This window comes from Schistocerca gregaria, chromosome 6 (assembly GCF_023897955.1).
Source record: "Schistocerca gregaria isolate iqSchGreg1 chromosome 6, iqSchGreg1.2, whole genome shotgun sequence".
Taxonomy (NCBI): Eukaryota; Metazoa; Arthropoda; class Insecta; order Orthoptera; family Acrididae; genus Schistocerca; species Schistocerca gregaria.
In genome coordinates, this window is record NC_064925.1 from 18475453 (window position 1) to 18527683 (window position 52231).

At 26.8% G+C, this 52231-nt stretch overlaps 1 long non-coding RNA gene across 1 annotated transcript; it reads left to right on the forward strand.

The window, feature by feature from the left end:
* The first annotated feature begins 24518 nt into the window (after nt 1-24518).
* LOC126278638 (uncharacterized) lies at nt 24519-51944 on the forward strand. Its single transcript, XR_007550746.1, has 2 exons — nt 24519-24615; nt 51790-51944. It is a non-coding gene; the product is annotated as an uncharacterized LOC126278638 (long non-coding RNA).
* The last annotated feature ends 287 nt before the right edge of the window (nt 51945-52231 follow it).

Consider the following 52231-nt stretch of genomic DNA (forward strand, 5'->3'; position numbering starts at 1 on the left):
ACCCTGCAGGAGGGGGTGACCCAATTCTATATCAACATCTATTTTGATCCTTTGGACACCCAGAAGTTTATATTTTAATTCTACCGGGGTTCGGAATTATTTCACATATTGTATGTCAAGAAAGAGGAAAAATTGAATCATTTGGAACATTAGGTATAATTTATGCTATACTATCAATTGGACTAATAGGATTTATTGTATGAGCACATCATATATTTACAGTAGGAATGGATGTTGACACACGAGCATATTTTACATCAGCAACAATAATTATTGCTGTACCTACAGGAATTAAGGTATTTAGATGATTAGCTACATTATATGGAACTAAATTCAAGTTCAATCCACCATTATTATGAGCTCTAGGATTTATTTTCCTATTTACAATTGGTGGATTAACAGGATTAGTATTAGCAAATTCATCACTTGATATTGTATTACATGATACATATTATGTAGTAGCCCACTTTCATTATGTATTATCTATAGGAGCAGTATTTGCAATTATAGGAGGTGTCATTCAATGATATCCACTATTTACAGGATTAACTATAAATAATACATGATTAAAAATCCAATTTACAATTATATTCATTGGAGTAAATTTAACATTCTTTCCTCAACACTTCCTAGGATTAGCAGGAATACCTCGACGATACTCTGACTACCCAGACGCATATACATAATGAAACGTAGTATCAAGAATTGGGTCTACAATTTCTATTGTAGGAATCATTATATTCATTGTAATTATATGAGAAAGAATGATTACAAACCGAGCAATTATATTTAGAGCTAACATAAGAAGATCAACAGAATGACTACAAAATAACCCTCCTGCAGAACATAGTTACTAAGAATTACCATTAATCTCTAGATTCTAATATGGCAGATTAGTGCAGTAGATTTAAGCTCTACAAATAAAGGTTTGACCTTTTATTAGAAAATATTTATTAATGGCAACATGATCAAATTTATCTCTTCAAGATGGAGCTTCACCATTAATGGAGTAATTATCATTCTTTCATGATCATACTATGGTCGTATTATTATTAATTACAGTAATTGTAGGTTATGCCCTAAGTTATATATTATTTATTGCCTATACTAACCGTAATATACTTCATGGACATTTAATTGAAACAATGTGAATAGCTTTACCAGCAATTACATTAATTTTTATTGCCCTTCCATCATTATGACTATTATATTTACTTGATGATTCAGTAGATGCAATAATTACAATTAAAACCATTGGACGACAATGATATTGAAGATATGAATATTCAGACTTCATAGACGTAGAATTTGACACTTATATAACACCAGAACAAGACCTAGAAAATGATGGATTCCGACTACTAGATGTAGATAACCGAACAATCCTACCAATAAATACATAAGTACGAGTATTAACAAGAGCATCAGATGTTCTACACTCATGAGCAGTTCCTGCATTAGGGGTTAAAATTGATGCAACGCCAGGTCGGTTAAATCAAGGAACATTCACAATAAATCGACCTGGATTATTCTTTGGACAATGCTCAGAAATCTGTGGAGCAAACCACAGATTTATACCAATTGTAATTGAAAGAACTTCAGTAAATTTATTTATTAAGTGATTATCTAAGATAATTTAAGGAGTTAGTTAAAATAAATAACATTAGAGTGTCAATCTAAAGTAACTAAAAAAAATTAGTACACCTTGAAATTCATCAGATGACTGAAAGTACTTAAATTGAAAATGATAACAAATCTATTCTCAACATTTGACCCATCAACTAACATCTTTAATTTATCATTAAATTGAACTAGAACATTTCTAGGACTATTATTAATCCCGTCACTATTTTGACTTACACCATCACGAATTAACATTATCTGAAATAAACTAAATTTAACCTTACATAATGAATTTAAAACACTTCTTGGACCAAAATCATTTAATGGAACAACATTCATTTTCATCTCAATTTTTATTATAATTTTATTTAACAATTTCATAGGATTATTCCCTTATATTTTTACTAGAACAAGACATTTAGCATTAACATTTGCAATTGCCCTACCTATATGGCTAAGATTTATATTATTTGGATGAATTAACCATATTAATCATATATTTACACACCTTGTACCACAAGGTACACCGCCTGCATTAATATCATTTATAGTACTAATTGAAACAATTAGTAATGTTATTCGACCAGGTACATTAGCAGTACGGTTGGCAGCAAATATAATTGCAGGACACTTATTATTAACCTTATTAGGAAACACAGGACCATCTATAGCAATAAACTTAATCTCATTACTAATTATTGGACAAATACTTCTATTAATTCTAGAAACAGCAGTAGCAATAATTCAAGCCTATGTTTTCTCAATTCTAAGAACTCTATATTCTAGAGAAGTATATTAAACCTATGTTAACAACTCACTCAAACCACCCATTCCACTTAGTAGACTATAGACCTTGACCATTAACAGGAGCAATTGGAGCAATAGTCCTAGTATCAGGACTAGCAAAATGATTCCACCTATTTAATATTAACTTATTCATAATTGGATTTGGAATTACCCTACTAACTATAATTCAATGATGACGAGATGTAGTACGAGAAGGAACATATCAAGGATTACATACAGGATTTGTATCAATTGGATTACGATGAGGAATAATTTTATTTATTGCATCAGAGGTATTATTTTTCGTTTCTTTTTTTTGAGCATTCTTTAGAAGAAGATTAGCACCAACAATTGAACTAGGAATACTATGACCTCCAATAGGAATTCAACCCTTTAACCCTATACAAATTCCATTACTTAATACAGCTATTCTTTTAGCATCAGGAGTAACAGTAACATGAGCACATCATAGTTTAATGGAATCTAATCATACTCAAGCACTACAAGGATTATTCTTCACAGTGTTATTAGGACTATACTTTACAATACTTCAAGCATATGAATATTGAGAAGCACCTTTTACCATTGCAGATGCAGTTTATGGATCAACATTCTTTGTTGCAACAGGATTCCATGGTTTACACGTAATTATTGGAACAATCTTTTTATCAACATGTCTACTTCGACACTCAATAAATCAATTTTCACCAAGACATCACTTTGGATTTGAAGCAGCAGCATGATACTGACACTTCGTAGACGTAGTATGATTATTCTTATATATCTCTATTTATTGATGAGGTAGATAATTGTTTTTCTAGTATAAATAGTACATTTGACTTCCAATCAGAAAACTTGATATAAATCAAGAAATACAATTCTAATTCTATCAACAAGAGTTTTCATTAGATTTATTATTCCAATAATTGTTATAATCCTGGCAACAACACTATCAAAAAAATTAATTAATGATCGAGGAAAAAGATCACCATTTGAATGTGGGTTTGATCCAAAAAGATCAGCACGAATACCATTCTCAATACGATTCTTCCTAATCGCAGTAATCTTTTTAATTTTTGATGTAGAAATTGCACTAATTCTACCAATTGTAATTATTTTTAAAACTTCAGACATTATAATCTGAACAGTATCAACAATATTTTTTATTCTAGTTCTATTAGGAGGACTATACCATGAATGAAACCAAGGAGCATTACAATGAGCAGAATAAAGGGTTGTAGTTAAATATAACATTTGGGTTGCATTCAAAAAGTATTGATATTATCAATCAACCTTAAATAGAATAAGAAGCGAAATATTGCAGTCAGTTTCGACCTGGAAGATTGGTATGTACTACCCTTATTCTTATTAATTGAAGCCAAAAAGAGGCGTATTACTGTTAATAATATAATTGAACTATAATAGTTCCAATTAAAGAAATGTAAAGCCAATATGAAAGCTGCTAACTTTTTATATTAGCGGTTAAACTCCGTTAACATTTCTAAAATTTATATAGTTTAAATAAAACATTACATTTTCACTGTAAAAATAATATATCTATATTTATAAATACTTAAAAGTAAAAATACTTCCTTAACATCTTCAGTGTCACGCTCTAATTATAAGCTATTTAAGTAAACGAAAAACAATATTACCAAAATAAATATTCAAAAAATAAAAGTTAAAAGATAAATCTTGAAATTAGAATCATATCAACCTTGAATATAACCAATTAAATAAATAAATAATCTATATAAACCTTGACCACCAAGTAATTCACCTCAACCATAATCAAATGACTTAGATGAATAATAACCTATTTTTAAAGGAATATATCTAATAAACTTAGTTGAAAGAAAAGGTATAAATCATATAGAACCAGCAAATCTAACAAAAGAAAGTATACTTAAAGAAAATAAATTATGAGAAAAATCAAAATTAGAAATAAGATAACCTAAATAAGCACCTAAAATAACAACTGTAATAGTTAAAAACTTTAAATAATAAGGTAAAGCAATCACATGAGGAATAGGAAAAATTAATCAAGATAAAAGACTACCACCAAAAACAGCAACAAACAATAGACCAATTATTCCAAATGAAATATAATAACCCTTATCATCAAAAGAAAATCTAGAATAAAAATTATTATCACCAGATATTGAATAATAAAACAAACGAAAAGAATAAGAAGCAGTTAAACCAGTAGAAAAAAAATAAAGAAAAAAAATTTAACAATTAATTCATCTTAAACAAACCATCTCAAGAATTAAATCCTTTGAATAAAATCCCGCTAAAAAAGGTATTCCACACAAAGATAAACTAGAAACATTAAAACAAACTGAAGTTAAAGGTATGAAATTAACAATTGATCCTATAAAACGAATATCCTGAGAATCCTTCAAATTATGAATTATTGAACCTGCACATATAAATAATAATGCCTTAAATAAAGCATGAGCCAATAAATGAAAAAATGCAAGCTTTGGATAACCTATAGCCAAAATTCTTATTATTAAACCAAGTTGTCTTAAAGTAGAAAGAGCAATAATCTTCTTTAAATCAAACTCAAAATTAGCGCCCAATCCAGCCATAAATATAGTTATACAACCAATTAAAAGTAAAAATCAACCACAATTATAAGTACCCAATATTGGTCTAAAACGAATTAATAAATAAACACCAGCAGTAACAAGAGTAGAAGAATGAACTAAAGCAGAAACAGGAGTAGGAGCTGCTATAGCAGCAGGAAGTCATGAAGAGAAAGGAATCTGAGCTCTCTTAGTTATAGCTGCTAAAACAATTAATATAGTAATGAGCTTTATTTCAAAAGAATTAGAAATAAAATCATAATAATAAATATAATTTCAACCACCAAAATTTAAAATTCATGCAATAGAAATTAAAATAGCAACATCACCAATACGATTAGAAAGTGCAGTTAATATACCAGCACTATAAGATTTTACATTTTGATAATAAATAACTAAACAATAAGAAACTAAACCTAAACCATCTCAACCTAATAAAATTCTAATTAAATTAGGACTAATAATTAAAAAAACCTATAGAAAGAATAAATATTAAAACAATAATAATAAAACGATTTATATTCTTTTCACCAGATATATAATCCTCTCTATAATAAATAACCAAAGAAGAAATATATATAACAAAAGATATAAAAATAAGAGATATTTAATCCAAAATTAAAGTTCTAACAACTATAGAACCATTTAAATTGAAAAGCTCTCACTTAACAAAAACTCTATAATCAATTATTAAATAATAAATACCTAAAATAAAAATTATAGTTCTCGAAATAAACAAAGAAAAAAAACTCAAAAGAACAAATAGAAAATAAATTCACGGCCTAAGATGAAAAACTTCATATCATTGATTCCACAAAACAATATTTTTAATTAAAATACTTAAGCAAACTAAACAAAGAAATATTCACCCTTTAAACAGAGAATATTTAAATGCAATCAATGTAATAGTAAAAGATGATATTCACGAAAATAACCAAGAGAACAAGTATAAACACCAGAATAATAATTCCCATGCTGAGAATAAGAATATATATACAAAGTATAAACAGCTCTAAAAAAAGATAAAAAAATCAAAGCAAAGAATCTAAAAGAAGATCAAGATATAATTCTATTTAATAATCTAATTTCACCTACCAAATTTAAAGAAGGAGGAGCAGCCATATTTGATGATCTTAAAAGAAATCATCATAAAGCCATTCTTGGCATCAAATTAATTATACCCTTGTTTATTAATAATCTTCGTCTACCCAAACGTTCATAAATAATATTAGATAAACAAAATAAACCAGAAGAACATAAACCATGACCAACCATTAGAGAAAGAGAACCTACACAACCTCATCAATTCATAGTCATCAATCCACCAATAACCATTCTTATATGAGCAACAGAAGAATATGCAATTAAAGACTTTAAATCAACCTGACGAAAACAAATAAATCTTACAATAACACCCCCAGATAAACCTAAAGACAATCAAAAATAATTAAACTTTAAACCCAAATAAGAAATAACCTTTATAACACGAAAAATACCATAACCACCTAACTTTAATAAAACACCAGCAAGAATTATTCTACCTGAAATAGGGGCCTCTACATGAGCCTTAGGAAGTCATAAATGAACCAAAAACATAGGTATCTTAACTAAAAAAGCCAAAATACATAAAACATAAAATAATAAGAACCAAAATCAACCAATAAAGGAAAATATAAAGTCTTAGAAAAATCATAAACCTTAAATAAAACTAATAATAAAGGTAATCTAGCAACACCAGCCTGCAAAAGCTCAGAATAAAATTTGATTAATAGGGTAAAATTGAATGCCTCGGAATGGTGTTTTATTATAAAATGGTAAAATTATTAAGATTCTAATTGATAAAAATAATGCAATAACACCTCCTAACTTATTAGGGATAGATCGTAGAATTGCATATGCAAATAGGAAATATCATTCTGGTTGAATGTGAACTGGTGTTACTAATGGGTTGGCAGGTACAAAGTTATCTGGATCTCCTAATAGGTAAGGATTAATTAAACATAGTATAATTAATAATGATGTTATTATTACAAATGTAATAGAATCCTTAAAGGTAAAGTATGGATGGAATGGAATTTTTTCAATATCTCCATTTAGTCCAAGAGGATTATTAGATCCTGTTTGGTGAAGAAAAAATAAATGAATTGCTGCTATAGCAGCAATAATAAATGGTAATACAAAATGGAATGTGAAGAATCGATTTAATGTTGCATTATCAACAGCGAATCCTACTCATACTCATTGGACTAAATCTGTTCCTAAGTATGGGATTGCTGATAATAAATTAGTAATTACTGTTGTACCTCAAAAAGATATTTGGCCTCAGGGTAAGACATATCCTATAAATGCAGTTGCTATAACTAAAAATAAAATCACTGTACCAATTATTCAGGTATGTATATATATATAAGATCCATAGTAAATTCCCCGTCCTACATGTAAGTAAATACAAATAAAAAATATAGATGCTCCATTTGCGTGTAAGGTTCGAATAATTCAACCATTATTTACGTCTCGGCAGATGTGTACTACACTACTGAATGCTATTTCAATATTTGATGTATAATGTATAGCTAAAAATAGTCCAGTTACGATTTGAATTACCAAACATAACCCTAATAGGGATCCAAAATTTCATCAAAATGAAATATTTGTTGGGGCAGGTAAGTCAATTAAAGAGTTATTAATAATTTTAATTAAAGGATGTCTTAATCGTAAGGGTTTATTCATTAGTAATTATCTTATTTTACGAATAGGTCCCTGATTAATATTGGTGATTTTAACAACTGCTAGTAGTGCTAAAAATAAATAAATTATTATTATTATTGTAATAATGAATGTTGGTCTATTATATAATTTTTCTAAAGATATTGTTATTTCTTGATAATTGGTTGAATTATCAATATTTATAGTTTCGGTGTTTTTGAAAAAGTCTATAAATATAGATATATCTAGAATAATTAATATTAATATGATAAATACTCACATTATTAATGTAATAATTATAGTGATTGATTTAGGCTGAAATATTTCGTTTGATGCAATTCTTGTGATGTAAATTAATAATACTAGTAGACCACCAAGAAATGTTAAAAATTAAATATATGATAATCAATATCTTTCTATTATTGTTCCTGTTATTAATCCAACTAGGAAGGTTTGAAGGATAATAAAAAGCATTATTGATATTGGGTGTCTTAATTTAATAAAATTAATATTTATTACATTTGATAATGATATAATTATTATTTTGATCATTTCAGGGGTTAGTTTATTTAAAAAACCGGTTTTGGGGACCTATGATGTAAGCTTTTCCACCTCTGAAGTTTTAAAAGTGGGGGCTGGACTTATTTCCGGTTTACAAGACCGGCGTTTTTTTTAAACTATTAAAACTAATGTATATATTCTCTATTTTTACTTCTTTATTGATTTATTTTGCTGGTGTTTATGTTTTTTCTTCTAAACGTAAACATTTATTAATGGTTCTTTTGAGATTAGAATATATTGTTCTTTCTTTATTTATGTTAGTTATTGTTTTTCTTATTGAGTTTGATTATGATTATTTTTTTCCTGTTATTTTTTTAGTTTTTTCTGTTTGTGAGGGTGCTTTAGGTCTTTCTATTTTAGTTTCAACAATTCGTTCTCATGGTAATGATTTTTTTAATTCTTTTGGTTTATCTTTATGTTAAAGTATTTATTTATAACTATTTTTTTGATCCCTCTTTGTTTATTAAATAATTGTTGATGGTTGGTTCATTCTTTAATGTTTCTGTCGGGTTTTGTTTTTATAATTTGTGTTTATTCATATGCTGATTTGAATATAATTAGATATTATTTTGGTATTGATTATTTTTCTTTTAGTTTAATTTTACTTAGTTTTTGGATTTGTTCTTTAATAATCACTGCTAGAGGTTTAGTTTATTTAAGTTCATATCATTCTAATTTTTTTGTTTTTATGGTTTTGATTTTAATAATTATGCTTTATCGTTCATTTGCTAGATTAAGTCTTCATTCTTTTTTTATTTTTTTTTGAGGCTAGATTAGTTCCTACTTTACTTTTAATTTTGGGTTGGGGTTATCAACCTGAGCGTTTGCAGGCTGGTGTTTATTTAATTTTTTATACTTTGGTTGCTAGATTACCTTTATTATTAGTTTTATTTAAGGTTTATGATTTTTCTAATACTTTATATTTTCCTTTATTGGTTGATTTTGGTTCTTACTATTTTATGTTTTATGTATTTATAATTTTGGCTTTTTTAGTTAAGATACCTATGTTTTTGGTTCATTTATGACTTCCTAAGGCTCATGTAGAGGCCCCTATTTCAGGTAGAATAATTCTTGCTGGTGTTTTATTAAAGTTAGGTGGTTATGGTATTTTTCGTGTTATAAAGGTTATTTCTTATTTGGGTTTAAAGTTTAATTATTTTTGATTGTCTTTAGGTTTATCTGGGGGTGTTATTGTAAGATTTATTTGTTTTCGTCAGGTTGATTTAAAGTCTTTAATTGCATATTCTTCTGTTGCTCATATAAGAATGGTTATTGGTGGATTGATGACTATGAATTGATGAGGTTGTGTAGGTTCTCTTTCTCTAATGGTTGGTCATGGTTTATGTTCTTCTGGTTTATTTTGTTTATCTAATATTATTTATGATCGTTTAGGTAGACGAAGATTAATAATTAACAAGGGTATAATTAATTTGATGCCAAGAATGGCTTTATGATGATTTCTTTTAAGATCATCAAATATGGCTGCTCCTCCTTCTTTAAATTTGGTAGGTGAAATTAGATTATTAAATAGAATTATATCTTGATCTTCTTTTAGATTCTTTGCTTTGATTTTTTTATCTTTTTTTAGAGCTGTTTATACTTTGTATATATATTCTTATTCTCAGCATGGGAATTATTATTCTGGTGTTTATACTTGTTCTCTAGGTTATTTTCGTGAATATCATCTTTTACTTTTACATTGATTGCCTTTAAATATTCTCTGTTTAAAGGGTGAATATTTCTTTGTTTAGTTTGCTTAAGTATTTTAATTAAAAATATTGTTTTGTGGAATCAATGATATGAAGTTTTTCATCTTAGGCTCTTGTTAATACTCGTACTTCTGTATTTATTGGTAGGATTGTTCGGTTATCTACATCTAGTAGTCGGAATCCATCATTTTCTAGGTCTTGTTCTGGTGTTATATAAGTGTCAAATTCTACGCCTATGAAGTCTGAATATTCATATCTTCAATATCATTGTCGTCCAATGGTTTTAATTGTAATTATTGCATCTACTGAATCATCAAGTAAATATAATAGTCGTAATGATGGAAGGGCAATAAAAATTAATGTAATTGCTGGTAAAGCTGTTCAGATTGTTTCAATTAAATGTCCATGAAGTATATTACGGTTAGTATAGGCAATAAATAATATATAACTTAGGGCATAACCTACAATTACTGTAATTAATAATAATATGACCATAGTATGATCATGAAAGAATGATAATTGCTCCATTAATGGTGAAGCTCCATCTTGAAGAGATAAATTTGATCATGTTGCCATTAATAAATATTTTCTAATAAAAGGTCAAACCTTTATTTGTAGAGCTTAAATCTACTGCACTAATCTGCCATATTAGAATCTAGAGATTAATGGTAATTCTGAGTAACTATGTTCTGCAGGAGGGTTATTTTGTAGTCATTCTGTTGATCTTCTTATGTTAGCTCTAAATATAATTGCTCGGTTTGTAATCATTCTTTCTCATATAATTACAATGAATATAATGATTCCTACAATAGAAATTGTAGACCCAATTCTTGATACTACGTTTCATGATGTATATGCGTCTGGGTAGTCAGAGTATCGTCGAGGTATTCCTGCTAATCCTAGGAAGTGTTGAGGAAAGAATGTTAAATTTACTCCAATGAATATAATTGTAAATTGGATTTTTAATCATGTATTATTTATAGTTAATCCTGTAAATAGTGGATATCATTGAATGACACCTCCTATAATTGCAAATACTGCTCCTATAGATAATACATAATGAAAGTGGGCTACTACATAATATGTATCATGTAATACAATATCAAGTGATGAATTTGCTAATACTAATCCTGTTAATCCACCAATTGTAAATAGGAAAATAAATCCTAGAGCTCATAATAATGGTGGATTGAACTTGAATTTAGTTCCATATAATGTAGCTAATCATCTAAATACCTTAATTCCTGTAGGTACAGCAATAATTATTGTTGCTGATGTAAAATATGCTCGTGTGTCAACATCCATTCCTACTGTAAATATATGATGTGCTCATACAATAAATCCTATTAGTCCAATTGATAGTATAGCATAAATTATACCTAATGTTCCAAATGATTCAATTTTTCCTCTTTCTTGACATACAATATGTGAAATAATTCCGAACCCCGGTAGAATTAAAATATAAACTTCTGGGTGTCCAAAGAATCAAAATAGATGTTGATATAGAATTGGGTCACCCCCTCCTGCAGGGTCAAAGAATGATGTATTTAAATTTCGATCTGTTAATAATATATAGTAGTAGAGTGTAATTGTAGTTAATACAACTATAATAGTTATAATAGTTGTTATATTGTTTTCTATTAATGATTGTATTACAATTCATTTTGGTAAGAATCCAAGGAATGGTGGTAGTCCACCTAAAGATAATAAAGATAAGAATATTATGAATTTAATTTCGGTTTTTATATTTCTGGCTGAATAAATTTGATTAAATAATAAAACTATAATTAATCTTAATAGTGAGTAAATAATGAAGTATAGTTCTCAGATGTTTTCTCTGACTGTTAATGATCTAATTATTCAACCTAGATGTCTGATTGATGAATATGCTAAAAGTTGTCGTAAGGATGTTTGATTTAAACCTTCTATTGCCCCAATAATAATTCTTAAGATAATAATTGTTCAAATAAAAGTTCTTAATTGAATACAATAAGATAAGACCATTATTGAGGCGATTTTTTGTCATGTTATTAATGTTAAACAATTATTTCATCTTGATGCTCCTATAACTTCTGGAAATCAGAAATGGAAAGGTGCAGCTCCAATCTTTAATAATAGTCTAGATCTAATTATTATTGATGGGATAAATTCTGTTTCCCATCCCATGGGATATTTTATTTGAATCAGCAAAATTGAAAATAATAATATTGTCGATGCTATTGCTTGGACAATAAAATATTTAATTGATGATTCATTTATTATTATATTTTTATTTCTTGTTAGGAGCGGAATAAATGAAAGTAAGTTGATCTCAAGTCCTATTCAAACCCCAAATCAGGAATTTGATGAAATGGACAGGATCGTTCCTATCATTAATGTTGATAGGAAGAGAAGTTTTGTAGAGTTGTTGGTCATTAAAAAGGAGAGGATTGATACCTCTATAAATGGGGTATGAACCCATTAGCTTGTTTAGCTTACCTTTTTACATTAAGGTGTATGATGACGTTAGTTTTTGATACTAAAGGAGGTAGTTTAATTCTATCTTATGTAATTTTAATGAAGGTAATTTTATTTACTTTATTTACCCTATCAAGGTAACCCTTTAATCAGGCACTTCATTTATTTAATATATAAATCGAAAGTTTTTTTTTGAAATTCTTTTATGTATTATTTTGTTTAATTAGGATTAATTTATCCTGCTCATTTTATTTTTTTTATATATATATATATAATGAATAATTTATATTAATATATTACATTTAATTGAAATTAAAGTATTATAAGTTCATCTTACCATTATCAATTGATTATTTTAATGCAATTATTTACCTAGGATTATAGCTACTTATGTTTTTAGCTTAAAATAGGTTATTATAATATAATATATATAATAATATGTAATTTAATATTTAATATTATTATAATTGGATATAATAAATAAAATTATTAATTTAAATATAAAATATTATAATTAATATAAATAATTATATTAATTATAATAATATAATTATGTAAATTATCTATAATTAGATTATTTAACTAATATATATGAAAGTTAACTTAATATAAAAAAAGAATTCATATTAATAACATATTATATTAAATTACATAATTGTATAAAATATATTTATTATATTATTTAATCTTTCTTTATTTATTAGTGAAAAGAAAGATTAAATAAGAAAGAATATAATACATTTATTGCTATACATGTTCCATATTAATCTTTAATTATATATAATAGAGAAGTTGTTGTGGTCATACATAGGGGCGTTTCTTTTTTTTTTTTTGCTAATGTTTGTGGTTTTTTTCTTTTTTTTCTTTAAATATTTGAATCTTTTATTTTTTCCTGAAGTAATAGATTTAAAATTTTCTTATTTTTTATTGTTAAAAGTTTTATTCTTGCTTGTTTATTCACTTTTTCTTTGTATTATATTTAAGTTTTGTTAGACTAAATGTTCTTTTTGCAGTAATTTGATTTAATTATCAAGTGATTTTGGATTTAGCAATTGATTTAGTATCGGCATAATTCGTGCCAGCAGCCGCGGTTATACGATTGATACAAGTGAATATTATTGGTTAAAACAGTTGTTTATATTATTAGGGTTGAAATATAAATTTGTAAGGTGAAATGTTAAAATTTATTTGTGGCCCTTTTTATGAATCTGTGAAATTTAAATAATAAACTAGGATTAGATACCCTATTATTTTAAATGTTAATTATATTTACCAGGGTACTATTAGTTAAGGTCTTTAAACCCAAAGAATTTGGCGGTATCTCATTCCATTCAGAGGAACCTACCCCATGATAGATAATACACGATTTACTCTACTTAATTTATTTGTTTGTATATCTCCGTTATCAGAGAATCTTTTTAGAGTTATAATTCTCAAGATTTATAATTATAAAATATTTCAGGTCAAGGTGCAGCTTATAGTTAAGAGGAGGTGGGTTACAATAGATTTTTGTTTATAACGGATTTGATAGTGAAATACTGTTAATGAAGGTGGATTTGATAGTAATTTAATATATTTAATTTAACTGATATTGGCTCTGAGATGTGTACACATCGCCCGTCGCTCTCATTATTGATTATTCTATTTTATTTTAAAGTAGCTTCAATTTAGATGAGATAAGTCGTAACATAGTAGATGTACTGGAAAGTGTATCTAGGAAGAGTTTCAAGATATAACTTATTAGTAAAGTGTTTCATTTACACTGAAAATTTTTCTGTGCAAATCAGGATATCTTGATTATTTATTTTATTATTTTTATTTTTTGTTTATTTAATTATTTAATATAAATAATTTTATTGTATTTTTGTCTTAGTATATTTTATAGAATTGATTTTTTAAATTATAGTTTATTGGTAATGTAAGTGTTTTATGAAATATTATTTTAAATTTTTTTAAGTAGATTTTATTTATTGTACCTTTTGTATCAGGGTTTATCAAAATTTTAGTATATATTTTACTTGTCTCGATTTGGGTTGATTTATAAATAATTTATAGTTAATGTATCATAATTATTATTAAATTATTTATAGAAATGAGATGTTAATCGTTTCCCAAGATATCTAGTTTCTTAAGAAAAAATTTAATTTTTTAAAGTTATTTGTTTTTATTTAATTTTTTAAGTAAAAATATTAACTTATTTATTCTTTAAGGGATAAGCTTTGTAGTTAATAACCTATAATTTATTTTATAGAAATATAATAGTAAGCTTTAAACCAGCTATCTTCAAGATTACGTTTTAGTTCATTATTTTTTATTTTGATTTTATAAATATTTTAGGTTTTTTATTAAGATTATTAATTTAATTTTAAAATTTTTGTAATAATGATAGAATTAGTATATTTATTTGTATGAAATTTTTACCTTGTGAACTTATTATAAGGAACTAGGCAAAATTGATTTCCGCCTGTTTATCAAAAACATGTCCTCTTGTTTATATTTTGAGGTCTGGCCTGCTCACTGAGCGTATTTTTAAAGAGCCGCGGTATTTTGACCGTCCAAAGGTAGCATAATCATTAGTCTCTTAATTAGTGGCTGGAATGAATGGCTTGACGAGAAATCAACTGTCTCTTAATAAATTTTTGAATTTAACTTTTGAGTCAAAAGGCTTAAATTCTTCTTTAGGACGAGAAGACCCTATAGAGCTTGACATTTTACTTTTATATAGTTTTTTGTTTGTCTTTCTATATTTAATGATGATGTTTTGTTGGGGTGACATGAAGAATAGATAAACTCTTCATTATTATATCATTTATTTATGTTTGTTATTTTGATCCATAATTTATGATCATAAGATTAAGTTACCTTAGGGATAACAGCGTAATTGTTTTTGAGAGCTCATATCGACAAAGCAGATTGCGACCTCGATGTTGGATTAAGAAAAATTTTGGGTGCAGGAGCCCAATGATTAGGTCTGTTCGACCTTTATATTCTTACATGATCTGAGTTCAGACCGGCGTGAGCCAGGTCGGTTTCTATCCTAAGATTGTTAATCCATATTAGTACGAAAGGACCATATGGTTAAAATATTTTTTGTTATATTGATTAATATTAATTTATTTACTATTTTGACAGATTAATGTGTTGAATTTAGAATTCATTTATGTAGATTTTTTCTACAAATAGTATTGATACTTTATGATTTATTTATATTTATTTTGAATTTTCTTTTATTGGTTATTTGTGTTTTAATTAGTGTTGCCTTTTTAACTTTATTAGAGCGTAAGGTTTTAGGTTATATTCAGATTCGAAAGGGTCCAAATAAGGTAGGTTTTGTGGGAATTCCTCAGCCATTTAGAGATGCTATTAAGTTAATTTGTAAGGAGCAGCCAATTCCTATTATATCTAATTACCTACTTTATTATTTTTCCCCTGTTTTTAATTTAATGATTTCTTTAGCCGTTTGAGTAATTTTTCCTTATTTAACTTATATGTGTTCTTTTTCTTATGGATTTTTATTTTTTTTATGTTGTACTAGATTAGGTGTTTATACTGTTATAATTGCTGGTTGATCTTCTAATTCAAATTATTCATTATTAGGTTCTCTTCGTTCTGTTGCTCAAACAATTTCTTATGAAGTTAGTTTAGCTTTAGTTTTATTGTCTTTAATTATTTTAATTGGTAGTTTTAATATGTTTGATTTTATAAACTATCAGCTTTATTGTTGATTTATTATTATTTCTTTTCCTTTAGCTTTAGCTTGTTTTGCTTCTTGCTTAGCTGAAACTAATCGTACTCCTTTTGATTTTCCTGAAAGGGAATCTGAGTTAGTTTCAGGATTTAATATTGAGTATGGTGCGGGTGGTTTTACTTTAATTTTTTTAGCTGAATATACTAGAATTGTCTTCATAAGAATGTTATTGGCTTTAATTTTTTTGGGCGGTGATTTTTATTCTTTTATATTTTTTATTAAGCTTGCTATTATATCTTTTGGTTTTATTTGGGTTCGTGGAACATTACCACGGTTCCGTTATGATAAATTAATGTACTTAGCTTGAAAAAGTTTTTTACCTTTATCTTTGAATTTTTTTATTTTCTTTGTTGGTTTAAAGATTTTATTTATCTCATTTGTTTAGTGAAATTTTTTGAGAAAAGTTAATAGAAGAGTTAAACTTCTAATTTTATGTTTTCAAAACATATGCTTTTCCTAAGCTAATTAACTTTATTCCTTAATTAATTTATCTCATGCGTTTGCGACATGGACATTAATTAAGAAATATGTGAAGTAAATAATTGTTAAGATTTGACCTGTTATAATATAAGGTTCTTCAACAGGTCGTTTACCAATTCACGTTAGTAAGCATACAACAACTACTATAATTCAGAATAAAATTTGATTAATAGGGTAAAATTGAATGCCTCGGAATGGTGTTTTATTATAAAATGGTAAAATTATTAAGATTCTAATTGATAAAAATAATGCAATAACACCTCCTAACTTATTAGGGATAGATCGTAGAATTGCATATGCAAATAGGAAATATCATTCTGGTTGAATGTGAACTGGTGTTACTAATGGGTTGGCAGGTACAAAGTTATCTGGATCTCCTAATAGGTAAGGATTAATTAAACATAGTATAATTAATAATGATGTTATTATTACAAATGTAATAGAATCCTTAAAGGTAAAGTATGGATGGAATGGAATTTTTTCAATATCTCCATTTAGTCCAAGAGGATTATTAGTTCCTGTTTGGTGAAGAAAAAATAATTGAATTGCTGCTATAGCAGCAATAATAAATGGTAATACAAAATGGAATGTGAAGAATCGATTTAATGTTGCATTATCAACAGCGAATCCTCCTCATACTCATTGGACTAAATCTGTTCCTAAGTATGGGATTGCTGATAATAAATTAGTAATTACTGTTGCACCTCAAAAAGATATTTGGCCTCAGGGTAAGACATATCCTATAAATGCAGTTGCTATAACTAAAAATAAAATCACTGTACCAATTATTCAGGTATGTATATATATATATAAGATCCATAGTAAATTCCCCGTCCTACATGTAAGTAAATACAAATAAAAAATATAGATGCTCCATTTGCGTGTAAGGTTCGGATAATTCAACCATTATTTACGTCTCGGCAGATGTGTACTACACTACTGAATGCTATTTCAATATTTGATGTATAATGTATAGCTAAAAATAGTCCAGTTACGATTTGAATTACCAAACATAACCCTAATAGGGATCAAAAATTTCATCAAAAAGAAATATTTGTTGGGGCAGGTAAGTCAATTAAAGAGTTATTAATAATTTTAATTAAAGGATGTCTTAATCGTAAGGGTTTATTCATTAGTAATTATCTTATTTTACGAATAGGTCCCTGATTAATATTGGTGATTTTAACAACTGCTAGTAGTGCTAAAAATAAATGAATTATTATTATTATTGTAATAATGAATGTTGGTCTATTATATAATTTTTCTAAAGATATTGTTATTTCTTGATAATTGATTGAATTATCAATATTTATAGTTTCGGTGTTTTTGAAAAAGTCTATAAATATAGATATATCTAGAATAATTAATATTAATATGATAAATACTCACATTATTAATGTAATAATTATAGTGATTGATTTAGGCTGAAATATTTCGTTTGATGCAATTCTTGTAATGTAAATAAATAATACTAGTATACCACCAAGAAATGTTAAAAATAAAAAATATGATAATCAATATCTTTCTATTATTGTTCCTGTTATTAATCCAACTAGGAAGGTTTGAACGATAATAAAAAGCATTATTGATATTGGGTGTCTTAATTTAATAAAATTAATATTTATTATATTTGATAATGATATAATTACTATTTTGATCATTTCAGGGGTTAGTTTATTTAAAATACCGGTTTTGGGGACCGATGATGGAAGCTTTTCCACCTCTGAAGTTTTAAAAGTGGGGGCTGGACTTATTTCCGGTTTACAAGACAGGCGTTTTTTTTAAACTATTAAAACTAATGTTTATATTCTCTATTTTTACTTCTTTATTGATTTATTTTGCTGGTGTTTATGTTTTTTCTTCTAAACGTAAACATTTATTAATGGTTCTTTTGAGATTAGAATATATTGTTCTTTCTTTATTTATGTTAGTTATTGTTTTTCTTATTGAGTTTGATTATGATTATTTTTTTCCTGTTATTTTTTTAGTTTTTTCTGTTTGTGAATGTGCTTTAGGTCTTTCTATTTTAGTTTCAATAATTCGTTCTCATGGTAATGATTTTTTTAACTCTTTTGGTTTATCTTTATGTTAAAGTATTTATTTATAACTATTTTTTTGATCCCTCTTTGTTTATTAAATAATTGTTGATGGTTGGTTCATTCTTTAATGTTTCTGTCGGGTTTTGTTTTTATAATTTGTGTTTATTCATATGCTGATTTGAATATAATTAGATATTATTTTGGTGTTGATTATTTTTCTTTTAGTTTAATTTTACTTAGTTTTTGGATTTGTTCTTTAATAATCACTGCTAGAGGTTCAGTTTATTTAAGTTCATATCATTCTAATTTTTTTGTTTTTATGGTTTTGATTTTAATAATTATGCTTTATTGTTCATTTGCTAGATTAAGTCTTCTTTCTTTTTATATTTTTTTTGAGGCTAGATTAGTTCCTACTTTACTTTTAATTTTGGGTTGGGGTTATCAACCTGAGCGTTTGCAGGCTGGTGTTTATTTAATTTTTTATACTTTGGTTGCTAGATTACCTTTATTATTAGTTTTATTTAAGGTTTATGATTTTTCTAATACTTTATATTTTCCTTTATTGGTTGATTTTGGTTCTTATTATTTTATGTTTTATGTATTTATAATTTTGGTTTTTTTAGTTGAGATACCTATGTTTTTGGTTCATTTATGACTTCCTAAGGCTCATGTAGAGGCCCCTATTTCAGGTAGAATAATTCTTGCTGGTGTTTTATTAAAGTTAGGTGGTTATGGTATTTTTCGTGTTATAAAGGTTATTTCTTATTTGGGTTTAAAGTTTAATTATTTTTGATTGTCTTTAGGTTTATCTGGGGGTGTTATTGTAAGATTTATTTGTTTTCGTCAGGTTGATTTAAAGTCTTTAATTGCATATTCTTCTGTTGCTCATAAAAGAATGGTTATTGGTGGATTGATGACTATGAATTGATGAGGTTGTGTAGGTTCTCTTTCTCTAATGGTTGGTCATGGTTTATGTTCTTCTGGTTTATTTTGTTTATCTAATATTATTTATGAACGTTTAGGTAGACGAAGATTATTAATTAACAAGGGTATAATTAATTTGATGCCAAGAATGGCTTTATGATGATTTCTTTTAAGATCATCAAATATGGCTGCTCCTCCTTCTTTAAATTTGGTAGGTGAAATTAGATTATTAAATAGAATTATATCTTGATCTTCTTTTAGATTCTTTGCTTTGATTTTTTATATTTTTTTAGAGCTGTTTATACTTTGTATATATATTCTTATTCTCAGCATGGGAATTATTATTCTGGTGTTTATACTTGTTCTCTTGGTTATTTTCGTGAATATCATCTTTTACTTTTACATTGATTGCCTTTAAATATTCTCTGTTTAAAGGGTGAATATTTCTTTGTTTAGTTTGCTTAAGTATTTTAATTAAAAATACTGTTTTGTGGAATCAATGATATGAAGTTTTTCATCTTAGGCCGTGAATTTATTTTCTATTTGTTCTTTGAGTTTTTTTTCTTTGTTTATTTCGAGAACTATAATTTTTATTTTAGGTATTTATTATTTAATAATTGATTATAGAGTTTTTGTTGAGTGAGAGCTTTTCAATTTAAATGGTTCTATAGTTGTTATAACTTTCATTTTGGATTGAATATCTCTTATTTTTATATCTTTTGTTATATATATTTCTTCTTTGGTTATTTATTATAGAGAGGATTATATATCTGGTGAAAAGAATATAAATCGTTTTATTATTATTGTTTTAATATTTATTCTTTCTATAGGTTTTTTAATTATTAGTCCTAATTTAATTAGAATTTTATTAGGTTGAGATGGTTTAGGTTTAGTTTCTTATTGTTTAGTTATTTATTATCAAAATGTAAAATCTTATAGTGCTGGTATATTAACTGCACTTTCTAATCGTATTGGTGATGTTGCTATTTTAATTTCTATTGCATGAATGTTAAATTTTGGTGGTTGAAATTATATTTATTATTATGATTTTATTTCTAATTCTTTTGAAATAAAGCTCATTACTATAATAATTGTTTTAGCAGCTATAACTAAGAGAGCTCAGATTCCTTTCTCTTCATGACTTCCTGCTGCTATAGCAGCTCCTACTCCTGTTTCTGCTTTAGTTCATTCTTCTACTCTTGTTACTGCTGGTGTTTATTTATTAATTCGTTTTAGACCAATATTGGATACTTATAATTGTGGTTGATTTTTACTTTTAATTGGTTGTATAACTATATTTATGGCTGGATTGGGCGCTAATTTTGAGTTTGATTTAAAGAAGATTATTGCTCTTTCTACTTTAAGACAACTTGGTTTAATAATAAGAATTTTGGCTATAGGTTATCCAAAGCTTGCATTTTTTCATTTATTGGCTCATGCTTTGTTTAAGGCATTATTATTAATATGTGCAGGTTCAATAATTCATAATTTGAAGGATTCTCAGGATATTCGTTTTATAGGATCAATTGTTAATTTCATACCTTTAACTTCAGCTTGTTTTCATGTTTCTAGTTTATCTTTGTGTGGAATACCTTCTTTAGCGGGATTTTATTCAAAGGATTTAATTCTTGAGATGGTTTGTTTAAGATGAATTAATTGTTTAATTTTTTTTCTTTATTTTTTTTCTACTGGTTTAACTGCTTCTTATTCTTTTCGTTTGTTTTATTATTCAATATCTGGTGATAATAATTTTTATTCTAGATTTTCTTTTGATGATAAGGGTTATTATATTTCATTTGGAATAATTGGTCTATTGTTTGTTGCTGTTTTTGGTGGTAGTCTTTTATCTTGATTAATTTTTCCTATTCCTCATGTGATTGCTTTACCTTATTATTTAAAGTTTTTAACTATTACAGTTGTTATTTTAGGTGCTTATTTAGGTTATCTTATTTCTAATTTTGATTTTTCTCATAATTTATTTTCTTTAAGTATACTTTCTTTTGTTAGATTTGCTGGTTCTATATGATTTATACCTTTTCTTTCAACTAAGTTTATTAGATATATTCCTTTAAAAATAGGTTATTATTCATCTAAGTCATTTGATTATGGTTGAGGTGAATTACTTGGTGGTCAAGGTTTATATAGATTATTTATTTATTTAATTGGTTATATTCAAGGTTGATATGATTCTAATTTCAAGATTTATCTTTTAACTTTTATTTTTTGAATATTTATTTTGGTTATATTGTTTTTCGTTTACTTAAATAGCTTATAATTAGAGCGTGACACTGAAGATGTTAAGGAAGTATTTTTACTTTTAAGTATTTATAAATATAGATATATTATTTTTACAGTGAAAATGTAATGTTTTATTTAAACTATATAAATTTTAGAAATGTTAACGGAGTTTAACCGCTAATATAAAAAGTTAGCAGCTTTCATATTGGCTTTACATTTCCTTAATTGGAACTATTATAGTTCAATTATATTATTAACAGTAATACGCCTCTTTTTGGCTTCAATTAATAAGAATAAGGGTAGTACATACCAATCTTCCAGGTCGAAACTGACTGCAATATTTCGCTTCTTATTCTATTTAAGGTTGATTGATAATATCAATACTTTTTGAATGCAACCCAAATGTTATATTTAACTACAACCCTTTATTCTGCTCATTGTAATGCTCCTTGGTTTCATTCATGGTATAGTCCTCCTAATAGAACTAGAATAAAAAATATTGTTGATACTGTTCAAATTATAATGTCTGAAGTTTTAAAAATAATTACAATTGGTAGAATTAGTGCAATTTCTACATCAAAAATTAAAAAGATTACTGCGATTAGGAAGAATCGTATTGAGAATGGTATTCGTGCTGATCTTTTTGGATCAAACCCACATTCAAATGGTGATCTTTTTTCTCGATCATTAATTAATTTTTTTGATAGTGTTGTTGCCAGGATTATAACAATTATTGGAATAATAAATCTAATGAAAACTCTTGTTGATAGAATTAGAATTGTTTTTCTTGATTTATATCAAGCTTTCTGATTGGAAGTCAAATGTACTATTTATACTAGAAAAACAATTATCTACCTCATCAATAAATAGAGAATTATAAGAATAATCATACTACGTCTACGAAGTGTCAGTATCATGCTGCTGCTTCAAATCCAAAGTGATGTCTTGGTGAAAATTGATTTATTGAGTGTCGAAGTAGACATGTTGATAAAAATATTGTTCCAATAATTACGTGTAAACCATGGAATCCTGTTGCAACAAAGAATGTTGATCCATAAACTGCATCTGCAATGGTAAAAGGTGCTTCTCAATATTCATATGCTTGAAGTATTGTAAAGTATAGTCCTAATAACACTGTGAAGAATAATCCTTGTAGTGCTTGAGTATGATTAGATTCCATTAAACTATGATGTGCTCATGTTACTGTTACTCCTGATGCTAAAAGAATAGCTGTATTAAGTAATGGAATTTGTATAGGGTTAAAGGGTTGAATTCCTATTGGAGGTCATAGTATTCCTAGTTCAATTGTTGGTGCTAATCTTCTTCTAAAGAATGCTCAAAAAAAAGAAACGAAAAATAATACCTCTGATGCAATAAATAAAATTATTCCTCATCGTAATCCAATTGATACAAATCCTGTATGTAATCCTTGATATGTTCCTTCTCGTACTACATCTCGTCATCATTGAATTATAGTTAGAAGGGTAATTCCAAATCCAATTATGAATAAGTTAATATTAAATAGGTGGAATCATTTTGCTAGTCCTGATACTAGGACTATTGCTCCAATTGCTCCTGTTAATGGTCAAGGTCTATAGTCTACTAAGTGGAATGGGTGGTTTGAGTGAGTTGTTAACATAGGTTTAATATACTTCTCTAGAATAAAGAGTTCTTAGAATTGAGAAAACATAGGCTTGAATTATTGCTACTGCTGATTCTAGAATTAATAGAAGTATTTGTCCAATAATTAGTAATGAGATTAAGTTTATTGCTATAGATGGTCCTGTGTTTCCTAATAAGGTTAATAATAAGTGTCCTGCAATTATATTTGCTGCCAACCGTACTGCTAATGTACCTGGTCGAATAACATTACTAATTGTTTCAATTAGTACTATAAATGATATTAATGCAGGCGGTGTACCTTGTGGTACAAGGTGTGTAAATATATGATTAGTATGGTTAATTCATCCAAATAATATAAATCTTAGCCATATAGGTAGGGCAATTGCAAATGTTAATGCTAAATGTCTTGTTCTAGTAAAAATATAAGGGAATAATCCTATGAAATTGTTAAATAATATTATAATAAAAATTGAGATGAAAATGAATGTTGTTCCATTAAATGATTTTGGTCCAAGAAGTGTTTTAAATTCATTATGTAAGGTTAAATTTAGTTTATTTCAGATAATGTTAATTCGTGATGGTGTAAGTCAAAATAGTGATGGGATTAATAATAGTCCTAGAAATGTTCTAGTTCAATTTAATGATAAATTAAAGATGTTAGTTGATGGGTCAAATGTTGAGAATAGATTTGTTATCATTTTCAATTTAAGTTTTTTATTTCAATTGTTCCTTTTTCTGCTCTTTTAATAAGGTTAGGTTTAAATGAGAAGAAGTTTATTTGATTAAACAAGATTAATGTAGCTGAAAATATAATGAATAGTGAGAATCATATAAGAGGGGATATTTGAGGGATTTGGATATAATTTCCCCATCAGAAGTAGTCGTTAATTTACTATTATTTGGTTTAAGAGACCATTACTTACTTTCAGTCATCTGATGAGTTTCAAGGTGTACTAATTTTTTTAGTTACTTTAGATTGACACTCTAATGTTATTTATTTTAACTAACTCCTTAAATTATCTTAGATAATCACTTAATAAATAAATTTACTGAAGTTCTTTCAATTACAATTGGTATAAATCTGTGGTTTGCTCCACAGATTTCTGAGCATTGTCCAAAGAATAATCCAGGTAGATTTATTGTGAATGTTCCTTGATTTAACCGACCTGGCGTTGCATCAATTTTAACCCCTAATGCAGGAACTGCTCATGAGTGTAGAACATCTGATGCTCTTGTTAATACTCGTACTTCTGTATTTATTGGTAGGATTGTTCGGTTATCTACATCTAGTAGTCGGAATCCATCATTTTCTAGGTCTTGTTCTGGTGTTATATAAGTGTCAAATTCTACGTCTATGAAGTCTGAATATTCATATCTTCAATATCATTGTCATCCAATGGTTTTAATTGTAATTATTGCATCTACTAAATCATCAAGTAAATATAATAGTCATAATGATGGAAGGGCAATAAAAATTAAGGTATTTGCGTGTAAAGCTGTTCAGATTGTTTCAATTAAATGTCCATGAAGTATATTACGGTTAGTATAGGCAATAAATAATATATAACTTAGGGCATAACCTACAATTACTGTAATTAATAATAATACGACCATAGTATGATCATGAAAGAATGATAATTGCTCCATTAATGGTGAAGCTCCATCTTGAAGAGATAAATTTGATCATGTTGCCATTAATAAATATTTTCTAATAAAAGGTCAAACCTTTATTTGTAGAGCTTAAATCTACTGCACTAATCTGCCATATTAGAATCTAGAGATTAATGGTAATTCTGAGTAACTATGTTCTGCAGGAGGGTTATTTTGTAGTCATTCTGTTGATCTTCTTATGTTAGCTCTAAATATAATTGCTCGGTTTGTAATCATTCTTTCTCATATAATTACAATGAATATAATGATTCCTACAATAGAAATTGTAGACCCAATTCTTGATACTACGTTTCATGATGTATATGCGTCTGGGTAGTCAGAGTATCGTCGAGGTATTCCTGCTAATCCTAGGAAGTGTTGAGGAAAGAATGTTAAATTTACTCCAATGAATATAATTGTAAATTGGATTTTTAATCATGTATTATTTATAGTTAATCCTGTAAATAGTGGATATCATTGAATGACACCTCCTATAATTGCAAATACTGCTCCTATAGATAATACATAATGAAAGTGGGCTACTACATAATATGTATCATGTAATACAATATCAAGTGATGAATTTGCTAATACTAATCCTGTTAATCCACCAATTGTAAATAGGAAAATAAATCCTAGAGCTCATAATAATGGTGGATTGAACTTGAATTTAGTTCCATATAATGTAGCTAATCATCTAAATACCTTAATTCCTGTAGGTACAGCAATAATTATTGTTGCTGATGTAAAATATGCTCGTGTGTCAACATCCATTCCTACTGTAAATATATGATGTGCTCATACAATAAATCCTATTAGTCCAATTGATAGTATAGCATAAATTATACCTAATGTTCCAAATGATTCAATTTTTCCTCTTTCTTGACATACAATATGTGAAATAATTCCGAACCCCGGTAGAATTAAAATATAAACTTCTGGGTGTCCAAAGAATCAAAATAGATGTTGATATAGAATTGGGTCACGCCCTCCTGCAGGGTCAAAGAATGATGTATTTAAATTTCGATCTGTTAATAATATAGTAAAAGCTCCTGCTAAAACTGGAAGTGAAAGAAGGAGAAGTAATGCTGTAATAGCTACAGATCATACAAATAAAGGTGTTTGATCTAAAGTTATACTTTCTGATCGTATATTAATTGCTGTTGTAATGAAATTCACTGCACCAAGAATAGATGATACACCTGCTAAGTGCAGTGAAAAAATAGCTAGATCTACAGATGCACCCCCGTGTGCAATAGCTCCTGCTAGAGGAGGGTAAACTGTTCATCCTGTACCAGCACCATTATCTACTATAGAAGATGTAAGAAGAAGGGTTAGTGAAGGTGGTAGTAATCAAAAACTTATATTATTTATTCGTGGAAATGCTATATCTGGTGCACCAATTATTAGTGGAACAAGTCAATTACCAAATCCACCAATTATAATAGGTATTACTATAAAGAAAATTATTATGAATGCGTGAGCTGTAATAATAACATTATAAATCTGGTCATCCCCAATTAGAGATCCGGGTTGGCCAAGTTCAGCACGAATAAGTATTCTTATTGATGTTCCTACTATTCCTGCTCATGCTCCAAATATGAAGTATAAAGTACCAATGTCCTTATGGTTTGTTGAGAATAATCATTTTTGCGGTAAGATGGCTGAATTTTAGGTGGTAGACTGTAAATCTACTTATGAGATGTTTTCTCTCTTATCATATTTAGGTCTTATATTCAATTATGATTCTAGACTGCAATTCTAGAGGTGTAAAATTTTACTAAGGCCTAAAAGATTATTCTTTTAATTATAACTTTGAAGGTTATTAGTTTGATTAACTTAAGTCCTTAGTATAATGAAATTAAGGTTGATGTTGAAATCAATCCTATTGTTGAAATTATTACTGTTATAGGAAGAATGATTCTTGATTTTTGGGACTTTATCTTTATAGATCACGAATTTTCTGTGTATGATATAATTAGAGCTGAGAATCAAATACGTATATAGTAGTAGAGTGTAATTGTAGTTAATACAACTATAATAGTTATAATAGTTGTTATATTGTTTTCTATTAATGATTGTATTACAATTCATTTTGGTAAGAATCCAAGGAATGGTGGTAGTCCACCTAAAGAATAATAAAGATAAGAATATTATGAATTTAATTTCGGTTTTTATATTTCTGGCTGAATAAATTTGATTTATGAAAAATAAATTTATTTGCTTAAATAATAAAACTATAATTAATCTTAATAGTGAGTAAATAATGAAGTATAGTTCTCAGATGTTTTCTCTGACTGTTAATGATCTAATTATTCAACCTAGATGTCTGATTGATGAATATGCTAAAAGTTGTCGTAAGGATGTTTGATTTAAACCTCCTATTGCCCCAATAATAATTCTTAAGATAATAATTGTTCAAATAAAAGTTCTTAATTGAATACAATAAGATAAGACCATTATTGGGGCGATTTTTTGTCATGTTATTAATGTTAAACAATTATTTCATCTTGATGCTCCTATAACTTCTGGAAATCAGAAATGGAAAGGTGCAGCTCCAATCTTTAATAATAGTCTAGATCTAATTATTATTGATGGGATAAATTCTGTTTCCCATCCCATGGGATATTTTATTTGAATCAGCAAAATTGAAAATAATAATATTGTCGATGCTATTGCTTGGACAATAAAATATTTAATTGATGATTCATTTATTATTATATTTTTATTTCTTGTTAGGAGCGGAATAAATGAAAGTAAGTTGATCTCAAGTCCTATTCAAACCCCAAATCAGGAATTTGATGAAATGGACAGGATCGTTCCTATCATTAATGTTGATAGGAAGAGAAGTTTTGTAGAGTTGTTGGTCATTAAAAAGGAGAGGATTGATACCTCTATAAATGGGGTATGAACCCATTAGCTTGTTTAGCTTACCTTTTTACATTAAGGTGTATGATGCACGTTAGTTTTTGATACTAAAGGAGGTAGTTTAATTCTATCTTATGTAATTTTAATGAAGGTAATTTTATTTACTTTATTTACCCTATCAAGGTAACCCTTTAATCAGGCACTTCATTTATTTAATATATAAATCGAAAGTTTTTTTTGAAATTCTTTTATGTATTATTTTGTTTAATTAGGATTAATTTATCCTGCTCATTTTTTTTATATATATATATAATAAATAATTTATATTAATATATTACATTTAATTGAAATTAAAGTATTATAAGTTCATCTTACCATTATCAATTGATTATTTTAATGCAATTATTTACCTAGGATTATAGCTACTTATGTTTTTAGCTTAAAATAGGTTATTATAATATAATATATATAATAATATGTAATTTAATATTTAATATTATTATAATTGGAAATAATAAATAAAATTATTAATTTAAATATAAAATATTATAATAATATAAATAATTATATTAATTATAATAATATAATTATGTAAATTATCTATAATTTGATTATTTAACTAATATATATGAAAGTTAACTTAATATAAAAAAAAGAATTCATATTAATAACATATTATATTAAATTACATAATTGTATAAAATATATTTATTATATTATTTAATCTTTCTTTATTTATTAGTGAAAAGAAAGATTAAATAAGAAAGAATATAATACATTTATTGCTATACATGTTCCATATTAATCTTTAATTATATATAATAGAGAAGTTGTTGTGGTCATACATAGGGGCGTTTCTTTTTTTTTTGTTAATGTTTGTGGTTTTTTTCTTTTTTTTTCTTTAAATATTTGAATCTTTTATTTTTTCCTGAATTAATAGATTTAAAATTTTCTTATTTTTTATTTTTAAAAGTTTTATTCTTGCTTGTTTATTCACTTTTTCTTTGTATTATATGTAAGTTTTGTTAGACTAAATGTTCTTTTTGCAGTAATTTGTTTTAATTATCAAGTGATTTTGGATTTAGCAATTGATTTAGTATCGGCATAATTCGTGCCAGCAGCCGCGGTTATATGATTGATACAAGTGAATATTATTGGTTAAAACAGTTGTTTATATTATTAGGGTTGAAATATAAATTTGTAAGGTGAAATGTTAAAATTTATTTGTGGCCCTTTTTATGAATCTGTGAAATTTAAATAATAAACTAGGATTAGATACCCTATTATTTTAAATGTTAATTATATTTACAAGGGTACTATTAGTTAAGGTCTTTAAACCCAAAGAATTTGGCGGTATCTCATTCCATTCAGAGGAACCTACCCCATGATTGATAATACACGATTTACTCTACTTAATTTATTTGTTTGTATATCTCCGTTATCAGAGAATCTTTTTAGAGTTATAATTCTCAAGAATTATAATTATAAAATATTTCAGGTCAAGGTGCAGCTTATAGTTAAGAGGAGGAGGGTTACAATAGATTTTTGTTTATAACGGATTTGATAGTGAAATACTGTTAATGAAGGTGGATTTGATAGTAATTTAATTTATTTAATTTAACTGATATTGGCTCTGAGATGTGTACACATCGCCCGTCGCTCTCATTATTGATTATTCTATTTTATTTTAAAGTAGCTTCAATTTAGATGAGATAAGTCGTAACATAGTAGATGTACTGGAAAGTGTATCTAGGAAGAGTTTCAAGATATAACTTATTAGTAAAGTGTTTCATTTACACTGAAAATTTTTCTGTGCAAATCAGGATATCTTGATTATTTATTTTATTATATTTATTTTTTGTTTATTTAATTATTTAATATAAATAATTTTATTGTATTTTTGTCTTAGTATATTTTATAGAATTGATTTTTAAATTATAGTTTATTGGTGTAATGTAAGTGTTTTATGAAATATTATTTTAAATTTTTTTAAGTAGATTTTATTTATTGTACCTTTTGTATCAGGGTTTATCAAAATTTTAGTATTTATTTTACTTGTCTCGATTTGGGTTGATTTATAAATAATTTATAGTTAATGTATCATAATTATTATTAAATTATTTATAGAAATGAGATGTTAATCGTTTCCCAAGATATCTAGTTTCTTAAGAAAAAATTTAATTTTTTAAAGTTATTTGTTTTTATTTAATTTTTTAAGTAAAAATATTAACTTATTTATTCTTTAAGGGATAAGCTTTGAAGTTAATAACCTATAATTTATTTTATAGAAATATAATAGTAAGCTTTAAACCAGCTATCTTTAAGATTACGTTTTAGTTCATTATTTCTTATTTTGATTTTATAAATATTTTAGGTTTTTTATTAAGATTATTAATTTAATTTTAAAATTTTTGTAATAATGATAGAATTAGTATATTTATTTGTATGAAATTTTTACCTTGTGAACTTATTATAAGGAACTAGGCAAAATTGATTTCCGCCTGTTTATCAAAAACATGTCCTCTTGTTTATATTTTGAGGTCTGGCCTGCTCACTGAGCGTATTTTTAAAGAGCCGCGGTATTTTGACCGTCCAAAGGTAGCATAATCATTAGTCTCTTAATTAGTGGCTGGAATGAATGGCTTGACGAGAAATCAACTGTCTCTTAATAAATTTTTGAATTTAACTTTTGAGTCAAAAGGCTTAAATTCTTCTTTAGGACGAGAAGACCCTATAGAGCTTGACATTTTACTTTTATATAGTTTTTTGTTTGTCTTTCTATATTTAATGATGATGTTTTGTTGGGGTGACATGAAGAATAGATAAACTCTTCATTATTATATCATTTATTTATGTTTGTTATTTTGATCCATAATTTATGATCATAAGATTAAGTTACCTTAGGGATAACAGCGTAATTGTTTTTGAGAGCTCATATCGACAAAGCAGATTGCGACCTCGATGTTGGATTAAGAAAAATTTTGGGTGCAGGAGCCCAATGATTAGGTCTGTTCGACCTTTAAATTCTTACATGATCTGAGTTCAGACCGGCGTGAGCCAGGTCGGTTTCTATCCTAAGATTGTTAATCCATATTAGTACGAAAGGACCATATGGTTAAAATATTTTTTGTTATATTGATTAATATTAATTTATTTACTATTTTGACAGATTAATGTGTTGAATTTAGAATTCATTTATGTAGATTTTTTCTACAAATAGTATTGATACTTTATGATTTATTTATATTTATTTTGAATTTTCTTTTATTGGTTATTTGTGTTTTAATTAGTGTTGCCTTTTTAACTTTATTAGAGCGTAAGGTTTTAGGTTATATTCAGATTCGAAAGGGTCCAGATAAGGTAGGTTCTTTGGAATTCCTCAGCCATTTAGAGATGCTATTAAGTTAATTTGTAAGGAGCAGCCAATTCCTATTATATCTAATTACCTACTTTATTATTTTTCCCCTGTTTTTAATTTAATGATTTCTTTAGCCGTTTGAGTAATTTTTCCTTATTTAACTTATATGTGTTCTTTTTCTTATGGATTTTTATTTTTTTTATGTTGTACTAGATTAGGTGTTTATACTGTTATAATTGCTGGTTGATCTTCTAATTCAAATTATTCATTATTAGGTTCTCTTCGTTCTGTTGCTCAAACAATTTCTTATGAAGTTAGTTTAGCTTTAATTTTATTGTCTTTAATTATTTTAATTGGTAGTTTTAATATGTTTGATTTTATAAACTATCAGCTTTATTGTTAATTTATTATTATTTCTTTTCCTTTAGCTTTAGCTTGTTTTGCTTCTTGCTTAGCTGAAACTAATCGTACTCCTTTTGATTTTGCTGAAGGGGAATCTGAGTTAGTTTCAGGATTTAATATTGAGTATGGTGCGGGTGGTTTTACTTTAATTTTTTTAGCTGAATATACTAGAATTGTCTTCATAAGAATGTTATTGGCTTTAATTTTTTTGGGCGGTGATTTTTATTCTTTTATATTTTTTATTAAGCTTGCTATTATATCTTTTGGTTTTATTTGGGTTCGTGGAACATTACCACGGTTCCGTTATGATAAATTAATGTACTTAGCTTGAAAAAGTTTTTTACCTTTATCTTTGAATTTTTTTATTTTCTTTGTTGGTTTAAAGATTTTATTTATCTCATTTGTTTAGTGAAATTTTTTGAGAAAAGTTAATAGAAGAGTTAAACTTCTAATTTTATGTTTTCAAAACATATGCTTTTCCTAAGCTAATTAACTTTATTCCTTAATTAATTTATCTCATGCGTTTGCGACATGGACATTAATTAAGAAATATGTGAAGTAAATAATTGTTAAGATTTGACCTGTTATAATATAAGGTTCTTCAACAGGTCGTTTACCAATTCACGTTAGTAAGCATACAACTACTATAATTCAGAATAAAATTTGATTAATAGGGTAAAATTGAATGCCTCGGAATGGTGTTTTATTATAAAATGGTAAAATTATTAAGATTCTAATTGATAAAAATATTGCAATAACACCTCCTAACTTATTAGGGATAGATCGTAGAATTGCATATGCAAATAGGAAATATCATTCTGGTTGAATGTGAACTGGTGTTACTAATGGGTTGGCAGGTACAAAGTTATCTGGATCTCCTAATAGGTAAGGATTAATTAAACATAGTATAATTAATAATGATGTTATTATTACAAATGTAATAGAATCCTTAAAGGTAAAGTATGGATGGAATGGAATTTTTTCAATATCTCCATTTAGTCCAAGAGGATTATTAGATCCTGTTTGGTGAAGAAAAAATAAATGAATTGCTGCTATAGCAGCAATAATAAATGGTAATACAAAATGGAATGTGAAGAATCGATTTAATGTTGCATTATCAACAGCGAATCCTTCTCATACTCATTGGACTAAATCTGTTCCTAAGTATGGGATTGCTGATAATAAATTAGTAATTACTGTTGCACCTCAAAAAGATATTTGGCCTCAGGGTAAGACATATCCTATAAATGCAGTTGCTATAACTAAAAATAAAATCACTGTACCAATTATTCAGGTATGTATATATATATATATAAGATCCATAGTAAATTCCCCGTCCTACATGTAAGTAAATACAAATAAAAAATATAGATGCTCCATTTGCGTGTAAGGTTCGGATAATTCAACCATTATTTACGTCTCGGCAGATGTGTACTACACTACTGAATGCTATTTCAATATTTGATGTATAATGTATAGCTAAAAATAGTCCAGTTACGATTTGAATTACCAAACATAACCCTAATAGGGATCCAAAATTTCATCAAAATGAAATATTTGTTGGGGCAGGTAAGTCAATTAAAGAGTTATTAATAATTTTAATTAAAGGATGTCTTAATCGTAAGGGTTTATTCATTAGTAATTATCTTATTTTACGAATAGGTCCCTGATTAATATTGGTGATTTTAACAACTGCTAGTAGTGCTAAAAATAAATAAATTATTATTATTATTGTAATAATGAATGTTGGTCTATTATATAATTTTTCTAAAGATATTGTTATTTCTTGATAATTGATTGAATTATCAATATTTATAGTTTCGGTGTTTTTGAAAAAGTCTATAAATATAGATATATCTAGAATAATTAATATTAATATGATAAATACTCACATTATTAATGTAATAATTATAGTGATTGATTTAGGCTGAAATATTTCGTTTGATGCAATTCTTGTAATGTAAATAAATAATACTAGTATACCACCAAGAAATGTTAAAAATAAAACATATGATAATCAATATCTTTCTATTATTGTTCCTGTTATTAATCCAACTAGGAAGGTTTGAAGGATAATAAAAAGCATTATAGATATTGGGTGTCTTAATTTAATAAAATTAATATTTATTACATTTGATAATGATATAATTATTATTTTGATCATTTCAGAGGTTAGTTTATTTAAAATACCGGTTTTGGGGACCGATGATGGAAGCTTTTCCACCTCTGAAGTTTTAAAAGTGGGGGCTGGACTTATTTCCGGTTTACAAGACCGGCGTTTTTTTAAACTATTAAAACTAATGTTTATATTCTCTATTTTTACTTCTTTATTGATTTATTTTGCTGGTGTTTATGTTTTTTCTTCTAAACGTAAACATTTATTAATGGTTCTTTTGAGATTAGAATATATTGTTCTTTCTTTATTTATGTTAGTTATTGTTTTTCTTATTGAGTTTGATTATGATTATTTTTTTCCTGTTATTTTTTTAGTTTTTTCTGTTTGTGAGGGTGCTTTAGGTCTTTCTATTTTAGTTTCAATAATTCGTTCTCATGGTAATGATTTTTTTAATTCTTTTGGTTTATCTTTATGTTAAAGTATTTATTTATAACTATTTTTTGATCCCTCTTTGTTTATTAAATAATTGTTGATGGTTGGTTCATTCTTTAATGTTTCTGTCGGGTTTTGTTTTTATAATTTGTGTTTATTCATATGCTGATTTGAATATAATTAGATATTATTTTGGTATTGATTATTTTTCTTTTAGTTTAATTTTACTTAGTTTTTGGATTTGTTCTTTAATAATCACTGCTAGAGGTTCAGTTTATTTAAGTTCATATCATTCTAATTTTTTTGTTTTTATGGTTTTGATTTTAATAATTATGCTTTATTGTTCATTTGCTAGATTAAGTCTTCTTTCTTTTTATATTTTTTTTGAGGCTAGATTAGTTCCTACTTTACTTTTAATTTTGGGTTGGGGTTATCAACCTGAGCGTTTGCAGGCTGGTGTTTATTTAATTTTTTATACTTTGGTTGCTAGATTACCTTTATTATTAGTTTTATTTAAGGTTTATGATTTTTCTAATACTTTATATTTTCCTTTATTTGTTGATTTTGGTTCTTATTATTTTATGTTTTATGTATTTATAATTTTGGCTTTTTTAGTTAAGATACCTATGTTTTTGGTTCATTTATGACTTCCTAAGGCTCATGTAGAGGCCCCTATTTCAGGTAGAATAATTCTTGCTGGTGTTTTATTAAAGTTAGGTGGTTATGGTATTTTTCGTGTTATAAAGGTTATTTCTTATTTGGGTTTAAAGTTTAATTATTTTTGATTGTCTTTAGGTTTATCTGGGGGTGTTATTGTAAGATTTATTTGTTTTCGTCAGGTTGATTAAAGTCTTTAATTGCATATTCTTCTGTTGCTCATATAAGAATGGTTATTGGTGGATTGATGACTATGAATTGATGAGGTTGTGTAGGTTCTCTTTCTCTAATGGTTGGTCATGGTTTATGTTCTTCTGGTTTATTTTGTTTATCTAATATTATGTATTATCTATAGGAGCCGTATTTGCAATTATAGGAGGTGTCATTCAATGATATCCACTATTTACAGGATTAACTATAAATAATACATGATTAAAAATCCAATTTACAATTATATTCATTGGAGTAAATTTAACATTCTTTCCTCAACACTTCCTAGGATTAGCAGGAATACCTCGACGATACTCTGACTACCCAGACGCATATACATCATGAAACGTAGTATCAAGAATTGGGTCTACAATTTCTATTGTAGGAATCATTATATTCATTGTAATTATATGAGAAAGAATGATTACAAACCGAGCAATTATATTTAGAGCTAACATAAGAGGATCAACAGAATGACTACAAAATAACCCTCCTGCAGAACATAGTTACTCAGAATTACCATTAATCTCTATATTCTAATATGGCAGATTAGTGCAGTAGATTTAAGCTCTACAAATAAAGGTTTGACCTTTTATTAGAAAATATTTATTAATGGCAACATGATCAAATTTATCTCTTCAAGATGGAGCTTCACCATTAATGGAGCAATTATCATTCTTTCATGATCATACTATGGTCGTATTATTATTAATTACAGTAATTGTAGGTTATGCCCTAAGTTATATATTATTTATTGCCTATACTAACCGTAATATACTTCATGGACATTTAATTGAAACAATCTGAACAGCTTTACCAGCAATTACATTAATTTTTATTGCCCTTCCATCATTACGACTATTATATTTACTTGATGATTCAGTAGATGCAATAATTACAATTAAAACCATTGGACGACAATGATATTGAAGATATGAATATTCAGACTTCATAGACGTAGAATTTGACACTTATATAACACCAGAACAAGACCTAGAAAATGATGGATTCCGACTACTAGATGTAGATAACCGAACAATCCTACCAATAAATACAGAAGTACGAGTATTAACAAGAGCATCAGATGTTCTACACTCATGAGCAGTTCCTGCATTAGGGGTTAAAATTGATGCAACGCCAGGTCAGTTAAATCAAGGAACATTCACAATAAATCGACCTGGATTATTCTTTGGACAATGCTCAGAAATCTGTGGAGCAAACCACAGATTTATACCATTTGTAATTGAAAGAACTTCAGTAAATTTATTTATTAAGTGATTATCTAAGATAATTTAAGGAGTTAGTTAAAATAAATAACATTTGAGTGTCAATCTAAAGTAACTAAAAAAAATTAGTACACCTTGAAATTCATCAGATGACTGAAAGTAAGTAATGGTCTCTTAAACCAAATAATAGTAAATTAACGACTACTTCTGATGGGGAAATTATATCCAAATCCCTCAAATATCCCCTCTTATATGATTCTCACTATTCATTATATTTTCAGCTACATTAATCTTGTTTAATCAAATAAACTTCTTCTCATTTAAACCTAACCTTATTAAAAGAGCAGAAAAAGGAACAATTGAAATAAAAAACTTAAATTGAAAATGATAACAAATCTATTCTCAACATTTGACCCATCAACTAACATCTTTAATTTATCATTAAATTGAACTAGAACATTTCTAGGACTATTATTAATCCCATCACTATTTTGACTTACACCATCACGAATTAACATTCTCTGAAATAAACTAAATTTAACCTTACATAATGAATTTAAAACACTTCTTGGACCAAAATCATTTAATGGAACAACATTCATTTTCATCTCAATTTTTATTATAATATTATTTAACAATTTCATAGGATTATTCCCTTATATTTTTACTAGAACAAGACATTTAGCATTAACATTTGCAATTGCCCTACCTATATGGCTAAGATTTATATTATTTGGATGAATTAACCATACTAATCATATATTTACACACCTTGTACCACAAGGTACACCGCCTGCATTAATATCATTTATAGTACTAATTGAAACAATTAGTAATGTTATTCGACCAGGTACATTAGCAGTACGGTTGGCAGCAAATATAATTGCAGGACACTTATTATTAACCTTATTAGGAAACACAGGACCATCTATAGCAATAAACTTAATCTCATTACTAATTATTGGTCAAATACTTCTATTAATTCTAGAATCAGCAGTAGCAATAATTGAAGCCTATGTTTTCTCAATTCTAAGAACTCTATATTCTAGAGAAGTATATTAAACCTATGTTAACAACTCACTCAAACCACCCATTCCACTTAGTAGACTATAGACCTTGACCATTAACAGGAGCAATTGGAGCAATAGTCCTAGTATCAGGACTAGCAAAATGATTCCACCTATTTAATATTAACTTATTCATAATTGGATTTGGAATTACCCTACTAACTATAATTCAATGATGACAAGATGTAGTACGAGAAGGAACATATCAAGGATTACATACAGGATTTGTATCAATTGGATTACGATGAGGAATAATTTTATTTATTGCATCAGAGGTATTATTTTTCGTTTCTTTTTTTTGAGCATTCTTTAGAAGAAGATTAGCACCAACAATTGAACTAGGAATACTATGACCTCCAATAGGAATTCAACCCTTTAACCCTATACAAATTCCATTACTTAATACAGCTATTCTTTTAGCATCAGGAGTAACAGTAACATGAGCACATCATAGTTTAATGGAATCTAATCATACTCAAGCACTACAAGGATTATTCTTCACAGTGTTATTAGGACTATACTTTACAATACTTCAAGCATATGAATATTGAGAAGCACCTTTTACCATTGCAGATGCAGTTTATGGATCAACATTCTTTGTTGCAACAGGATTCCATGGTTTACACGTAATTATTGGAACAATCTTTTTATCAACATGTCTACTTCGACACTCAATAAATCAATTTTCACCAAGACATCACTTTGGATTTGAAGCAGCAGCATGATACTGACACTTCGTAGACGTAGTATGATTATTCTTATATATCTCTATTTATTGATGAGGTAGATAATTGTTTTTCTAGTATAAATAGTACATTTGACTTCCAATCAGAAAGCTTGATATAAATCAAGAAAAACAATTCTAATTCTATCAACAAGAGTTTTCATTAGATTTATTATTCCAATAATTGTTATAATCCTGGCAACAACACTATCAAAAAAATTAATTAATGATCGAGAAAAAAGATCACCATTTGAATGTGGGTTTGATCCAAAAAGATCAGCACGAATACCATTCTCAATACGATTCTTCCTAATCGCAGTAATCTTTTTAATTTTTGATGTAGAAATTGCACTAATTCTACCAATTGTAATTATTTTTAAAACTTCAGACATTATAATCTGAACAGTATCAACAATATTTTTTATTCTAGTTCTATTAGGAAGACTATACCATGAATGAAACCAAGGAGCATTACAATGAGCAGAATAAAGGGTTGTAGTTAAATATAACATTTGGGTTGCATTCAAAAAGTATTGATATTATCAATCAACCTTAAATAGAATAAGAAGCGAAATATTGCAGTCAGTTTCGACCTGGAAGATTGGTATGTACTACCCTTATTCTTATTAATTGAAGCCAAAAAGAGGCGTATTACTGTTAATAATATAATTGAACTATAATAGTTCCAATTAAGGAAATATAAAGCCAATATGAAAGCTGCTAACTTTTTATATTAGCGGTTAAACTCCGTTAACATTTCTAAAATTTATATAGTTTAAATAAAACATTACATTTTCACTGTAAAAATAATATATCTATATTTATAAATACTTAAAAGTAAAAATACTTCCTTAACATCTTCAGTGTCACGCTCTAATTATAAGCTATTTAAGTAAACGAAAAACAATATTACCAAAATAAATATTCAAAAAATAAAAGTTAAAAGATAAATCTTGAAATTAGAATCATATCAACCTTGAATATAACCAATTAAATAAATAAATAATCTATATAAACCTTGACCACCAAGTAATTCACCTCAACCATAATCAAATGACTTAGATGAATAATAACCTATTTTTAAAGGAATATATCTAATAAACTTAGTTGAAAGAAAAGGTATAAATCATATAGAACCAGCAAATCTAACAAAAGAAAGTATACTTAAAGAAAATAAATTATGAGAAAAATCAAAATTAGAAATAAGATAACCTAAATAAGCACCTAAAATAACAACTGTAATAGTTAAAAACTTTAAATAATAAGGTAAAGCAATCACATGAGGAATAGGAAAAATTAATCAAGATAAAAGACTACCACCAAAAACAGCAACAAACAATAGACCAATTATTCCAAATGAAATATAATAACCCTTATCATCAAAAGAAAATCTAGAATAAAAATTATTATCACCAGATATTGAATAATAAAACAAACGAAAAGAATAAGAAGCAGTTAAACCAGTAGAAAAAAAATAAAGAAAAAAATTAAACAATTAATTCATCTTAAACAAACCATCTCAGGAATTAAATCCTTTGAATAAAATCCCGCTAAAAAAGGTATTCCACACAAAGATAAACTAGAAACATTAAAACAAACTGAAGTTAAAGGTATGAAATTAACAATTGATCCTATAAAACGAATATCCTGAGAATCCTTCAAATTATGAATTATTGAACCTGCACATATAAATAATAATGCCTTAAATAAAGCATGAGCCAATAAATGAAAAAATGCAAGCTTTGGATAACCATAGCCAAAATTCTTATTATTAAACCAAGTTGTCTTAAAGTAGAAAGAGCAATAATCTTCTTTAAATCAAAATCAAAATTAGCGCCCAATCCAGCCATAAATATAGTTATACAACCAATTAAAAGTAAAAATCAACCACAATTATAAGTATCCAATATTGGTCTAAAACGAATTAATAAATAAACACCAGCAGTAACAAGAGTAGAAGAATGAACTAAAGCAGAAACAGGAGTAGGAGTTGCTATAGCAGCAGGAAGTCATGAAGAGAAAGGAATCTGAGCTCTCTTAGTTATAGCTGCTAAAACAATTAATATAGTAATGAGCTTTATTTCAAAAGAATTAGAAATAAAATCATAATAATAAATATAATTTCAACCACCAAAATTTAACATTCATGCAATAGAAATTAAAATAGCAACATCACCAATACGATTAGAAAGTGCAGTTAATATACCAGCACTATAAGATTTTACATTTTGATAATAAATAACTAAACAATAAGAAACTAAACCTAAACCATCTCAACCTAATAAAATTCTAATTAAATTAGGACTAATAATTAAAAAACCTATAGAAAGAATAAATATTAAAACAATAATAATAAAACGATTTATATTCTTTTCACCAGATATATAATCCTCTCTATAATAAATAACCAAAGAAGAAATATATATAACAAAAGATATAAAAATAAGAGATATTCAATCCAAAATTAAAGTTATAACAACTATAGAACCATTTAAATTGAAAAGCTCTCACTCAACAAAAACTCTATAATCAATTATTAAATAATAAATACCTAAAATAAAAATTATAGTTCTCGAAATAAACAAAGAAAAAAAACTCAAAGAACAAATAGAAAATAAATTCACGGCCTAAGATGAAAAACTTCATATCATTGATTCCACAAAACAATATTTTTAATTAAAATACTTAAGCAAACTAAACAAAGAAATATTCACCCTTTAAACAGAGAATATTTAAAGGCAATCAATGTAAAAGTAAAAGATGATATTCACGAAAATAACCAAGAGAACAAGTATAAACACCAGAATAATAATTCCCATGCTGAGAATAAGAATATATATACAAAGTATAAACAGCTCTAAAAAAAGATAAAAAAAATCAAAGCAAAGAATCTAAAAGAAGATCAAGATATAATTCTATTTAATAATCTAATTTCACCTACCAAATTTAAAGAAGGAGGAGCAGCCATATTTGATGATCTTAAAAGAAATCGTCATAAAGCCATTCTTGGCATCAAATTAATTATACCCTTGTTAATTAATAATCTTCGTCTACCTAAACGTTCATAAATAATATTAGATAAACAAAATAAACCAGAAGAACATAAACCATGACCAACCATTAGAGAAAGAGAACCTACACAACCTCATCAATTCATAGTCATCAATCCACCAATAACCATTCTTATATGAGCAACAGAAGAATATGCAATTAAAGACTTTAAATCAACCTGACGAAAACAAATAAATCTTACAATAACACCCCCAGATAAACCTAAAGACAATCAAAAATAATTAAACATAGGTATCTTAACTAAAAAAGCCAAAATTATAAATACATAAAACATAAAATAATAAGAACCAAAATCAACCAATAAAGGAAAATATAAAGTATTAGAAATATCATAAACCTTAAATAAAACTAATAATAAAGGTAATCTAGCAACCAAAGTATAAAAAATTAAATAAACACCAGCCTGCAAACGCTCAGGTTGATAACCCCAACCCAAAATTAAAAGTAAAGTAGGAACTAATCTAGTCTCAAAAAAAATATAAAAAGAAAGAAGACTTAATCTAGCAAATGAACAATAAAGCATAATTATTAAAATCAAAACCATAAAAACAAAAAAATTAGAATGATATGAACTTAAATAAACTGAACCTCTAGCAGTGATTATTAAAGAACAAATCCAAAAACTAAGTAAAATTAAACTAAAAGAAAAATAATCAATACCAAAATAATATCTAATTATATTCAAATCAGCATATGAATAAACACAAATTATAAAAACAAAACCCGACAGAAACATTAAAGAATGAACCAACCATCAACAATTATTTAATAAACAAAGAGGGATCAAAAAAATAGTTATAAATAAATACTTTAACATAAAGATAAACCAAAAGAATTAAAAAAATCATTACCATGAGAACGAATTATTGAAACTAAAATAGAAAGACCTAAAGCACCCTCACAAACAGAAAAAACTAAAAAAATAAACGGAAAAAAATAATCATAATCAAACTCAATAAGAAAAACAATAACTAACATAAATAAAGAAAGAACAATATATTCTAATCTCAAAAGAACCATTAATAAATGTTTACGTTTAGAAGAAAAAACATAAACACCAGCAAAATAAATCAATAAAGAAGTAAAAATAGAGAATATAAACATTAGTTTTAATAGTTTAAAAAAAACGCCGGTCTTGTAAACCGGAAATAAGTACAGCCCCCACTTTTAAAACTTCTGAGGTGGAAAAGCTTCCATCATCGGTCCCCAAAACCGGTATTTTAAATAAACTAACCCCTGAAATGATCAAAATAATAATTATATCATTATCAAATGTAATAAATATTAATTTTATTAAATTAAGACACCCAATATCAATAATGCTTTTTATTATCCTTCAAACCTTCCTAGTTGGATTAATAACAGGAACAATAATAGAAAGATATTGATTATCATATATTTTATTTTTAACATTTCTTGGTGGTATACTAGTATTATTTATTTACATTACAAGAATTGCATCAAACGAAATATTTCAGCCTAAATCAATCACTATAATTATTACATTAGTAATGTGAGTATTTATCATATTAATATTAATTATTCTAGATATATCTATATTTATAGACTTTTTCAAAAACACCGAAACTATAAATATTGATAATTCAATCAATTATCAAGAAATAACAATATCTTTAGAAAAATTATATAATAGACCAACATTCATTGTTACAATAATAATAATAATTTATTTATTTTTAGCACTACTAGCAGTTGTTAAAATCACCAATATTAATCAGGGACCTATTCGTAAAATAAGATAATTACTAATGAATAAACCCTTACGATTAAGACATCCTTTAATTAAAATTATTAATAACTCTTTAATTGACATACCTGCCCCAACAAATATTTCATTTTGATGAAATTTTGGATCCCTATTAGGGTTATGTTTGGTAATTCAAATCGTAACTGGACTATTTTTAGCTATACATTATACATCAAATATTGAAATAGCATTCAGTAGTGTAGTACACATCTGCCGAGACGTAAATAATGGTTGAATTATCCGAACCTTACACGCAAATGGAGCATCTATATTTTTTATTTGTATTTACTTACATGTAGGACGGGGAATTTACTATGGATCTTATATATATATACATACCTGAATAATTGGTACAGTGATTTTATTTTTAGTTATAGCAACTGCATTTATAGGATATGTCTTACCCTGAGGCCAAATATCTTTTTGAGGTGCAACAGTAATTACTAATTTATTATCAGCAATCCCATACTTAGGAACAGATTTAGTCCAATGAGTATGAGGAGGATTCGCTGTTGATAATGCAACATTAAATCGATTCTTCACATTCCATTTTGTATTACCATTTATTATTGCTGCTATAGCAGCAATTCATTTATTTTTTCTTCATGAAACAGGATCTAATAATCCTCTTGGACTAAATGGAGATATTGAAAAAATTCCATTCCATCCATACTTTACCTTTAAGGATTCTATTACATTTGTAATAATAACATCATTATTAATTATACTATGTATAATTAATCCTTACCTATTAGGAGATCCAGATAACTTTGTACCTGCCAACCCATTAGTAACACCAGTTCACATTCAACCAGAATGATATTTCCTATTTGCATATGCAATTCTACGGTCTATCCCTAATAAGTTAGGAGGTGTTATTGCATTATTTTTATCAATTAGAATCTTAATAATTTTACCATTTTATAATAAAACACCATTCCGAGGCATTCAATTTTACCCTATTAATCAAATTTTATTCTGAATTATAGTAGTTGTTGTATGCTTACTAACGTGAATTGGTAAACGACCTGTTGAAGAACCTTATATTATAACAGGTCAAATCTTAACAATTATTTACTTCACATATTTCTTAATTAATGTCCATGTCGCAAATGCATGAGATAAATTAATTAAGGAATAAAGTTAATTAGCTTAGGAAAAGCATATGTTTTGAAAACATAAAATTAGAAGTTTAACTCTTCTATTAACTTTTCTCAAAAAATTTCACTAAACAAATGAGATAAATAAAATCTTTAAACCAACAAAGAAAATAAAAAAATTCAAAGATAAAGGTAAAAACTTTTTCAAGCTAAGTACATTAATTTATCATAACGGAACCGTGGTAATGTTCCACGAACCCAAATAAAACCAAAAGATATAATAGCAAGCTTAATAAAAAATATAAAAGAATAAAAATCACCGCCCAAAAAAATTAAAGCCAATAACATTCTTATGAAGACAATTCTAGTATATTCAGCTAAAAAAATTAAAGTAAAACCACCCGCACCATACTCAATATTAAATCCTGAAACTAACTCAGATTCCCCTTCAGCAAAATCAAAAGGAGTACGATTAGTTTCAGCTAAGCAAGAAGCAAAACAAGCTAAAGCTAAAGGAAAAGAAATAATAATAAATCAACAATAAAGCTGATAGTTTATAAAATCAAACATATTAAAACTACCAATTAAAATAATTAAAGACAATAAAATTAAAGCTAAACTAACTTCATAAGAAATTGTTTGAGCAACAGAACGAAGAGAACCTAATAATGAATAATTTGAATTAGAAGATCAACCAGCAATTATAACAGTATAAACACCTAATCTAGTACAACATAAAAAAAATAAAAATCCATAAGAAAAAGAACACACATAAGTTAAATAAGGAAAAATTACTCAAACGGCTAAAGAAATCATTAAATTAAAAACAGGGGAAAAATAATAAAGTAGGTAATTAGATATAATAGGAATTGGCTGCTCCTTACAAATTAACTTAATAGCATCTCTAAATGGCTGAGGAATTCCAACAAAACCTACCTTATTTGGACCCTTTCGAATCTGAATATAACCTAAAACCTTACGCTCTAATAAAGTTAAAAAGGCAACACTAATTAAAACACAAATAACCAGTAAAAGAAAATTCAAAATAAATATAAATAAATCATAAAGTATCAATACTATTTGTAGAAAAAATCTACATAAATAAATTCTAAATTCAACACATTAATCTGTCAAAATAGTAAATAAATTAATATTAATCAATATAACAAAAAATATTTTAACCATATGGTCCTTTCGTACTAATATGGATTAACAATCTTAGGATAGAAACCGACCTGGCTCACGCCGGTCTGAACTCAGATCATGTAAGAATTTAAAGGTCGAACAGACCTAATCATTGGGCTCCTGCACCCAAAATTTTTCTTAATCCAACATCGAGGTCGCAATCTGCTTTGTCGATATGAGCTCTCAAAAACAATTACGCTGTTATCCCTAAGGTAACTTAATCTTATGATCATAAATTATGGATCAAAATAACAAACATAAATAAATGATATAATAATGAAGAGTTTATCTATTCTTCATGTCACCCCAACAAAACATCATCATTAAATATAGAAAGACAAACAAAAAACTATATAAAAGTAAAATGTCATGCTCTATAGGGTCTTCTCGTCCTAAAGAAGAATTTAAGCCTTTTGACTCAAAAGTTAAATTCAAAAATTTATTAAGAGACAGTTGATTTCTCGTCAAGCCATTCATTCCAGCCACTAATTAAGAGACTAATGATTATGCTACCTTTGCACGGTCAAAATACCGCGGCTCTTTAAAAATACGCTCAGTGAGCAGGCCAGACCTCAAAATATAAACAAGAGGACATGTTTTTGATAAACAGGCGGAAATCAATTTTGCCTAGTTCCTTATAATAAGTTCACAAGGTAAAAATTTCATACAAATAAATATACTAATTCTATCATTATTACAAAAATTTTAAAATTAAATTAATAATCTTAATAAAAAACCTAAAATATTTATAAAATCAAAATAAAAAATAATGAACTAAAACGTAATCTTAAAGATAGCTGGTTTAAAGCTTACTATTATATTTCTATAAAATAAATTATAGGTTATTAACTTCAAAGCTTATCCCTTAAAGAATAAATAAGTTAATATTTTTACTTAAAAAATTAAATAAAAACAAATAACTTTAAAAAATTAAATTTTTTCTTAAGAAACTAGATATCTTGGGAAACGATTAACATCTCATTTCTATAAATAATTTAATAATAATTATGATACATTAACTATAAATTATTTATAAATCAACCCAAATCGAGACAAGTAAAATAAATACTAAAATTTTGATAAACCCTGATACAAAAGGTACAATAAATAAAATCTACTTAAAAAAATTTAAAATAATATTTCATAAAACACTTACATTACCAATAAACTATAATTTAAAAAATCAATTCTATAAAATATACTAAGACAAAAATACAATATAATTATTTATATTAAATAATTAAATAAACAAAAAATAAATATAATAAAATAAATAATCAAGATATCCTGATTTGCACAGAAAAATTTTCAGTGTAAATGAAACACTTTACTAATAAGTTATATCTTGAAACTCTTCCTAGATACACTTTCCAGTACATCTACTATGTTACGACTTATCTCATCTAAATTGAAGCTACTTTAAAATAAAATAGAATAATCAATAATGAGAGCGACGGGCGATGTGTACACATCTCAGAGCCAATATCAGTTAAATTAAATAAATTAAATTACTATCAAATCCACCTTCATTAACAGTATTTCACTATCAAATCCGTTATAAACAAAAATCTATTGTAACCCACCTCCTCTTAACTATAAGCTGCACCTTGACCTGAAATATTTTATAATTATAAATCTTGAGAATTATAACTCTAAAAAGATTCTCTGATAACGGAGATATACAAACAAATAAATTAAGTAGAGTAAATCGTGTATTATCAATCATGGGGTAGGTTCCTCTGAATGGAATGAGATACTGCCAAATTCTTTGGGTTTAAAGACCTTAACTAATAGTACCCTGGTAAATATAATTAACATTTAAAATAATAGGGTATGTAATCCTAGTTTATTATTTAAATTTCACAGATTCATAAAAAGGGCCACAAATAAATTTTAACATTTCACCTTACAAATTTATATTTCAACCCTAATAATATAAACAACTGTTTTAACCAATAATATTCACTTGTATCAATCGTATAACCGCGGCTGCTGGCACGAATTATGCCGATACTAAATCAATTGCTAAATCCAAAATCACTTGATAATTAAATCAAATTACTGCAAAAAGAACATTTAGTCTAACAAAACTTACATATAATACAAAGAAAAAGTGAAGAAACAAGCAAGAATAAAACTTTTAACAATAAAAAATAAGAAAATTTTAAATCTATTAATTCAGGAAAAAATAAAAGATTCAAATATTTAAAGAAAAAAAAAGAAAAAAACCACAAACATTAGCAAAAAAAAAAGAAACGCCTCTATGTATGACCACAACAACTTCTCTATTATATATAATTAAAGATTAATATGGAACATGTATAGCAATAAATGTATTATATTCTTTCTTATTTAATCTTTCTTTTCACTAATAAATAAAGAAAGATTAAATAATATAATAAATATATTTTATACAATTATGTAATTTAATATAATATGTTATTAATATGAATTCTTTTTTTTATATTAAGTTAACTTTCATATATATTAGTTAAATAATCTAATTATAGATAATTTACATAACTATATTATTATAATTAATATAATTATTTATATTAATTATAATATTTTATATTTAAATTAATAATTTTATTTATTATTTCCAATTATAATAATATTAAATATTAAATTACATATTATTATATATATTATAATATAATAACCTATTTTAAGCTAAAAACATAAGTAGCTATAATCCTAGGTAAATAATTGCATTAAAATAATCAATTGATAATGGTAAGATGAACTTATAATACTTTAATTTCAATTAAATGTAATATATTAATATAAATTATTTATTATATATATATATATAAAAAATTAAATGAGCAGGATAAATTAATCCTAATTAAACAAAATAATACATAAAAGAATTTCAAAAAAAAACTTTCGATTTATATATTAAATAAATGAAGTGCCTGATTAAAGGGTTACCTTGATAGGGTAAATAAAGTAAATAAAATTACCTTCATTAAAATTACATAAGATAGAATTAAACTACCTCCTTTAGTATCAAAAACTAACGTGCATCATACACCTTAATGTAAAAAGGTAAGCTAAACAAGCTAATGGGTTCATACCCCATTTATAGAGGTATCAATCCTCTCCTTTTTAATGACCAACAACTCTACAAAACTTCTCTTCCTATCAACATTAATGATAGGAACGATCCTGTCCATTTCATCAAATTCCTGATTTGGGGTTTGAATAGGACTTGAGATCAACTTACTTTCATTTATTCCGCTCCTAACAAGAAACAAAAATATAATAATAAATGAATCATCAATTAAATATTTTATTGTCCAAGCAATAGCATCGACAATATTATTATTTTCAATTTTGCTGATTCAAATAAAATATCCCATGGGATGGGAAACAGAATTTATCCCATCAATAATAATTAGATCTAGACTATTATTAAAGATTGGAGCTGCACCTTCCCATTTCTGATTTCCAGAAGTTATAGGAGCATCAAGATGAAATAATTGTTTAACATTAATAACATGACAAAAAATCGCCCCAATAATGGTCTTATCTTATTGTATTCAATTAAGAACTTTTATTTGAACAATTATTATCTTAAGAATTATTATTGGGGCAATAGGAGGTTTAAATCAAACATCCTTACGACAACTTTTAGCATATTCATCAATCAGACATCTAGGTTGAATAATTAGATCATTAACAGTCAGAGAAAACATCTGAGAACTATACTTCATTATTTACTCACTATTAAGATTAATTATAGTTTTATTATTTAAGCAAATAAATTTATTTTTCATAAATCAAATTTATTCAGCCAGAAATATAAAAACCGAAATTAAATTCATAATATTCTTATCTTTATTATCTTTAGGTGGACTACCACCATTCCTTGGATTCTTACCAAAATGAATTGTAATACAATCATTAATAGAAAACAATATAACAACTATTATAACTATTATAGTTGTATTAACTACAATTACACTCTACTACTATATACGTATTAGATTCTCAGCTCTAATTATATCATACACAGAAAATTCGTGATCTTTAAAGATAAAGTCCCAAAAATCAAGAATCATTCTTCCTATAACAGTAATAATTTCAACAATAGGATTGATTTCAACATCAACCTTAATTTCATTATACTAAGGACTTAAGTTAATCAAACTAATAACCTTCAAAGTTATAATTAAAAGAATAATCTTTTAGGCCTTAGTAAAATTTTACACCTCTAGAATTGCAGTCTAGAATCATAATTGAATATAAGACCTAAATATGATAAGAGAGAAAACATCTCATAAGTAGATTTACAGTCTACCACCTAAAATTCAGCCATCTTACCGCAAAAATGATTATTCTCAACAAACCATAAGGACATTGGTACTTTATACTTCATATTTGGAGCATGAGCAGGAATAGTAGGAACATCAATAAGAATACTTATTCGTGCTGAACTTGGCCAACCCGGATCTCTAATTGGGGATGACCAGATTTATAATGTTATTATTACAGCTCACGCATTCGTAATAATTTTCTTTATAGTAATACCTATTATAATTGGTGGATTTGGTAATTGACTTGTTCCACTAATAATTGGTGCACCAGATATAGCATTTCCACGAATAAATAATATAAGTTTTTGATTACTACCACCTTCACTAACCCTTCTTCTTACATCTTCTATAGTAGATAATGGTGCTGGTACAGGATGAACAGTTTACCCTCCTCTAGCAGGAGCTATTGACACATGGGGGTGCATCTGTAGATCTAGCTATTTTTTCACTGCACTTAGCAGGTGTATCATCTATTCTTGGTGCAGTGAATTTCATTACAACAGCAATTAATATACGATCAGAAAGTATAACTTTAGATCAAACACCTTTATTTGTATGATCTGTAGCTATTACAGCATTACTTCTCCTTCTTTCACTTCCAGTTTTAGCAGGAGCTATTACTATATTATTAACAGATCGAAATTTAAATACATCATTCTTTGACCCTGCAGGAGGGGGTGACCCCATTCTATATCAACATCTATTTTGATTCTTTGGACACCCAGAAGTTTATATTTTAATTCTACCGGGGTTCGGAATTATTTCACATATTGTATGTCAAGAAAGAGGAAAAATTGAATCATTTGGAACATTAGGTATAATTTATGCTATACTATCAATTGGACTAATAGGATTTATTGTATGAGCACATCATATATTTACAGTAGGAATGGATGTTGACACACGAGCATATTTTACATCAGCAACAATAATTATTGCTGTACCTACAGGAATTAAGGTATTTAGATGATTAGCTACATTATATGGAACTAAATTCAAGTTCAATCCACCATTATTATGAGCTCTAGGATTTATTTTCCTATTTACAATTGGTGGATTAACAGGATTAGTATTAGCAAATTCATCACTTGATATTGTATTACATGATACATATTATGTAGTAGCCCACTTTCATTATGTATTATCTATAGGAGCAGTATTTGCAATTATAGGAGGTGTCATTCAATGATATCCACTATTTACAGGATTAACTATAAATAATACATGATTAAAAATCCAATTTACAATTATATTCATTGGAGTAAATTTAACATTCTTTCCTCAACACTTCCTAGGATTAGCAGGAATACCTCGACGATACTCTGACTACCCAGACGCATATACATCATGACACGTAGTATCAAGAATTGGGTCTACAATTTCTATTGTAGGAATCATTATATTCATTGTAATTATATGAGAAAGAATGATTACAAACCGAGCAATTATATTTAGAGCTAACATAAGAAGATCAACAGAATGACTACAAAATAACCCTCCTGCAGAACATAGTTACTCAGAATTACCATTAATCTCTAGATTCTAATATGGCAGATTAGTGCAGTAGATTTAAGCTCTACAAACAAAGGTTTGACCTTTTATTAGAAAATATTTATTAATGGCAACATGATCAAATTTATCTCTTCAAGATGGAGCTTCACCATTAATGGAGCAATTATCATTCTTTCATGATCATACTATGGTCGTATTATTATTAATTACAGTAATTGTAGGTTATGCCCTAAGTTATATATTATTTATTGCCTATACTAACCGTAATATACTTCATGGACATTTAATTGAAACAATCTGAACAGCTTTACCAGCAATTACATTAATTTTTATTGCCCTTCCATCATTACGACTATTATATTTACTTGATGATTCAGTAGATGCAATAATTACAATTAAAACCATTGGACGACAATGATATTGAAGATATGAATACTCAGACTTCATAGACGTAGAATTTGACACTTATATAACACCAGAACAAGACCTAGAAAAGGATGGATTCCGACTACTAGATGTAGATAACCGAACAATCCTACCAATAAATACAGAAGTACGAGTATTAACAAGAGCATCAGATGTTGTACACTCATGAGCAGTTCCTGCATTAGGGGTTAAAATTGATGCAACTCCAGGTCGGTTAAATCAAGGAACATTCACAATAAATCGACCTGGATTATTCTTTGGACAATGCTCAGAAATCTGTGGAGCAAACCACAGATTTATACCAATTGTAATTGAAAGAACTTCAGTAAATTTATTTATTAAGTGATTATCTAAGATAATTTAAGGAGTTAGTTAAAATAAATAACATTAGAGTGTCAATCTAAAGTAACTAAAAAAAATTAGTACACCTTGAAATTCATCAGATGACTGAAAGTAAGTAATGGTCTCTTAAACCAAATAATAGTAAATTAACGACTACTTCTGATGGGGAAATTATATCCAAATCCCTCAAATATCCCCTCTTATATGATTCTCACTATTCATTATATTTTCAGCTACATTAATCTTGTTTAATCAAATAAACTTCTTCTCATTTAAACCTAACCTTATTAAAAGAGCAGAAAAAGGAAC